At 36.7% G+C, this 72089-nt stretch overlaps 5 protein-coding genes across 5 annotated transcripts; 1 reads left to right on the top strand and 4 right to left on the bottom strand.

Annotated features, from left to right (window-relative positions):
* Nucleotides 1-33504: 33504 nt before the first annotated feature.
* arl4aa (ADP-ribosylation factor-like 4aa) lies at nt 33505-36071 on the bottom strand. Its single transcript, XM_056270788.1, has 2 exons — nt 35973-36071; nt 33505-34460 (listed from the first exon to the last, which is right to left on the bottom strand). Exon 2 carries the CDS (start codon nt 34376-34378, stop codon nt 33770-33772), a length of 609 nt encoding a protein of 202 aa, XP_056126763.1. The 5' UTR covers nt 34379-34460; nt 35973-36071; the 3' UTR covers nt 33505-33769.
* A 231-nt stretch (nt 36072-36302) lies between these two features.
* On the bottom strand, nt 36303-37640 carry si:dkey-30e9.6 (uncharacterized protein LOC564083 homolog). Its single transcript, XM_056270774.1, has 4 exons — nt 37209-37640; nt 37017-37101; nt 36660-36793; nt 36303-36577 (listed from the first exon to the last, which is right to left on the bottom strand). The coding sequence occupies exons 1-4, from the start codon at nt 37632-37634 to the stop codon at nt 36497-36499; spliced, it is 726 nt and encodes a 241-aa protein (XP_056126749.1). The 5' UTR covers nt 37635-37640; the 3' UTR covers nt 36303-36496.
* Nucleotides 37641-41833: 4193 nt separating this feature from the next.
* Nucleotides 41834-61603, top strand: vwde (von Willebrand factor D and EGF domains). Its single transcript, XM_056270770.1, has 32 exons — nt 41834-42119; nt 42610-42800; nt 42890-43121; nt 43278-43343; nt 43879-44111; nt 44185-44274; nt 44373-44507; nt 44992-45201; nt 45512-45585; nt 46260-46536; nt 46647-46843; nt 47695-48587; nt 49035-49171; nt 49265-49411; nt 49517-49621; nt 53892-54006; nt 54353-54603; nt 55558-55777; nt 55882-56019; nt 57172-57264; nt 57347-57490; nt 57622-57963; nt 58416-58511; nt 58628-58723; nt 58939-59034; nt 59115-59210; nt 59683-59778; nt 59886-59981; nt 60108-60203; nt 60708-60803; nt 61263-61360; nt 61481-61603. The coding sequence occupies exons 1-32, from the start codon at nt 42041-42043 to the stop codon at nt 61487-61489; spliced, it is 5244 nt and encodes a 1747-aa protein (XP_056126745.1). The 5' UTR covers nt 41834-42040; the 3' UTR covers nt 61490-61603.
* A 262-nt stretch (nt 61604-61865) lies between these two features.
* seraf (Schwann cell-specific EGF-like repeat autocrine factor) lies at nt 61866-65655 on the bottom strand. Its single transcript, XM_056270754.1, has 5 exons — nt 65245-65655; nt 65028-65123; nt 64793-64897; nt 62464-62559; nt 61866-62285 (listed from the first exon to the last, which is right to left on the bottom strand). Exons 1-5 carry the CDS (start codon nt 65471-65473, stop codon nt 62173-62175), a joined length of 639 nt encoding a protein of 212 aa, XP_056126729.1. The 5' UTR covers nt 65474-65655; the 3' UTR covers nt 61866-62172.
* Nucleotides 65656-68473: 2818 nt separating this feature from the next.
* Nucleotides 68474-71812, bottom strand: tmem106ba (transmembrane protein 106Ba). The gene is made up of 8 exons (XM_056270749.1): nt 71729-71812; nt 70970-71162; nt 70693-70756; nt 70172-70331; nt 69833-69973; nt 69294-69343; nt 69132-69185; nt 68474-68895 (listed from the first exon to the last, which is right to left on the bottom strand). The coding sequence occupies exons 2-8, from the start codon at nt 71148-71150 to the stop codon at nt 68775-68777; spliced, it is 771 nt and encodes a 256-aa protein (XP_056126724.1). The 5' UTR covers nt 71151-71162; nt 71729-71812; the 3' UTR covers nt 68474-68774.
* Nucleotides 71813-72089: the final 277 nt, after the last annotated feature.

Genomic DNA, 72089 nt, shown 5'->3' with positions numbered 1-72089 from the left:
ACTCCATACACATACTGGCATGTCATCATAGCCATAAGCACCCCTGTTTTGAACATGCCACTTCTTGTAATTAAATGCACTTGCTGTTTTGTTTTTTCTTCCTGTCACAGCAGGATTTATACTATTGCAACTTCACCAAATATAGCTAATTATAAAGAAGATGTTACAGCACTTTATGAGGCATAACAAGGTGATAACCCATCTTGGAAGCTGGAAGTGTACTTTATCACCAAGACTGTCTGTGCATGTGTCAGCTGTATGATTTGTAAACTGGGAAAGCTAGAGGTAACTGGTTTCAATACTAAATTTGGGGCGACAAAAACAAACTAAAGTTTTAAACTAATTACAGAATGTTCATTTTTTTAAAAAGTTGATGGGAGAATGAAAGGTTGAAGACATCTGGCCCTTTTCAGAATAGCAGTTAAAAATGGAGTTACAGATCTGGAAAACTTCATATAGGGTCAGTACGTTTTTTTTTGTTTTTGAAAAAAGTCTCACTCACGAAGGCTGCATCTATTTAAATAAAAATAAAGGAAAAACAATAATATCATGCAATATCATTACTCCAGTCTCCGTGTCACGTGATCCTTCAGAAACAATTCTAACATGCAGATTTGCTGCTCAAAAAACATTTCTTATTATTATCAATTTTGGAAGCAGTTGTGCTGCTTAATATTTTTGTGGAAACCGTAATACATTCTTTAATTCAGGGTTCTTTAATAGAAAGTTCAAGTAAATATTAGATGTTGTAAATTTGCAACATTATAAGTGTCTTTACAGTCACTTTTGATCAATTTAATGCATCCATTTCTTTTAAAAATAAAGATGAATTCTGTCATTATTTAATCATAAATTTATGTGTCTAAATTTATTTTTGTCATGGAAATCAAAAGGAGATTTTTTTTGTGTGAGTGAAAAAAGTTTGTCGCAACTTTGCTGTGAAGTTCCAAATTTTTTTTTTTTAAATAACAATTATAAAAGTTCCAAATAGAAATCATGCCGTGCATTTCCACTCTTTTGAAGCTATATATGCTTCAAAGCTTTGTTAGAAACAGGCTGAAATGTAGGTTGTTAAACACAGACACTCTTCCTTTCTCAAATCTCATGGTCACCAACGGTTGCTGAAATGATCTGCGGAAAGATTATTTAAAAATTCCATTATTGTGTGTCCATGAATAAAAGAGCATACAGGTATGGAAAGACATGAGTGTGAGTAAATAATGGCGATTTTCATTTTGGGGTGAACTATTCATTTCATATTCATCTGCCAGACATACCAAACTGTTACAGTGCATCTGTATGGCAAAGAAAGATACAAAGGCAAAACTTTCCCACTCCTGCAAACATAATTCCTATGAGCGTCTTCTCGGCAGTGCAGAGAGTCATTGTTTAAAATAGCATTGGTGACAGCACTGAGCGCCGTGTCCTGTTGATTGGAGCGCTGATGGCCCACCGTTTGTCAGCGCTCTCTAAAGCCTCATCGGCAAACAGCAGGGCTCCCTGATTATTTAATTGCTTGTAAGAAGCTCATTAAGGCCTCCTATCCATCATAAGTTGTGCAGTGAGGAAGATCTGTGAGAGAAGAGAGAGAGAGAGAGGAAGATTAACACAGCCCACTCGTCCCTCGTCTAGACTGAGCTTTCAGCCTGCACATCTTATAGCATCTTACAGCATAACATCTTCATAAGTGTGACCGGAAGATTTCACGTTTATACAAGTACATATTTCAAATGTAAAGAAAGCACTCATGTTACGGTGACAGAGAGAAATAATGCTGGATTTTGAACCGTGAGCTGGGAATGCTCAACGCATTTGGCCGATTTCCAGTTGTAAAAATGCAAGCGTGTCATTTGAATATTTTCTTTAACCCTCAAATTTTAATTTGCATTGACCACAGTTTTAACTTCCTAAAATGGCTGACTGGAAATATGTAAATATTTTTCGAAGCTCGCTCACAGGTGCTCGTGCTTGGATCTGTACTGGTCCCGATTAAAAAAGTTCCCAAGATGCCACTAGGCATGCAAGATGATATATATACATTAAAAAAAAATTATATTATGTTTTGTTGCACGTCTAGGCTATAGAAATCCCAACTTGGACAAGACGATAGAAATCTAAGGCATTTGAACCTAGTTCAGTATATGGTGTAATGCATTTCACAAAGTTGAAACTTGCATGTAAACAGGTGCAGAATAAGCTCTGGATGCTTGGCATATTAATTGCCGATCATTTGCAAAACGGGGTGGAAAAAAGTCTTTTGCCAAAAGCACGTCTTGCAAGCTTCCAGCTGGGATCGTCAGGGGCAGGCTTGTTGGCATCGTGGCAGCATATGTTTGGTGCCAAGAACACCAACGATTTGCATTTTCTTTATATCAATTTTACAAAGCCGAAATGCTCTCTCTTGTGTAAAAATGATCGGGATTTGAGTGTTGCAATTAATCACAAGTGAAATATATTTGCCGATGAAAAGCCCTAATTCTAGTCGAGATTTTTTTTTTTTTTTTTTTTTTTTTTTGCCTATGAGAAAAAGAGAGCAATCAGTTACTTGCATTACATCTGCACTGAGCTCGCAGGCGCACTGTGATGAATGTGCCTTTAAGGCTGTATAGTTTGGCTTCATTTAGACTGGCTTGAAAGATAGAAAGAAAAATAGCACTGTGGTGTATGTGGGGTACTGCAAACACAATCAGTCATTCGTGGGGTAAAGCAAAAAAAAAAAAAAAAACATTCCTTTGTCTCAAAGACTAAAATGCATGTTTTCTCCCAAAGCCAACGCTGAATAGGGGATGGCAAAAGGCCACATTTTGACTATGAATCTTGAGTGCTGCCTACAGAACTTTTGTGGGTTTTGAAGCTGAAAACTATTCTGGATGAATCTCATCTCTGAATGAATTTAAAGGCCACAGTCATTATTCAGACTGCAGATTTTTTTTTTTTTATGCAGCATTTAAGTAGCAATCATCTAATGATTTTGAACATATATGTAAATTAACTGATAGTCAATTGGAATGGTTTTCATGCTTTTTAAAAAGTGTTTATATCAAGCTAAAGTACGCAATACTGTGTCAAAATGCACTCAGCCTATGGAAAATGCCATTCAAATGGACTTTTCTTCAAGTTTTTATTGTAAAAAAAACATTTACCAGTAAACGTTCTCATTTTTTTCAATCTGATACAGATTCCTGTTAAATATTGAACAGTGAACACGTTAAAATTTAATTAAAAAACTAATGCATTTAACAGTTTGTACATTCTTTTTTTTTTTTTTTTGCCTTGCAACCGTAAATGTTTAGCTTTCTGTGATGTATTCTACATTGTTGGTGAAAATCAGCAAATTCTCTTGACTGGTCAAGATAATGGTATCTAGCCTGCATTGATAAGGTTTTAATGAAATATGAATTATAAAAATATGACTCATGACAGTCTTGAAACCATTATTACAAGAATTTTAGAACAAATTTTACATTTAATTAAAATAGGCCTATATAATTTTGGGTGCCTGCTCCACTGGTCACCCAAAATCGACTTAGGCTCTGAGGGGCCGACCCGAGCCCGCCAAAACCTAAGTCTCTCGCCCGGGGTTACCAGCGGTTTGGTTCTCTGGTCGTGTCTGGTTCTAGATAGGCAAAATGTGGAAAAAATAGACCATTTTTTATTTTATTTTTATAAAAAAAAAAAAAAAAAAAAAAAAAACAATCAGCAGAGCAAGACTGACCTACTGGCCCAACTATGCCAACAGAACATAGGCTGAATCCGAAATTGCCCCCAAACTCTCAATCACTACGTTAGTCCACTAATACACTTCACTTGAAGGAGTGAATGAAAACGAGTGAGTGGATTCAGACAGCTGTTGTACATTGCAATGCAATGAAGGATAGAATGAGTGCACTTGATAACGTCCACTATGGTTTCGGACACCACTACAAATGGATGTCCCTTCAAATAATGCCCTATTTGAGGGTATAGGGGGCGATTTCAGATTCACCCATAGTCTTTGTTGAGGCTTTTCGTTTTTTAAGGTTTTCTTAAGGTGTGATAGAGATGTATGTCAATCAAGTGTTTGTGGGACTTCACATTATCATCTTCCATTTTGACAGTACATTCTATGAAGTGCCCTAAAATGATCCACGTCGATGAGAGGAACCCTCAAACTTCGCCGAAGGTTCAGCGCTCAAGTTCAGAGTTTGTCTAATTAAGCACATTGTTTGCAATGGGCTGTATAATGTCTCAACTGAACTCCCAGGGTAACATGAAGATACACTCACAATAGACAATAATTTATGTCCCTAAAAAGAAAAACTTAATAATGACCCACAACTCAACGCTCAACTTTTTCCCCTTACACCTTGCGTTTTCAAATTTAATGGGCAAAATCGAGAACGTTTTTTTCTCTTCGTCGTCTTCTTAGGATAATGATTTACAAAATGCCTCTCATCAAAGAATTCATTAACAAAGAACATTAATTAAAAAATAAATGAGTAAACATCAATATCAAAACCTCAGCACTGTGGAAGTGAATACATTATGTGTGGTAATGATGTTTGAAAGGGATCCTAACACCTCAGTGGGACTCTTTTAAACCCCTTACCTCTCAGGCAGTTGCTTATTTTGCAATCCTTTGTTGTTAAACAACAAAGAGAATGGGCTCTCATAATGTTATATTAATCAGCGGATTAATATTTCAATTTGATTTTCTTTATAGTTGAGGTGCTGTTGGCATTTCCATTTTCCCTCCATATGTGCAGCGGTGTTAAGTAGTATCATTACCATTTCTACCTGGGGGTTCTGGAGATAACAGGCAGCCGTGATAGCTCTATTCGACGCAGCGAGAGCAGCGCTGGGTAGCACCTCATGCATTTTTAACGGCGCTGTTTGCTGCCGCTCTGCTGCCATTCTTTTATAACGCGCCGCACAAACAGCTGAGTCACAGACTTTATGCTTTGCGCAACATCTAATTGGAACCGAGAGCCTCGATAAAGACGCCGGGCCTCTCCACACTTAAACTATGACGACCAGCGCATATAACCATGGTCGATCGAGACCAGGGAAAATTACCACAACAATAAGAATATTTACCAATGACGTGACGTTGAAGGTATAGTTTGGCCAAAAATTTTAATTCATCATTTACTCACCCTCGTGTCTATAGCAGAAAGTCCAAGCTGCTCTTTTCCCTACTGAACAATGAATGGATTTAAGGATTTTCAGTGAATAATGACTTGAATTTCTCAAATACTTAACACAAAGCTTTCATTTCAAATGGCTGCGGAAAAACTTTTTTTGGAGCTTGACAGTCCTGGTGCTCTTCACTTTCATTGCATGGAAAAGTGCAGCTCAAACACTTTGCTAAACATCTTATTTGCTAAGTAATGTTTGTATGGAAGCTAATTTCTGCCACGTGATAAAAAAAATAAAAAAGATAACTGGGACTGTTTTTTTTCTTGGAATTGGGAGCTTATCTCAAAATACGTCAAAATTACGATAAACCTATTTCCTCGCAACTCCGAGTTTAGATATGAAGTCAGAATTGTGATTTTTAAACCCAGAAATGCGGGAAATAAAGTCAGAATTGTGAGATGTAAACTTGCAATTTTGAGGAAAAAATACAGAATTGCTAGATATAAACTCACAATTCCTATTTTATATATTTTTTTATTCTGTGGTGGAAACAAGCTTCCATAGGTTTGCAATTACATAAATGACGACAATTGTTGTTTTTGATTAAACTATTCATTCAAAGATTTTATAATTAATCTCACAAATAGATACTAGACTGCTGAGTCACAAAGGCATACCTGTTTTGGTAACACTTTGCTTTCCAGTGTACAGAACTAAATTATAATATCAAGGTATTATTAAAAGTGGTGTCCTATACAGTATAAATATGGTATTCATTTATCCTGTTATTTCAATTATCCTGGGAGTTCAGGAGTCAGTCGGTTCTCAATCACACTGGTGGCTAATTAGACAGAACTCCTCTCAGGTAACTCTCACGGCAATTACATAAGACTGCATTTCTCATAAACATCAGCCAGTTCAGAATAAAAATAGCATAATTGCAAGCTTGACTGACTGACAGCTTTTGATTGACAAGTCATTAGGTAATTGTTCACGACAGCTGATTAGTCTATGACAAGTATTATTCAAATATCACAGCATCTCCCAGGAAACCAAAGCAAAGCAAGTTCTTGTCGGCATGCAAAGTGATACCTTTGTGTGACAAATATACGATTAGATTCATTACATGAAGTATTGACACAAGTATGGAAATGATTTAACACTTTTTCCACAAATTACACAATGTGTAAATATTTTCCCTGTGGATTACAGGGGTTTAAGTACAGATTCTGCAAATATCAGTGAAAGATGACTGAATCGTGAACTTAAACTGTTAAGTCCTGAAATGAACTTTCCTTGTTAATGTGGAGTATGTACACAACCAGTCAAAAGTTTGGACACACTTGAGCAGTTTTTTGTTTCTCATGAACTTAAAACCGTTATGCCTATGCTTAAATAGGCTACTTAAAAATTTGTTTTGAAAACAAATATAAAATGTATCAAATTAAATAAGAGTCAAAGAAAAGCAGGCAACCAGAATCCAACATCAGATGACCTGCAACACTACTGTTTAAAGACATTAAGAAATATATATTTTAAAATAATTAATAATAACAAAAAGTTCCAGCATACATTTGAAATCCTTAAAATCCAATAAATAAACATGAAAACACAAGGTGAAATCTATAAACAAAGATGGCAGCATTTAAAAAACTTAAGTGTCACAAGTTAAGCGACACAAAAAATAAGTGTCACTACATAATTTCCATACTTCCACTTGTTTTGATGAGAATAATATTAGTAATAATAAAGAATAAGTAATAAAGAATCTCAGTAAAAATAAAGCATGAGTAAGTGTGTCCAAACTTTTGTTGCTGTTGGTGTCCTTTAAGGATTTTGCTTTCCACAATTGTCTTTACATTTTACAGTACAGTTAATATTTCGCAATTCTGAGTCTGACATCTTTTCTCAGACAATTGCAAGTTATAAAGTCCAATTCAGAGGGGGAAAAAACACCCGCAACTCAACAAAAACTCACAATTGCGACTCGCAATTGTGTTATACAGTCAGAATTGCAAGTTTATATCTCGCAATTCTGAGGGGGAAAAAGTCAGAATTGTGAGATAAAAAGTCCCAATTACCTGTTTAATTTTTTTATTCTGTGGCGGAAACAAGCTTACGTATCTATGGAGCCACTAAGGTGAATTACGAAAAAATAACAACGCACAGTTTCAGTTATCCAAACAGCAGTTAGCACCTAATAAATGTTGTCAAATCAAATTCAAATCACTTGCTGACCCAGGATCCACACAAATAATTAACCTCCAGTGGGACAGTTAGTGCTCGGTACTATCAGTGACCTGCAGCACACTCGCATGCGGTTCACCCTTTAACACACACACACACACACACACACACACACTGATAATGCACCCGTGATAAAGACCCATCAGGCTGAATTGCCCACAGCTGCAGGGCCCCTTGTTGCGCTGGCAGCATTGCCCCTGTCATCGAGAGCGTGCGCCTATCTGACCTGCTAATTTGGAGCATATGTAAGTGCTCTTAAAGTGCCGGGCCTTTTGACATGCCACAAACAGCAGCTGCCACAGCTGCCCTCCAGAAGCTTCATTTAATTCAATTACATCTCTGGGAGATATGTAAACGAGCCTAGGCTCGGAAAGAGGGTGCAGCCGTTTGGGGGCTAAAACCCTCCCGAGCCGATCAACCGGAGTCATTCACCCCGATGCTCGCCCGTATTTCGCAACCGCGCGCTCCCAACCCCCTCCGAAGTGTCAATGCCCAGGTGGCTTGATAGGCAAATGACTGGGTGAGGCGGTCACACCAACCCCCTCAGAACGTCACCGCCACCTTTGCAGGGAAGGCCTTGCACCGGGGCAAGGAGGGGGTGTTTGGATGCGGGTGGAGGGGTTTAATCAGGGTCATGGCGTCTCCTATCACTCTGATCAGTGCGACTCAGCCCCCGGGCAGCCCTGCAATTAATGCAACTTTCAAGAGAAGAAGGGGGAGATAAATATCCACCATCTGGCAATTAGGGCTCACAGGGCTGAACAACCGATTGTGAGACAATTCTTCATGACACTAGCAAGAAACGGTGCTTGATACTGGCCTGAAGCCCACAAACGGCTTTTGAAATCGGCGTCCTGTAAAAGCTGGGGCTATTGAGGCGCATCTCTCATTCTTTCAATAGAGGTTTGATCATGGTTCTTCTGTAGCATCTTTTTGGCTGCGTTCGGGGCACGGACCCCCTCCAGCTGTTGGCTGTGGTGGCGCGTGGCTGAAAGAAGCCCAGATCGCGGTGATCAAATTAGCTCCCCCTCCTCACGGGGGCACAAAGGTTGTCAATGCGCTCTGCGTCGCATTTCAGCGGCTCATTGATGTTATGATTACTCATTTAACCAAACAATGAGTGCCAAGCAGCCCTCGTTGAATGCCCTCTCGCGTGAATAGAGAGAGCTGCTTGTTGAAAGATAGTGATTTAATAGGAGAACTGATTCTTTTCAGCTGTTTTTTTTCCTCTTTCTCCTCCCCACGTATTGTGAAACACAAATGGAGGGAGAACAAATACAGTGATTAGCGAGACGATTAATCCCAATTATTTGAGTTGCAAATTCAAGACCTTTGGCAATGGCAACACCAAAATGTGGGAAACAAGAGGTCTGGACAAAGTCAAGAGTGGCACAAAAACAAAAAAACAAAAAAAAAAAAACAGGAAAGAAGAGGACCCTGAGCTTGAGGCGAAACCTAGAATTACTTTACCAACACATTCCATTACAAAAGAGATTTCAAATGATTTCTCACAGCCAAAAGTAGGTAACCGTACTGTCACGCCACGAAGACGCAACAATTTTAAACCTGACAAATTAATAAACAAAAGAAGAAAAAATGTGAAAACAGGAGGCCTGGGGCTGGGCTAATTCAGCTTAAGACCAAACAAACAAACAAACAAGAAAATAACCTTGAGCTCAAGGTCAGACAAAATAATTGGGTAACAGTACTCTCTCTCTCCATTAAGAGGTAACATCTCCACTAATTTTAAATCTCATACTCTTAGAAATTAATAAAATGTGTAATTCTTAAAAAAAAGTAATCTTTAACAGCAATTCGTTGGAAGATTTGAGCAGCAATAAATAAAATAAAGGCCAACCCAAATCCAGCATTCTTCCATACAATTTAAATAGCATCCCAAGGTGCACTTCATAGTTGGTTGAGAGAATGAACACATTTTGTGGCTAAAAAGAAGAAAAAACATTAACTGTACATTTTAGCGGACAAGATTCAACATGTGTTCTTAAATGGTCACCCCCTCACCCTTAACGTCCGGGTCTGATCGGTTGACCTCGATCGTGCACTAATTGCCAATGTGCCTTCAGCATCCCGCCGCTGTTGTGCTTCCCCATAAAGGGATAATTACACACTTTGAATTATTAAGCATCATTATCAAAACTCGCGCTTAACTTGTTTTGCTCTACTGTACGGTTCCTCTGATCTTCGGCGATCATTACTTATTAAAGGGACTGGATGCTTTTTCCCAGCTGAAATATGTAGAATCGTGGCTTAATAAAGCAGCTATACCGCAAGCCCTCGGATCTAAACTTCAGTTAAGCGACAAGAAAATATTAGGTTACTCGCCGCCACTGCCGCCCTGAATAACGAGCAAAAGTCTAGTTATTGGTTCAACTGGATTCATTATCATAGTGGCAGATTAATTAAACCAGTATTTTGAATTGGATGTGTATTTAACAGAGAAGCCCAGTGTTTATAAAGTCTGTTTCTCCAGGGCTCTGGCGACAACGGGGGCTGCTGACGCCCTCTCATGTGTATTCATTCATTTATCATGCCATCAGAAGGAAAACTCTCCAAGTTTCAGTCGACATTTGACAGGTCTTATTTTTAAAACATCATTTCTGAAAATTGTTGGACTACTTTTAAACTAACTACAACAAGCTCAAGTAATTTAGCTAAGTCAAGTTACCCTTGTGAGTAGTTAAGGCTAGAGGTTAACTAAAGTTAACTATTGAAGCTATTTATTCAGACTGGTACAAGAGGGTTTTGCAAGAATAAATTCATATTTGTGTGATGCTGTCAGCCTAATTTTCCAAATACGACAAATAAAACAGTCAAATCAGATGGACTTAAATTAATCAGACAATCAATTATTGAATTAAATTCACATGAAATGTTCACAAAAAATTTTTTCTCTAAAATGAATCAGACTTCCTAACATATGAGAGTAGCAATTCAGTTCTTAAAATGAATGAGTGTGAATTTGAATTGAATTAGCCACACCTCACAGGAAATTGAATTGGAATGACAGGAAGAGCAATTTACAGAAGTAGTAAAAAAAATAAACACAGGTAATTGATTCTGGGAAATACATTGTTCTTTTTTTTTGTCTGCAAAAATAATTTTTATTAAATATGATGAAATATACAAAATACTAATATCTATCTATCTATCCATTTATCATAGCTCAACTTCTTACTATCATATACACTAATTGGCTTCAATCATGCAGGAAAAAATATCAACTTTACAAGGCCAAAACACTTTTCACACACTTCTCTCCTAATTGAATTATCTCTCTCATGATAAAAACGGGTGATAGGTGGTCTTGTCCAAATGGAAACCGTATTAACAACATTTTGCGTCTGTTTTAATTTTTTTTAAACCCACAGGTGGTCATATGTCGATATATCTGGACCGTATGCTATAACAGACACCTGGGCCTAAATTTAGAAACACTGAAAATGCAATTAGTTCTGCAAACCAAGAAATCTGTCGGCATCAAAACCTGGAGAGAGAAAAGTCTATTTATGGCTCTTCTTGTGAGTTTTAGCAATGAGAATAACACATGGCTATACAAGGCTACACTCTTAAAAATGATGTGTTGAAAACAACACAACCTGTGTTGTTTCTTAACACACCTTTGTGTCTAGATAAGGACAACACATTTTGTGTTACTTTTAACTCAACCAATGTGTTATTCCTCTTAACACAGTGTGTTGTAATCTTTTACAGACTAATGTGTTATAGTTACACAATTTGTGTCATGTTATTTTTTATCCAATCGAGCAAAACTTGTAGGCACAAAAAAAAACACAAACTCACATGTAGTTAATATAGAATTAAAACGGCTACATTTACATAAAAAATAGTCAACATTCAAAAATAGTCAACATTCAAAAATAGTCAACATTCAAAAATAGTCAACATTCAAAAATAGTCAACATTCAAAAATAGTCAACATTCAAAAATAGTCAACATTCAAAAATAGTCAACATTCAAAAAAATGTCACATAAAATATAGTAACCATTGTGGCTTGAGTGAAAAGTTCCTGAAGAGTTAATGGTTAATCAAGTTTGTACTTTAAATTTAAAAAAGGGGTATTTGACAGCACCTTAAATACGTGCGTCCGAATGGTCCGAAAACTTAGGCAGGTGACTTGTTGCCTCACTGCCTTATAGGCAATGAGTTTGCAGGCAGCATTTGCCCACAAAGGAACCTCACGAAACTGATTACGGACAGACTTCTGAAGCAGAGTAACGGTTTAATGATCCACACAAAAATAGAGCGATAGTGAAATTTTAATTACTATAATAGTAATTTCTCACTTTAACTGACATCAGAAGTGGAAAATGTTGGTCGAAATCGAAAACATTTTCACTCAAACTGACCACCAACCACAACTTTCAGAGACCATCTTTCTTTTTTTTAGCTCAACTCTCACAGAATGGAAAGCACAGGATTGTGGGATATCAAAGGCAGTGAAGGATACATCTATGCTGTCTTTAAAAATCAATCAGATGAAGGTATCTCAGGAGGAGACAGGAAGTGAAGCTAACATTGGATTCGGACGTGCCTTGATGCCTTTCTTTCTACCTTGTAATGCATCCTCCGAAGACAGCATTTTTAAGCTTTCGTGGAGAAATTCGGACGCAGCCAAAATAACACTATAAAATTCATAAACTACACAGTTGAGTACACAGTGCATAAGTAGGCTACATCGTGTATTGTATTAGTGCGTTGCAAGCAACTAATAATTGTTACAGATTTGCTCGAGTTCAGCAAACAAGTGATGGTGTTGAGGGTCGGTGAGATAAGCCTCTCGCGTATTTTCCTTCCATTAGAAGCTGCAATAGGGCAAATAAAGACACATTTGTTATTTATACACAACGAATACAGCAAGCCAACGTTTCGCCAATAAAAACGTAAGCGTCAGAGATAATGTTAACTTCTAACGTAAGGGCATTTTACACAATACATGGCAACCGTGAGCTCTAACTTATAACGTGTCATTGATTAATTAGAAGCCTTTTCCACTAACAATAAATCGAACAAATGAAACCATGAAGCTCGTTAAACTAAGTTCCCACCACCGACCGAAATCGTATGACGTGGTTTGGCACAAGCGGACGAGCCCGGCACCGCCATTCGAGACTAAAGCCCCGTTCACACTACACGCGACCAAGCGACGCGATACCATTCATTTCAATGGGGAGCTGGCGATTTCCGGCGACACGCGCGACAGCGACCGTTGGCGACCGGATGGGGCGTGTCTGCCGACGCGACAAAGTTGAGATCTGTTTAACTTTATGCAAATGAGGAGCGACTTTCGGGAGCGACAACCAATAGGAGCGGAGCGCGTATGATCCTTCTCCACATCATTGGATGTCATTCATAAAGGCAACCAGTAGTGGGAACTCCCACTAGCGACCTCATCGCCAGCCACTGGCGACATGCAGCGACAAAGTCGCTTGTAGTGTGAACGGGGCTTAATGCTGCGTTCCAGGCAGGTTTTTGAGCACGTACATCACGACTTCAAACCACGACTCACGACTTTGTAGCGTTCCAGGCCAGTCATGCCAAACTACCTGAGCGCAAGGAATTGTGGTAGCTAGATGTAAACAAACCACTGTTGTTTTGTATGGTTTCGCGGGCTATGTGACGTCAGAGCTCGTAACTGGGAGTACATCGATCTAGTACGAGTTCACGGGTGGGAAGTCACGGGTTTGACTGCAGTTCCAGTGCACTTTCACGGGTATAAGGTTGGAAAAACACTGGTTACAGGTTGCCTGGAACGCGGCATAACCTGCTAACTTACCGAGTTTATATATAAAATGCCACTCGACTGTCTACAAATGATCACAAAAGGCATTTTGAAAGCCTCTATTGCCAAATACAGACATGTTTCTTACCTCCACGCATCAAAGATATCCAATGATGATGATAAAAAGTTGAAGCGCGAAGGAACTTGCAAGTTGTTCCTGAGAAGAATAACGGCTCAAGAGTGACGCAAGCAGCAAAGTGTTGGGAGTCGGTTGGACACTGTTGCGTTTTGTTCGTTTTTTAAACACATTTAATACAAGATGACAGAAAACATGTTAAAAAATACCGGTAGTCACTCGAAAAATGTGTTAAGATTTAACATATCGTTTTTACCTTAACCTACCTGTTGAAGAGGCTCCTTTATTAGAGATCAGCATTCAAACAAACTGTTTGTACACGGGTCAAAACGGGATTTCGTTTCACAGGTTACTGTGCCATCGTCCAATCAGCATTTTCCTGTGGTTTTAGAGCAGGAAAAAAGATCCTTCCTGCCTAAAAACTATTATTAGGCCTACTGCGATATCATTCCAACTAATCTTAACCAGATAGCATTGCGAAGCCAAAATGCTAATCTGTTAGCTTTCTTACTGTCACGATGTGGGTTTGTGTCTTGTCATGTTTAGTGGTACCCTGTCTTGTCCATTAGTTATCCCAGGTGTTTCTTGTTAACCACGCCCCCTTGTTATCCTGTCTGGCTCGTTTGTCCCGGATTATTTAAGCCCTGTGTTTTTGCCCTGTCCTTGTGAGTTGTTGAATGTTTGAAGTTAACGTTAGTTATTCCTGTTTCTGAGTCCTTGTATCCTGTTCCTGTCTGAGTTCGTCACCTGTTTAATAAAGCCACACTGCATTTGGATCCAGCCTCTTTTTAGCTTCATCGCACCCCGTTACACTTACCGAAGGCTAACTAAAAACACAGCAGGAAATGTTTAATTTGACCATTTTTGCTTTGGTAATTATGTGACATTAGCAAATAATGCCTGCATTTAAAAGACACTTAACATTTTTATGATTAAGACCACAAGGCAAAACATGGGAATGCTAATGGAAAGCTCTGTCCAGGGAGTTTTCAGTGATGCCATAGAAGAACCATTTTTCTTCCCCCAAAGAAACTGTCAGTGATGCGTTCTTAAAAGAACCTCTTTTTTTTTAGAGTAAAGAACATTTTAATAACATAAAGAACCATTTGAACTTTAAAGAACTTTCTGTGCAGGAAAGGTTCAAAGGATGTTAAAGGTTCTTCAAGGAACCATACATGCCAATAAAGAACTTATTTGCCCTTCAGGCCTAAAATTACAGTATGTAAAGAACAGAATTCAGTGAATTTGTTTGTAATCCAATGTGCCATGCTTGTGAACAATGTGCTTGTGTACTTTTGTCTATCTCTGAGCCACAGCAAGAGCAAAGGAGGCCCGTGCCATAAACGTGCTCTTGCCTACTCACACGACTCCTTCGGCACGCACTCGTAGCCAAACTAAACACCCTGTTATCCTCAGCCAACACGTGTCAGTCGCCTCACCTGTAGATCAGCACTTCCATCCGACAAGTAAAAAAAAAAAAAAAAAAAAACGCCACTTTGTCCCTCTCTGTCCCTTCCCCTTAAGGAGCGGTGCGTGAGTCAGATTAAATAATCATTGGGACCGGGGTGCGTTTCACCTTGGGGACATATTGTCCCCTGTCAGTGGAACCTTCGGGGACAGAAGGCGGCTCGGCGGGGGAGCGTGGTGGGGAGCACTCCGCTCTGATGAAATGGAGCTGGCTTAATGAAGGCATGGCCCGTGGCTTCCGCAGCTCTGCCATATGCTTCGCCAAATGCAAATGGCCCCCCAATTCAAACAACTTTTTCATCTTGATCTATGCAAATGTGTTTATAAATACGGGCTTATAAATATGGCATTTCACGTTTTAAAGAGTGAACTAAAAACTTGAATCCCCACCCCCGCCCCTTACCCAATGAAAAAGGCCGACGGACGTAGGGCAGATTAATGGCGTCCCAGGGGATAATATGGACACGTGAGCGCATGTTCAAAAGAAATGACAATTCATTAGAGTTTGCACAGAAACAATAGCTTGATATTTTTGTGCTACACTTTTTTACACATTTTTTTGCTTTAAGTTTAAGAAAATATTTATAAAAAATCATAGAATAAAGGTCTAAAATCCATTTCATATAGCCTACAATTTAATAACCTACCCCATACAGTGTGACAACATGCCCCACTATTGTTGACAGGTTATTGTTTTTAAAGGGATAGTTCACCCAAAAATTAAAATTCTGTCATCATTTTCTCACCCTCAAATTGTTCCAAACATGCATGAGTTTCTCTCTTCTCAAAAGAAGATATTTTAAAGAATGTTGGTAATCAAACAGTTGACGGCACCCATTGACTTCCATAGTAGGGAAAAAAGGTTACACTTTATTTTAAGGTGTCATTGTTACAGTGTAATTATATATTTAAGTACTGTGTAATATTCATTAACTACATGTACTTACTAAAGGGATTGAGTAGGATTAGGATTTGGTTGAGGGTTAGTTTAATGTAATTATGCATAATTTACTGTTATTACTATGGTAAGTAAATGTAACATGTGTAACAAGGACACTGTAAAATAAAGTGTTACCAACAAAAACAGCCTAGTGAGCCTACTATAGAAGTCGATGGGTGCCATCAACTGACTGGTTACCAACATTCTTCAAAATATCTTCTTCTGTGTTCAACAGAAGATAGAAACTCATACAGGTTTGGAACAAAAATGTTTGATGACATTTTTTATTTTTTGGTGAACCATCCCTTTAATTAATCTTTTTTTCCTGGCCAACAATGATGGAAATGTTCAATAGCCGTTTAGAGTTTACAGTAATTGACTTCAAATAGAAACCGGAGCAAAAGTGTGACAAGTAGCCTTGGTCTGACTCTGGCCTATTTAATTATCAAGTAGCCTACCAACTTTTGCGTACAACTAGCATGATGAGCTCCAGTGCCTGTGCTGGGTCTGATGGAGTTATTGTAACCTACAGGATCACAGTGAGCTCATTAGCCCGTGTGCTCCGGCGCTAATTTGGGGGGTTACGAACTGGATGTTAATTAATCACAAGGCTGGCAGAAAGCGATGGCCTAGCGTGCGGCTGTGAGCGTGCATATCAAGCAGGCTGCCGCGCCGCGCGCCCGAACAAGTGTTGTTGTTTGTGCGGAGCGTGAGAGTGCGCGCGCTGCAAGCTGCGAAGTGTTATTTGTGTAGAGCCAGACAGAGAGTGAGTGTGAGAGAGGAAAACAAATTGCAGGCTGAGATTATTTGCAAAGATATCTCATGACATGTGGTCCTGTAATTATTTAAAAAGTTTTTGGTCACTATTCAGATTTGGTATAGGCCAATAACGAATGAACAAATTATATCAATACGCATTTTCTTTCAATAAATGCATAAAATCAAGCATGCTCTTAGCTATATATATAGATACACACTCTACTTTTTGCTCGAGTATGGATTATAATATGATGGACTACACTTTTGCCTATCATTTCTTGTCAGTTGCTTCCTTTATATACGAGACGCAATGGCGCCATCTAGAGAATGAAATCGTGCAGACGTACTGGACCCCATGTTTATACAACCATAAATATTATTCCCTTCCTGGTACATGCATCTATACTTAAATATTATTATCATATTATTTTTGGCATTATTTCTCTGTTTGATATTAAAAAAAAGATATAAGAAAAAAAAGAACGAGTCCTATAATAAATAAGGTTCAGCGCACGGTTGCAACAAACCCCTTTATTGTTATGAATACCCTTATCTGATTTAAGGAAGTTTTGTGTTGAAAGATTGATACTTGCAGCTTTCAAATGTATTTTAGCTCTTTGTATGCAATAGATCTGCAGCGGGAATTAAAAAAAAACAAATTTAATTTCTACATTTTCTTAAATAACGCAATATCAAAAATGATGAGGACCAGGGTGGGAAATTAGCACCAGCCACCAGCCAATGGCTGGTACTTTTTCAAAGTGGCAGGTGACTTTGCCTTGTATACCAGCCACAGTGGCGGGTAGATTGTAAAACATTTTTATTGGTTACTAAAAACATTCCTTGTAACGGATTGGACAGCTTTTGTCAAAGAATGCTGTTGCTAAGTGGGTCAATGACATGACATGTATTTTTTTGAATAAGAATTTGAATAAATACATGTCATATATCAAATGGATCTACAATATCTCCTTCATAAGAAACCCTCTTCATTTTATTGAAATTCAATAGATTTTTTGAGTTTTGGTGTTTGAAAGACCAAAAATGTCAGGTGGTGCGACCGTCCGAACGTACAAGCAAAAGAAAAAAACTGCAATAAAAAGGTTAATTTTCTCAATAAAATTCTTAAACAAATAGTTTGGCATGATTTTATGTTAAATTCCTTATAAATGAGGGGAAATAGTGTATCGGTCCTATTTCAAAACTATTCTATTACTTAAACAACTTTTGTCCGAAAAATTTACTTCTACCAATGTCAGGGAGGGCGACCGACATAAAAATGCAATTTTATGCAATGTTCCTTTAATAAAACCATGTGACAGCATATGACATCACACAGAAGACCCCAAAGGACCCCTTTGATGCAGTAACAAGGTTAATCACCCTCCCATAAATATTAGATAATTTGACATTTTGGAGTAATAATGAGGTTGATTCAAATGATCATGTCAGGTGGTATGACCCCTGGAAAACTTTGAAAATGTGTTGTTATTATAAAAATGTGTATTGGATTTAGAAAATGTATGTATAACCTTGAGCACATGGTCAAACATTTGTATAGGTGTCCAAGTTAATGCCTGTTAGATTTGAATTGAGTTTGAAATGTCAGGTGGTGTGACCAATATGTCAGGTGTCGCGACCAGAGTTACAGTTAAACCAACTAAAAAAAGTCATGTTAATTCACATTTTTGAATATATTAAATACATTTTAATAAATATATAAAGCTTTTAATTTGTTTAAAGGTGGGATCTACATATGCATATATATATATTTTTATTTTATTATGGTATGGGTGACAATTAAAAGAGCACATTTATCCATCTTAAAGTCCTATTCTTCAAGAATATAGGACTGTATAACCAACATTGATACTAACACAATTGCATCTTTAAATTAATCTATTTTAATTTGTTTTTGTATACTGTGTATGTCATTATCAAGCAAGGATAAAACAGCACGACACAGAGCTTGTTTAAAAAGTGATCCAGTTGCAAGGGCAGAGTACATTGTAAAAATATCTAGATAAATTACAACTTAAGTTAATATGGTGTTCTGTTATTTTTTGTGTGGTAATTAATTACAGTTATTACTTGTTAATAATACATACTTTATAGCAGTGTCATACAGAATTACAGAAGAGACCGTTACATAATTAACAAACCACTACCCATTCTATTCAATATTTAAACTAAAATAATTTATTTTACAAATGATATAGTACAGGTGAAACTCCAAAAAAAAATTATATCGTGCAAAAGTTTATTTCGCATTTATTTCACTAATTCAACTTAAAAGGTGAAACTAATATAGACTCATTACATGCAAAGTGAGATATTTCAAGCCTTTGTTGGGGTTTTCATAAGCTGTACGCCATAATCATCAAAATTATAACAAATCTCACTTGATGAGATGATCAAATGTTTTCATAACATGCTGTATTGTTTTGCACTTTCTTGTTAATGAAATTTAATTATATGATGGAGATACACTATAAATTGGTCAGAGGATTAAAATAAAAAAGCCAAATGAAACCCAAATTAAATTAATTGACATATCTTTCTTTTTATTTTGTGAATATCAATCATTATTGATCACAACGTCAGGTGGTGCGACCGGTCGTGGTCAGGTGGTGCAACCAGCAAATTTACATTTAAATGTTTCAATTCCCACTGCAATTGCAAAATGAAGCAAGCAATATAACTCTAAACCTTTATATAATGTATACAAAAAATTGTTACAGTTAAAAATAAAACATAAAAATTTCTTATGGAAAAATGGGTGTTTGAACACAGAAAAGCAGCCGTTTATATGATTTGGAATAAAAGGGCAATAAATAAAGAAATGGAAAGGAAATTTACCATGTGACATGCATTTTAGACACTACAACGATTCATATTTACAAGTCTCAGTTGTGCTAAGTACATTAAATGTATATTATTTTAAATGAATATATGGTCGCACCACCTGACATTTTCTGGGTGGTAAAATCAGAAATCTTGTTTAATAATGAATTAACGCTGCCTAAAATGCTTTAAAATTCCAATATGAATCAACACCATACATTTTTTTGGACATAAAAATGCATTTTAATACTGTTTTGCTTAAAATATATATTTTTTCATCTTGAAAATCTTATTTGTCATTGACCCAAGTAACAATAATGCACTTTTGTCGAGTAACTAATTTGATTGGTTTTCAGCGCTGTACATCACGAACACGGCGCTGAACGGACCGTGACACATATAGCTGAGCTGAGGTACAGACGAAAGGAAAATAAAAAAAATTTGGCGACATATACCCGGTGTTAAGAGGCCCGCCGCAGAGTCAGCAGTAGCTATGAATGTACAAACTGAAAAGGTGGCTGGTAAAAAATATAAGTGGCAGGTAAAATTGGGCATCCACCAGCCACTGTGCCTGGTGGGCAAAAAAGTTAATTTCCCACCCTGATGAGGACTATAGTTTTCCCCCCTCTAGAGTCACAAAAAGATTATTTAAAAAGTTATAAGCTGGTCACAGTTTATGATGACAATGCACTATTAAATCAGCCTCCAGTGATGCAAACAAATCAAACCACATTTAAATTGGAGAAAAAAAGGGAAAAATGTTATGGTCTTATAAATAAAAGTGGCTTAATTGACAAATATTCATCCCGCTGTATTCTGGCAACCTAAATTGGGTGAGGAAATCAATTATCATGGGAAGTCACACTAAAGATGCTAACAAGGTACACTGGGTGTTCATTTCAAATCAGCAATGCTCAATGTATGACTGCACAGGTAATATCACAGTCTCATAACTAAAACAGCGGTTGTTAGAAAGAGAAAGTTGGAGAGGCTGTGGGGGAGAAGAAACAACATACAGGCTTCTTTGGAGAGCTACAAGAAAGCCGCTGAAGCCATGTGGCAAAAGTGAAACCATTTGGAAGAAAACTGTGGTTTCATGAAACTAAAGTTGAGCTCATTGGATTGAAAGCAATTGTATTGGCACAAACTAATTATAGCACAACACCAAGGTAACACCATCCATGTTGTTAAACATAGTGCTGCTGCATGTGGATTTTCAGGAGGATAATTAAAAAAAAACAAATAGTAGTATGTATTTTTCCTTCCACCTGCAGTTTTCATCTGCTTAATAATTAAGTTTACAGCAATTTGAAGAAAGCAATGACAACTTATCACCATTAGAGGGCAATGCAGCTTTCTACAGCAACATATATTTGTGTTGTGTATATTATTATATCTAATATCACATATATGTGATTATTAGATTCAATTCTCTTATTCATAACATGTTACAGGAGAATAACAATTAAATAAATTGGGAATAGTCCCACGAATGCAAGACCAATGGCAGATAAAAAATCTCATTCTCAATGGAGACAAGATGAACAGATTTATTTTAATAAAACAAAAAGTGTGGTTGGTATAAATAAAGGCATTCCCTGTTGAAACTCCTACTTAAAAAAGTACTCATTTGTGTACTATAGCTAACACGTGAAACTTGCCATTGTGCACTGCAAGTACTGTAAAATATACTGATTTGTTATCACAATTTTTCTTTTGTCCAATTATCAACTCAGATAATTTATTTGGTTCAGATAACATCATATTTTCAGTTTCTGTTGATTAAGCCAATCTCCATTGTATTAACTACATTTTTAACATTTTAATTAACTTAAAATTTCAAGGCAACCAGGTTATACTTTAAAGCTACAATATGTAATTTTTAACCTCTTACAATAACAAAGGCGTAGGTTGATGACGGAATGATGGGACTTGCTGTCATGCTGATGGATCTAATAATGTGAGTTAAGGATGAGTGTAAACATTCATGTTTTTAACATGACTGTGGTATGAACATAGACAGTAAAAGAAATGGACAGAGCCATCTCATTGGAACTCAGTTGAGCCAGTTGAAGCCCATTTTTAACGATTTTTGAGCACTTCCGTTCCTGACGCGCAGACTCAAACCGACTCAAACTAAGCTTGATGACATGAGCAACCTGTCTGACAGACGTTAATCTTCTAGTAGCGGTGCCAAGAGGAATCTGAATCATTCCCTTTCGAAACTTGCAGAGCCGGAGATCGTGAGTATTAGCTGTCCATGAGCTCGCAGCAGGAGCAGCTTTACAACTCTCTATGGGCTTCTCCCTTGACTTTATGCCTCGACGTCCCCCCGATTGCGCGCGAGTTTCTACTTCTGTCTATACGGTAATTTCTGTACAGCGCGACAGAGAGTCGAGTGGTTATGACGCAATCGTTAGCCTATTTTTACTAAATCTGTTTCTACGGGGCCATAACGTAACATAGAAGGTAATGGAGCCTTTTATACATTGTCGTGTTTCTTTATAAATAAATAATGGACAAATGGAGTCTTTAAACGCCTCAGATGTAAAGTTATTCGCTGTCAAAGTGACGCCAAAATGAATGGGAGTCAATGGAAATGCTAACGCAAGTGAAGTTCTGCTACAAGATGGCGGCACCCGGCCGACTTCAACTTCCGGTCGATGGATTACCCCCTTGGGTATGAAGCAGGTCGCGATAGCTAATAACATAGACAGTAAAAGAAATGGACAGAGCCATCTCATTGGAACTCAGTTGAGACAGTTGAAGCCCATTTTTAGCGATTTTTGAGCACTTCCGTTCCTGACGCGCAGACTCAAACCGACTCAAACTAAGCTTGATGACGTGAGCAACCTGTCTGACAGGCGTTAATCTTCTAGTAGCTGTGCCAAGAGGAATCTGAATCATTCCCTTTCGAAACTTGCAGAGCCGGAGATCGTGAGTATTAGCTGTCCATGAGCTCGCAGCAGGAGCAGCTTTACAACTCTCTATGGGCTTCTCCCTTGACTTTATGCCTCGACGTCCCCCCGATTGCGCGCGAGTTTCTACTTCTGTCTATACGGTAATTTCTGTACAGCGCGACAGAGAGTCGAGTGGTTATGACGCAATCATTAGCCTATTTTTACTAAATCTGTTTCTACGGGGCCATAACGTAACATAGAAGGTAATGGAGCCCTTTATACATTGTCGTGTTTCTTTAGAAATAAATAATGGACAAATGGAGTCTTTAAACGCCTCAGATGTAAAGTTATTCGCTGTCAAAGTGACGCCAAAATGAATGGGAGTCAATGGAAATGCTAACGCAAGTGAAGTTCTGCTACAAGATGGCGGCACCCGGCCGACTTCAACTTCCGGTCGATGGATTACCCCCTTGGCTAATAAGAGACAGATATCAACGCTACACGAGAGTCCTGCGGATATAAAGGAATAAGGACATTTATTCTACCGAACTACCCGCAAGTGCTGAATTACTAGCCTACTCACACAGGTCAGTTTATTTGACGAATGAAACTTGTGAGGTAACGCAGCGCTGTTTCATTTGGTCTAACCTTACACTAACATACTAAACAAACAGCATTTGAGTGTTGAAAGTTATGTTATTCTATGTGTTAGTTTGTTAAAGCTGCAGTCCGGCATTTTTCCTCTTTGTCGCCATCTCTGTTTGAAATCTGTAATTGCAGTTATTCGCGGAATTATTAACTTTGCGTGAGTTGCACATCGGCATGAAACAGCGCGGATGAACACAATGTTTTGAGACTGCGAGTCTGTCAGTCACCGCGCCGATGTGGAAACTGGCATTCAGAATCACACATTCTACTTTTGGAAGTAGGCCTACAGTATGAACATGACAACATACGAATTTTCATCGGAAAATGTCATCTGAACAACTAAGTAACATCAACATCAATTTACTCCACATGCTGATTAAATATAACGATCGCGTCAAACCTTTCAAATTATACTTTGTTCTCAAATTATCAACATCAGCATTGTGACTACATTTAATGTGTATTATGATTACCCTGTAGTTCAGTTTCTATTTCTGTGCAGTGCAGTCTAATTTCTAATTGTCATACCAATAAATTAATGTTTCTTTACTGGTTTTCTTTGAGAAAAAAGAAAAGAAAAAAAAACACGTATCTGTAATCCGATGCATATTTAAAACTATATATAATTTCGGAGGAGGCCGGTTTGGTTTGCTTGGAGTAGAGGTGAATTGCTCCCTCTCATAGCTAGCACAAAATATTTACCATAATAGCTAAACGAATAAAGACAGGAAACTCCGTAACTGTGTGAATTAAGCGAACAAGTGTGCTACTGTTACACGATTGAACTATTGAAATGTCTTACCTGTCCTAAAAGAAAAAAAGCCGTCTCTGCGTCCGTTTTGAACCGATGTTTATCCTTGTTTTCGCGTGGGCCAGTTGCAGTCTCTTTTTTCTCTAACGTTACCCACTCCGAAGTCCGAATTATTTGGGGTTTTACAAGTGGTGAATGTCCAGTTGTCACTGGTGATTGTCGTTTGAACCTTTCTGGATCCGCCATAAGTTTAATTATTTAATGCTGTGAGAAAAGGCTAAAAATGTCCACCTCCAACATCCTCACGCAATATAGCCGACTAGCCGGGACGCCTTCTTTATGTGTACAGATGTGACGTAATGACGCAAAGACATGCTCGAATTTCCCGCGGAAATCCACCAGTACCACTGGAATTAAAATCATTATTACAAGCTAACCGTTTTGAATCGGGCAAAAGCAAGCAGATATTTTTGAACACTGGCTGGTTATGTTTTTTTTTATTATTATTATTTTGGATAATTTTTAACCCAAAAAAATTACGGAAAGCAGCTTTAAGCTCAACATTAGAATAACATACTGATAATATATTCTAACATTTCATCATGTTGAGCTATATAACATTGATTAGTTTTATGTACATTAGCTCTAATAAAGTACATGCAAGAGCGGCGTCGCGTCTCTGTCAAGTGGAAATAAGTCGCGGACGCGGAGCTCTCGGCATCTCGAAAACGCCACGCTGATATCGATCCTCGTTTTAGTTCTCCTTTTGTCCCAAAGTCTGCTTGCCATGGTCCATAATGTTTGAACGAAACAACAACAGCGTGCCGCTAGACGTTACAGTTGTCCAGTCCACATCTGTCGCCATGGTTATTATGGCAGTACAAGCGGAAACCAGGGATAACGCGGATATTACGTCATTGACAGGCGACAAGTGAACAGGGACAGGCACTTTTTAAAATTGTGCATTTCTCTGAATTTACAAATTCTTGGAAACATTTAGGATAATAGAAGTACACAATTGAAAAAAATATTTAACACTGTAAGTGGTTTTTGGATATTTTGATACAAAATTCGTACATATTGTACCGTTAAGTCAAACAATAAAACAATTAAAAGCTGAAACATTATATAAGGTCTTACATAAAAAGCAAATTTTGTTAACACTTTTAAAACAAGACTAAACTACATTCATACATCGATATATACATCAATTGAATATTTTGAGATTACAAATTAGTGTCAAACTGGAATGATGTGGCCCTTGTGAAGATATATATATATATATATCATTTAGCAGCTGCATCCTAAAAATAAGCAAGGGTCACTTTTATCTTTTATCACAACGGGTGTGGATACCTATAGTCTTTGGTATTAGTTCTCTTAATCTTATTGACACGAGAATAACAATTAAATGTGCAATCTGGAATGGTCCTGAAAGCAAGACTAATGACCGACAAAAACACTATCTCAAGAGTAGTGTGTTTTATAGAATAGAGAGTCTTTTGAAAAACAAAAGTTAAAAGACAAAATCCTCTTCTCTGTGAGGAGGCTGTGGGTTTAGCTGTAATGCAGCAATGACGCTGACAGTCTAATCAGCCAAATTAAGAGGCAAAAGAAGCAGAGAGATGTAATTATTATTAGCATATAGCATAATTACTGTGCTATAGGGACTCTGCAGTAACTTGAATCCCTGGAGGACATCACCGCACTGTTGAGACTGGTGAACATGTTTGCCCACGCTCATGGTTTCAAAGCCCACAGCACTAATTACGTCCTGAAGAAAATCAACATTTATTACACCAAAACTGCTCACTGTAAACAGGAGACTCGGGTCTCCAGGGGGTCTTTATCAGAGCTGAGGAAATGTGGTTGGTTATGTCTGGCTCCTGCTGGTAAGGTGCTCGACAATCAGGCTTTACACTGTAGTCATTCTGCAGGAAAAAGAACGTATTTACAGACCTAATCGTTGTCACATGAAAATATATTTTTCTGTACTTTTTATACATATATATACACAGTGTATGAAACAATAATGCATCAACAAATGTTAACACATATATATATATATACACACACTGTGAATATATACACACTGAAAATATATTTTCATGTGACAACGATTAGGTCTGTTTCTCTCATATCAGTAGGCACATAACTCCTAAGCAGCGTATCATATGGCATAACTTTGTGACCGTAAGAATAAGTGGAATTCTCTTCTCCTTAAACTTTCCCACAGAATGCAGTGAATGTTTGTTATTCATGTCACTAGCTGCATAGTACTGACATGTAGCTATAGCTTTATTTTATAGATGATGTGGCATTCAAATCACTTCATTTGAATACATAAAAAAAAATAATTTAGCTTATCAACTAAATGTATCTTGATTTAAGAATGTTTAGATTTTTGTTTTGGAAAACAAGACAAAAATACTGAGGAAGAAAATGATTTTTGATCACACTTAGTAACCTACAATTTTCACTATTAACTAACTATTAACTATTACTTCTGCCTCAATAAACTCCTAATTACTGCTTAATAATAGTTAGTAAGGTAGTTGTTAAATTTAGGTATTGGGTAGGATTAAGGGATTTAGAATATGCAGAATGGCATTAATATGTGCTTTATAAGTACTAATAAACAGCCATGAACTAAAAGTGTATTATTGGTTAATGTTATTTTTTTTACATAATCTAATGCATTTTTAACACTTAAAGCTGTATAGATGAATATTAAATGCATTATAAACATGTACTAACACTGAGCAATGGTATATTCATAAATAAACATTAACCAATGCTATAAAATTTGTTTATTATTATTTCCCTTTTCTTTTTTACATTTGCAGCTGCATCCTCTCCAGTAAGGGGAAAGTAAACTGCAGGCACTGTGGGGCATCTGACAGAACATCATGTCAGAAGTCTCTTTCCCTTAATTGTATCAGAGTGTGCGAGTGTGTGCATGTGTGCGGCGCTAATCAAGTCATGTTCACCACGTGTAACATCCTCAAAGGAAATGAGTCACTGGTAATGAAGACCTGTTAACATGGCAGGATGTTGCAGAAACGGAGGATCGGAGCCATTACGCAAAACTTGACTGATAGGGATGTTTCCCCCCTTTTTGTTTGTCATTTAGAAAATAGCTTTAAAAATTGTGTTATGACTACAGATGTTTGTGGTCACTGTTATTTTGATGTCCACGTGTCTCACACTGCATACCGTGAGAGTGTTATAGACTAGAAAATATGCATTTGTACCTACATGGGGTGCAAACTATCAATATAGATTTTAAAAAGTTTATATTAAAACTTTATGTATATATACATTCATTCATTTAGCAAATGATTTTATCCAAAGCAACTTACTCTTAGGAAAAAAAAGCTTCAATGGGGTTCTAGAACCCGGGTTCTTGACACAATTTTAAAGAACCCTTTATGCCCAAAACTTTCACTTTCATTTTTAATAGGTTTTTAAAAATAAATAAAAATCTAGTAATTAAGTGTTTACAAGCTGTTTAATTCATAATATTAAATTTAAATTAAAAATGAATTAAAACTATATCCATAAAATGATTCAATGATGGGAACATATATAGAATCTTTTATTCTAAGAGTGTACAAACACACAAGACATGACAATTAAAATATTGTGTAGTGAGAAACTCTCCTAATTAAAGAAAACTAAAGAGAAAACCTGATTATATAAGCAATTTCTTTCATTACTCAAATTAATTTAATATTTAAATTTATAAGTAGTATTATTACTACTCTGTAAATATATATATATATATATATTAGGGGTTACACTGAACTATATATGTTTATGGGTATGTGTGTGTCAATTATTACATTTAGGAGCTCCACAACAAATTTAAAGACTTTTTTAAAAGACTCCACAACAAATTACTGCCTAAATCTAATATTCTTAGTCACATATATATAGGCCCTTGATAAGCAAAACAGTTCTCATGAGACACATGAAGCCAAAGAAATGTACTTCCTTTAGTGAAATCAAGAGACCAGATGAGAATGAGAACTGGAAGTCATGCAGTCATAATGATTATTTTACAAGAAGATAGATCATTTGCAAGAAGTGATGTGCATGGAGTCTTTATTTACACAGCCCATGTGACCAAATCGCAAAGAACAGGATTTCCTCCCTGTGACTAGTTTAGATAACCAAAGTGCTGATCCAATTTAATATTCTGATGTGATATTGAAGCTTTGAATCCAGGTAAGGTAAACTGACCTTAGAACGGCATTTAGGGGAACTGTGTATCCGACATAGCAAGATTCCTGTTTTCCATGTGATCGCTGTTTATTCTTCACTGAGAGAGTTGCTGATAACACAGTGTTGTTCGGGACACCTCTGATTTCCTCAGAAGGAAGCACCTGTACCCTGTGGAAAAAAAGTTTTGCAACAGCACACAGAAAATCACAACAGTGCCCACGTCATGCGTCCCCCAAAGGACTCTTGGATTTTGCTTGCACAGGCGAACGAGCTCAAGTAACTCACAGCTCCAGAGGCGAGAACAGCCGTCTGGAAAAGACCTGCAAACAGCTGCGGTTCAGAAAGTGACAGAGAAAACATTAGTGTTCTCCAACAGAGTGGTCTAGTTAGAAGGTAAACATGACACATTTAACAATAGTATAACAAACAAAGATACATTAGCCTACACGTTGATTATAGGAGTTCCTGTATAGCTAATGAAGACATGGGTAACTCTAAGCAAACTCTAAAATTGTATGATAAAGCTACATTATTTACTCAAAGAAAATTCATGTCTCTCTTCCGTTAAACACAAAAGATGAATTTCTGAATGAAAATCTTCATTTCCATAAAATGGAAGTGAAAGGGGACTATGAAGCTCCAAAAGTGACAGTAAAGAAATGTATGTTACAAAACATTTATATTTCTAGACCTCTATTCATTAAAGAATCCTGAAAAAAAATGTATCATGGTTTACACAACAATATTAAGCAGCAGGCTATTTTAAACATAGATAACAATAATAAATGTTTCTTGAGCAGCAAATCATCATATTAGAATGATTTCTGAAGAATCATGTGACATTGAAGACTGGAGTAATGCTGAAAATACAGCTTTGATCGCAGGAATAAATTACACTTTAACATATTAAAACTGAAAACAGTTCTTATTAATAATATTTAACAGTATTACTGTTTTTTTTTATTAACATAAGACTTCTTTCAAAAACATAAAAATATTTTACTTATCACAAACTTTTAAATGTATATATCATTATTCTAATTTTGAATTCACCTGGTGTCCCACAAAGAAAAGGAGTAAACATGGGATATAATCTCATTCATGACATTCCTTTGATTGTGATCTCAGATGGAAAAAAAATATACAGGCATCCAAAACCCTTTGATGCAATGCATACTGTACCTGTAGACCTTTTTAACACCCCGTTGTGTGAAAAATTATTTTGTCGTCTAAAAAGCTGATTGTGTATGTTTCAGCATGTTTCTACATGCATGCTGACTCACTCTTAAAGTGAATTTCTATTGCCATACTGTTAAATACTTGGTATTGCTGAGATCTGCAGAGACCTGTCTATTGAGCCGTTAACAGTCAACAGAAAAAACATCCACATCTTAGTTCAATTGTGTTTTTGAAATTGCCAAATCGTTGGGAAAAAATGCTATATGCACATCTGTTTTCCATGCCAAAAGTCCTGAAGTCATTTATCTGATAACTCGCTTTTTTTAAACTAAACTTCCTGACTTCCCCTGATCTAAAGGTTCAAAAATTCCATTTTAAGAGACTGTCACATATCGGCTAAACTAACTTTAGCAAAGCATACTACATAAACAGCAAGGAGGAATAGGGTGGGGGAACTCACACTACAGAAAAAGCACATTCCTCTGAAGAACAAAACTAGTCTGACTTGACTGAGCTGTTCTTTTACTCACATGAGGTTCTTTTTTTGCTTAGCTCTTTCCCTGACATGCACTATAGTGTAACACTTTCCTCATATTACAGCTTTAATTAATCAGTTCAATTCTTTTCAGCAATTACGCGGCATAACAGATTAAATAACTCACAAGAATCATCTATTATTATTATTTAGAAACAGTTTCTGCACAAAGACAAATGCAGCACTCAGAAAAAGCTTCCATTGGAATGGAAATACTGTAAATCACAGGAAATATTATCAATACACTTACTGAGCAAGATGGACATGAAGAGATTGGTCCTTGAAATGTTTATCTTTTTCATAAGTTGTTATAAGTTCTGTTCTCTTCTGAAGCCATATGATAGATAAAGGTATTATTTACTGAATAACACTGAATTAATTTATGAACTCTGGATAAGCAAAAAGTTTGGGGTCAGTAGGATTAATAAAAAAATAATAATGTTATTCAGCAAGGATCAAATGATTGAAAGTGACTTTTACACTGTTACAAAAAAAAACTTATTTCAAATAAATGCTTCAACATTTATAATAAGAAAATGTCTCTTGAGCAGCAAATCAGAATTTCTGAAGGATCATGTGGCACTGAAGACTGGAGTAATGATGCTTTACCATTACAGGAATAAATTACATTTTAAAATATGTTAAATAAGAAAGGGTTATTTTAAATTGTAATATTTTACTGTATTTTGATCAAATGAATGCAGTCTGGGTGAGCATAAGCTTCTTTTAAAAACATTTTTTTTTTTATATTACAACCCCCAAACTTTTGAATTGTTAAAAAAGCAATAATATACAGTAGCTTTAAAAACCTATATTTACAGTTAAAATTAACAAGATGTTTATTCAGATTTGACCAATTTTCACAGGTCTGAAAAATCGCTATTTTAAATAAAAATATCCAGGTTTCCATGACCGTGGGAACGCAGATACCAATGTTTCTTTAAGACAAGCACCAGCTAGTTCTCAACTCAGTAATTTATTGCTGAGACTGGATCAAACATGGCTGGACTAACAAGCATCAGGATGAATACAAACCTTATGACAACTAAAGCCATAAGGATTAAATGCAATCAGTATTTACCACGCTAAACAAGATTACGATCTTTGTGGTGATCACATTATCTGTGACAGCACACTGATATAAACCAGACACTTGCGACTACAGAACATGATGTTTACTTAGTTCTAAAAGACCAAAACATAACTTATTTAGCCCATAAAGTCTTTTAATCTCATGATGTTTGTCAGAATGAACACTTGTTCTAATATGAGCGCAGCACCCTTTTGAACCCACTGAGAATTATTTTTCAGACAAAAGGAAAGGGAAAACAGCTATAGACCCCCCATCTACCCCGAGCTCATCCTTCAAGCTGGAATGAGATGAGAGCAGAGCTGAACAAAAGCAGCCTGCCAACACACTGTCATCAGATACAGACGCAGGGGGAGTGGAGGGGGGCCTGCGTGGAGAGCCAGGTCGCTACACCTCTCTCTTTCCCACAAAATCTCATAGACTGCACTGCAGGGTTTCTGAGATAACTGAACACAAGCTCACAGTTTTCCTTGAAACAATGTCTAAAACTGCTTTGACAAGTGAAAGTCCCCTACAATTGTTTAAAAGCAACAACAAGCATTTTGTATTTATAGAAAAGCACCATTATAACAAAAAAGACTCCCTCTTTCTCTGTTACACCCTATTCGTTTACAAGCAGTCACATGGTAATCTATTCTTCTTCTTTTTTTTTACCCCCGTCTACAGAAATATATCTGCACAATGTACTAAGGGCTAGATAAAAATGTATCAATGTCATTGCATTAGATACAAAATAAATCCATTGGCATTTCTGAGCTAACAAACACAAGCAAAATATTAAAGTTTGTTAGGTTTTAAATTTTAAATTATACTGTTCAACATGTGTTTAAGTGTTTGGACACTTTGTGGTTGTCAAACGTTAGTACAATACCTTACCGAACTATACAAAAAAAATATAGTTGGTTCCGAGAGCCTGTAAACATCTATGTGCAGATGTCATTTAGTTTGCTATTTTATCTCACGCAATAAGATTCATAAGTTTGTTTGAAGTGTACAAAAGTGTTTTGGGGCCATTAACAGTGCACTGTAAAAAAAATCCCGTTGTTTTTACGGAAAAAACTGGCAGCTGTGGTTACCAGAACTATACCGTCAAAAATACGGTATCTACGTTTTTGATTTTACAGACTTAACTTCAAATTTACAGTAATAAACCATAATTCATTATCTGATATAATGATAATTTACCAACTTATTGAAGTTTTAATATCTGCTTTGTACCATTGCAATACACTGACAACCAACAACCATCACAACAGTGATGAGTCACATGATAAATCAAAGCTCATCACAAGCAATCTTCCACAAGAAAGTTAATACTATTATATTGAAGCTGTACAGTGTTATTCACACAAACATTAAACACCATCATGGTAACACACATGAAATTTTAAAAATGCAATAAACATTAATTTAACAACATTAAATGTAACATAAAACCCTAATGTACATAACTTATTAGAAAATAACTAAGAAAACTAAGAAGAAACAGTTATTTCAACAAAAATAAATCAAATGTGAAGTGTCATGCAGGGAATTGTGGGAATGTCAATTTACGGTTTTTCACTGTAAATTATACGAGTTGTTCTTTTCACTTTCAAAAACTGTAAATTTAATGGTATTTTACAGTAAAATTACATTAAATGTACCGTTAGATCTATCACAGTTATTTACCGTATATAGTAAGGAAACTTTCTGTTAACCAATTAACAGTTTTGCACTGTAGCATTTTTACAGTCTTTTACCGTTAAAATTACGATCATTTTTTACAGTGTGTGATACCGACCTGCAGTTCAGTATCAGTCTAGCGAAAGTATGGGAAAGAAAACTGCACTGCAGATTTTTTTCCAGTCTGTCACCATCCCAGCTCAGCATTACTGACATCAATGGAATGGGGGGAAGAGTCCCAGTCGCTCTGGATTTATGAGGCAGGACTGGAATTTAGGGACGCATGTGACACACAGCAGGCAGATCCTATAAATCCCCATCCAGTTGGGCTATTTCTGTGTTTCTGATGCCTGCAAATGGGGGATGCATCACAGATAAAGGGTCATTTCTAATCTGATAACAGATAGAGGGGCCCAAAGTCTTGTAATCTACGATGCATTCCACTCTCACCTTAGTGTTACTGAACCAAAGAAGAATGTGGTGGTGCAAGGCTCCAAGTACTCATGCTTTTTAAAGGGATGAGTTAAAGGGATAATTCACTTTAAAATACCAATTCTGTCATTTACTCACCATCATGTCGTTCCAAACCTGTATGACTTTCTTTCTGCCATGAAACACAAAAGGAGAAATTCTGAGAGACCATGCAATTATAAACAGGGACAGAAGTTTTCGTGCTTTAAAAGTGACACAAAAGCACCATGAAAGTATCAAAAAAGCTCTCCATATAACTGCTGTTCATTACAAAGAAAAGTCATACAATAAGTAATGCACCAATATTAAAATTCTGGGGCCAAAACCAATATTGAAATTCTTTACCATTATATAAATAAAGAATCAAATCAATTTAGACATCACATTATAACGGAGCCGTATGAAATTTAGATTATATTTAACGGTGTTATTAAATTATTAGTGTTTATAAAGATTAACTTTAAGTGTGCATAATATAATGGTAATATAATTTAAAAGGAATAAAGGAAAATAGCATGCACAAATAACTGTCTCGGCGGTTAACTTATATGGTACAGATACTGTATATTGTGCATTCCCACATACAATAGCTTTGTGTGAGGAACAGACTGAAAAGTCATTATTCAGTAAAAAACAACATGATCATGAGTAAATGACAGATTTTTCATTGTTAGGCAAGCTATTCCTCTACCATTATAGTATAAGGAAAGATTACCTGAACCTAAAATGAATTAAAAATGTGCAATTATTACAACATGTGACCAGTTAGAATAAACATAGAAAGCCCTTTTATTGCAAATACACATTCTAAATATAAAACCAACAACATGAATCATCCTTCAGTGTGATAATTAAAAAAAACGTTATATTAAGTTTATATATTTCTAAGTGATAGTAAACAACCAGAAGTAAACAACAAGAAAGTAAACAACTAAAGTGCATGTTGTTGTTGTTTTTTACCAACTCTGGGCACATAAAAATGACAGTGTTCACAACTATTGTTCTTTTCCCACCCATTTATATAATACATTCATGGTCTATTTTTCTGTTTTTGCTGTTTGAGCATCTTTCTTCGTTTTAGGATCATGTCATGAAGTTTATCGAGTCCTTCTTTGAGACCATCACCAATGATGGCGCAGGTGGGCTGCAGGTGCCATGGCGTAGAGGGTCCCAGTTCTTTGAGCGCCAGCATGGTCTCTATCTGGGACAGTGACAGAGCCTGTCTCAAGTCCTGCTTGTTTGCAATAATCAGCACAGGCACTCCTTGATTTTCAGAGGAGCGGGCGATTTTGTAAAGCTCCGTCTTAGCCTCTTCCATCCTCTCCGAGTCCAGAGAGTCCACAACAAACATGATGCCATCCGCGCATCGTGTGTAGGACTTCCAGAGAGGGCGCAGTTTCTCATGGCCGCCGACGTCCCAAAAGTGAAACGTCACTGTCCGGGAGTCCCCGACAGCTAATCGGAGTTTCTCTGCATTGAAACCTTTGGTGGGGACGGTGTTGACAAACTCATTGAACTGCAGACGGTACAGCACTGTTGTTTTGCCAGCTGAGTCCAGACCCAGAATAGAGATATGAAGAGAATTACAGAACGGAAGACTGGAAAGAAAGTTGGGTTGCTCTGATATTACGTTCCCCATTTCCCTCAGGAGTGTGAGAACAACAGGAGTTTAGGATGATGTTCCATAGGTCCAAAATCCCAGTTGCACATCCAATGCGTGCCTAAAAGGTCATAGGCACATGGTGGTTTTTAAATGGTGATTGAATGATCGAATACAATTTGGATAATGACAATTAATTATTTTTGTGTGGATCTGTTTTAAATACTGTCCCACTTTATCTTTACATGTCAAACAAAATGAGACTTTCAGGTAAAGTGGGTTACTTTAAAAAAAAAAAATCTGACGAATGATCCTAAATCATTATACTGTTGCCTTGATAGACCATATCAAACAATGGTTTCAACGTAGTTGGTCCAAACAGATCTAAATTAAGACTGGACTACCAGCTGGTAAGGGTTAAACTAACATGGTAGACCTTGCTCAAGCTGGTTAGTGCTGCAAAACAGCTTTACGCAACTAAATAACCAGTTTTGTTCCAAACACCAACGTGACCACCTTAAAGGGATAGTTCACCCAAAAATGTTTTTTTTTTTTTATTACTTACCCTCAAATAGTTCCAAACCTATATGAATTTCTTTCTTCAAAAAAGGAGATATTTTGAAGAATGTTGGTAACCAGACAGTTGATGGTAGCCATTGACTTCCATAGTAGGAAAAAAAAATACTATGAAGTCAATGGCTGCCGTCAACTGTCTGGTTACCAACATTCTTCAAAATATCTTCTTTTTTGTTCAACAGAAGAAAGAAACTCATACAGGTTTGGAACAACTTGAGGGTAAGTATTAAGTGAATTTTAATTTTTGGGTGAACTATTCCTTTAGGCTAATATGACATGGCTTTTCGTAGAAATGCAATTCGAATGTTTACCACTTTTCATTGACTTCTGTCCCACTTTATCTGACAGAAAAGGTTAAAAGCAGTGCCTAAATATTTTCATTAAAATTACATTAAATGATATATTTATATATTTACAGTACATTTAGGAGAGTATAGTATCATAAACTCAAAGTCTATATAAAAGTACATATCAATACGCACATTTCAAACATAATAGCCTACTTCGTCATACAGTAGTTTACGTAACTAACGTTACAAATTTCGAGAAGGAGCATTTCATTAATGTAAACATTATATTAATATGAACATGGGTGTGTTGTAAACCCACAAGATCTCAGTACGCAATGTAATTAACTCATGACGCAATATTGTTTCCTAGAAACTGATAAATAGGGTGGTCCAACAATGAAAGCAAGCGCGATAAGAGAGTTCTGCTGAGCACGTAACTTAGTTTCTTTGGAAGTCAATCCACCTGTCGAATCGAAACTTTTCTCAATGCAACTTAAGTCCACGCAGACGTCGTATATATCCATCCTAAACAGTGACTACATCCGTATATTCTACAAATATTACCTTAATCGAAGTGACAGCAGCTCTGGAGAAAATGTGTGGATGTTTAAAGCGCATGAACCGCAGCTCGCGCCTGGGGCCAGTATAATGAATTAATCATGACGCGCTGACAAAATGAGCTTTTATAGAAAATAAAGATGAGTCTGTACCCATTATCTTTAGCTAACCGTTTTAAAACTAAACTCACAGTCGCCCATTCAACTTACCGTTCAGACTTCATACTTCATTCACTAACGCCCTAGTAGCTACTAGTAGTAGCTCTGCTCTGCGTGCTGCTGACTGACTGACGCAACGCGCGCCTGCACTCACGAGCACACGCAGCAGCTCATTTGTTTACCTTTAAAATGATTGGTCAACGCAAACGGCGGTAATGCGCCCATAATGAATACAAAGAGAGAAAACTATTAAGTGTTTATTGTTTAAATTTCTAATACTATTAAAACTTATATTAAGACAATTAATAATATTACAATATTTAATAACATTTATAATATTATAAACAAAATTTAATTACAGTAACATCTCGTTTGTAACATTTTATCTTTATTTATATTAATGCAGTGCTTACATTTATTTAGTTTGTGCAATATAAAAAACATCTTTGGCTGTTTGCTTGTTTGTACAGTTTATCAAAAAAAGAAAAGAAACAGAGAGTGTGTAATAAACATCAATAACATGAGTGAATAAACAGACAAAACAGCAACCTCCTTTCTTTTATCTTGAAACAGATTCATTTCCTCCAGGAGTTGGTCAACTTTTCCTCAATTCGGTCCATTAAGGCACTATACACACCTCTTCTGCGTCGATATCTCTGTAACACAGAGAGTAAAATGTTTTCAAAACAGTTCATAAATCTGTTAATTAGAAGATATGGGTGTTTTCTACATGCTCACTGTATAAGATGCAGATTTTGGAGGCCATGGCATCTTTGGTAGTATGAGCCTTGGGTCCCATTTAAGCTCTGCCGGTTTGAAAGTGTCCATTTTGTCTCTGTGAGAAGGGTTCAGGTCAGGATGGCTGTCAGTGACTGTTGAGACATTGAAATAAAATGCAACACTTATCAGTAACATGCTGGGTCACTGGGTGGTTTCAAAGACCTTTGTGCTATACAATGTTTTTTATTAGATAAGTACAAGATTGCTTGTACAAACACAAGGGCAATAATATGTAACACAATTTATACCAACCCAAAGTTCAGTGTTGGAAAAAAAAAACGTTTTCAATCATGATGTCTTATGAAAATAATACACCTGCTTTTAGGCATTGAGACTTTAAGAACGAGCAGTCTGGATCCTTTTCTATAGAAGTCACCATGTCTGGCATTCCCTCAGCACACTGCAATCGGATAAGGAGTGTTTAAATGTATTATAGACTGTCATCTAGTGTTGATACAGTGCAGTGCAGATAATGTTGGCAATAATCTTTTTACTGTAAAAACTTACAGGTCTGAAGTTGTGAGGTTTTGGATCTTTGTAAGGCCCGACAGGATTCGTCCCTGCTCTCACAAACAGCAGTTTTGTCTCTAGTGAGTCTGGTGGTTTGTAGAATGTGATAAATGATTGTTGTTTGTGTTGAGATAATATCGAAGTACCATCCTTAATCTTTTCCAAAACAAAAGATTTTTGTTCCACACTATCATTTGATTTAACCAGGTTAATGTTTTTGCACTTGATCCGTGGCAAGCCCACAGATCTGTAGAGTTTCGGGGTGAAGTCAGGAGCTTTCATGTTCCATGGATCAAGGGGAACTTGGTGTGGCGGGACGAGTCCACAACTCCGGCTTGAGATCAAGTTTTGACTCACAGAAAAGAGAAGCTTTCTTCTGAGGTCAACAGACGTTGTAGTCTCCAAAGACTCAGGAAGATTCATTGTGAATCGGCCACATTCAGAGCAATGATCTGAGACCAAACATGTACTTTATAAACGGTTACTCTTTTCAGTGCACCAACAATTTCATGAATTTCATTGAATCTTATCTGATAAATGCCAGTATATGCAAAACCAGGAGCAAGATGATGACTTGGGTGATAGAAATGTAATTATATGTATAAAAAAAGCTACAATCTTTGTTACTGTATAATAATAATAATGGTTATAATAAGACATTACTGTAAATAATGTAAAAACAAAAATAAGCTTAACTAAATAAATGCAGAAATAAATGCAAAAGTAAATAAATACATTTGTGGATAGATAGATACACTGTAAAAAATATTTTAGCAATTTAGTTATTTCAACTTATTTTTTTATGTAGAGATAACTAGATTGTCCAGACAACAAGAAATTTTAAGTTTTCTTGTCCTCAACTTAACGAAATAAGTTAGTTACTGTAAACTAAAAAAAAAACATGCAAAAAGATAACACAAAATAATGAGTTAAGTTTTTTTACAGTGAGATAGATAGATAGATAGATAGATAGATAGATAGATAGATAGATAGATAGATAGATAGATAGATAGATAGATAGATAGATAGATAGATAGATAGATAGATAGATAGATAGAAAAGATAGATAGATAGATAGACAGACAGACAGACAGACAGACAGACAGACAGACAGACAGACAGATAGATAGATAGATAGATAGATAGATAGATAGATAGATAGATAGACAGACAGACAGACAGACAGACAGACAGACAGACAGACAGACAGACAGACAGATAGACAGACAGACAGACAGACAGACAGACAGACAGACAGACAGACAGACAGACAGACAGATAGATAGATAGATAGATAGATAGATAGATAGATAGATAGATAGATAGATAGATAGATAGATAGATAGATAGATAGATAGACAGACAGACAGACAGACAGACAGACAGACAGACAGACAGACAGACAGACAGACAGATAAATACATATACATACATAGGACATATCTAGGAGCAAGAATTATTTCTATCAGCCTGACATTTTATAGGAAAGATTTCTTAAAATCAAGGTCAACTTACAGCAGAGTGGCTGTCATTCAGCCATGACTAAGTAGACAGTGTAGAGTTCGAATTGCTGTGCTTGATCAAAAAATTAAGCCAGCTCAGCATGGAGCATTGGATACAACAAAAAGAGGTTGCCAGGCAGCAAGAGTTTCAAGTTCTCATTCAGAGACTGCATGTGGACAGAGCACAGAGGGGACATTGTTGAGGAAACAAAGAGACGCCTTAGCAACCATCAAACTATTAATTAAAGCCACTTTGAGTATGAAAGACTTTGTGAAACATATTTTTGCAAGGAATACCTATGAGTTATATCTTCAGTTATGAATTAATTAATAAATAAATAAATAAATAATCCTAACAATAATAATGTGTATATGGTTTATATTTATTCTTTTTCAAGTTTTTAGCAATTGCAATAAATAGCTAATGTTCATATTTTATCTCTTTCATTTTCATTTGGGCTTTTTGACCTAAATTAAATTACGTAATAGACCTTTAAATTACTATTGCGATTTCATTGGTGTTAAATGTTTTGGACGTTGCTTTTGTGTTTTGCAGTAAATTGTACTTTCAAATCAAAACCAGCAGAGGGTAGCAATCGACCCATTTAAAGATAGAGGTCGGGATGGGGAATAGATGAAGAAAACAGAGGACGCTAAGATATTGTAAATACAATAAGAGCATATAAAATTTTATTAACAGACAAACCACAACAAAAAGGATTCTAAAAGATTAAGTGCTTACAAGCCTTCAGTAAAGCGTGCCATTAGAGTGGAAGGGTATTGACTTGACCTTGACTATAATTTCTACTCCATGAACTTTACACGTTTCAGGCCAGAACAAAAAAGGTAACAGAGCCAAACTCAAGAGTTGAATCAGTGGGTCAAAGGGCACAGCTGGGTTTTACAGGGGTTATGTTTTTTTTAAGAGCAGAAGCTCCTAACACAAACTGTCTATTGCACATAGAACAAGTCAGATGTCCAGCTGGTAGGACAGCTAGGTTGGTCAACCCTTTATAAACAGCTGCCTCGTCTTGAGATGTAGCAAGAACCTGTTGAACAATGGAAATGAGCATCTTAAGAGCATGTGGGGCATGACCTCAGAACGTTTGTAAAAGTTCAGACAAATCTATCATTCACACTCCTTTTAGTTCTGTCACATACAAAGAAGTACAAATCATCATTTGACAGGTGATCAGATGGACTATTCATTTTTTTCTTCAAGGAATAGTTCACTCAAAAAGGAAAACTTACAAAAGAATCTTTACATTTTACAATTTTGGAGTATGATCATTACATTTAAAGGATTGTGTAAAGGTTCTTCAAAGATTCTCCTTTTATTTTCCAGAATAAAAAATAGCAGCATGGTTCAGAATAACTTGAAAGTGAGTAAAATAATGTCATAATTCTAATTTTTGGTGTGAACTATCCCTTTAAAGCATCTACTTTCATGTTACCAACACTTTAGTTCAGTTTGATACATTTGCAGCTTTTAGACTTTGTGTTATTTTGATTGCTAATCACACCTTTGGGTCATGGAAAAGTCTTTTGATTGTTTAACAATCTGCTTTTCTCATTAGGTGTGACAGCTGTTACGCTGCATTAACCCCTTTTATCTGAATCAAAGTAAAAACACTGGGAATATGTTGTGGTTTTGTTCTGCCTAATGAGTATCATCATTCATTAAAAATATACAGTGTGGAGGAAGAATTTTATTATTTCATACAGAGTGTCAACACCCCTGGTAGAGAAACAGATGGTGTTATACCAGTGCTCAATCTTCATCCCGCGAATGTTATTCACATCCTCTTTGAGGAGGAGTGGCACGCCCTTGATAAAAACAGTTTACCAGATGGCCTCTGGTTATGCGATCCCTTCACACAGTCTCGCAGGCATCCCACAACAGACTGTGTTTAACTTTCTCAGAGCAGAACTTTGGCTGATTATCGTCATGTTGATACAGGACAGTCAGAGAAGAATAATTTTTGTTAATGCTCAGTAAGGTCAGTGTTAAATTAGAAAGATGTTGCTCATTAGCAAAGCCATTTATTGTGGAGTCTAATTAATCCAACAACAGATATTTCATGACTTAAATTTTGAGGGCAAACATTACTTAATATCGCTACTGTAGGTGCATGATGGACATTCTCGTTTACACCACATGTTGATAAGAGATGAATTGCACAAAGAAGAGCAAAAACAACCATATTTCTTGAAAAGATGTTGGCTACAGATTATTATACTGCATATCACGGGACAATAAAATGAATTAGCCTATTATTGGATTCTTCATCTGTGGGCACTTCTGAACCTGTGGACATTTTGAAAACACAATTTTCACACTAACTAGTTTTCTAACAACAAACAAACGTCACAGACATTTGCACTATGTCTAGCATTATGTTTAGCATTTTGTGGTGAGAATGATCCCAGATAGCACATGTACGTCTGTAAGATGTCTGCTAAAGATGTTAATCTGGAAAGCATGCTGTGTAAAAACATCTGATAAACGTCTTAGAAAAAGCAGTTTTACATACATTCTAAATCTTAAACTAATGTCTATATGACATCTAACAGGAAACGTCCTGGAGACGTATTGCAGATGACGAGCAAACACTCCAAAAAAAGACATCTTGCAGATGTAAATGCATAGACGTCTCCGAGATGTACTGCTAGACTATTTGAAACATTTTTATAAACGGCTCAAACTCATTTGTCATGCTACTCATGAGTCTACTTTTAATTTATATGTTCCGATTTTTATAAAATGACTGCTTGATTGAAAATGAAGAAAGTATGTGAATAAATATCAAGTAGGCTAGTAATACTTTCATTGATTTTTCTTTATTTTCCTCACATATCTAATTTCATTTCAAGCATACTCCTCTACTGACAAGTACACTTCCTTGGTAAAAGAACACTAACTTTTGACCGGGAAAAAAATCGTCGTTGGTGGAAATGACGCCACCACTGTTACGTTGTTACAAATGTGAATAAAGACATTCATCATGGTAATTTCAATGCACAATCGTTAACATGTCCTTTGTATTAGTAGATTTAACTGAAAAGATGGGGTTAAAATATGTAGAGGATGTGTGTAAACGAGCTGCACTGGAGAATGGGACAGTCAGCTCGAGATGCTCCAGCGGCAGGAGGTGTGTGTGGTCTGGACAGCAGCCCATGAAACACTCGCTGTTCTCCTCAAAGACACAACAGATATTTCTTTGCCAGCTTTCATTTCGGGACTTATCGGTCGGGATATTATCCTGGATTGTGTTATTGGTTTGGAGACGCTCTTAAATGTAATGCTAAAGAGCATTAGAGACTGAAATGCATTTAAACGTCTGTGTGGAGTATTGCCTTGCTATTCTATTTATTATTTTAAACAACACTGTCAGTTGTCAAAAAGGTAAGTAAATCGATAAACATTCTTGGACTAAATGCTATATTTAATTCTTACGTAAGAGCACGTTTGGGCAACAGTTTTGGTTGCTTTATTTATTTATTTATTTATTTATTTTCGCAGTTATTAAATTCATTATTAATAGTTGTATAAAATTAATATCAATTTATGAATTACCTCGTATTATGTATGATCATCACACTTAAAGGATGCCCTCGGCCTTTTTTTCTTGCTAATTAAAGTTTTACTCTTAATGAAGTTAACAGCAATTTTGAGAAACAGCGATAAAAAGATGTAAATTCCCACTAGATGAAGACAATAGAAAAAGCTGTTAGCTGATATGAAGCAGGTCGCATTGACATGTTGACATGACCTGACGTGACTTGCACTGCAGTTTCTACCACTACTATCAACGAAATAGTCATTTAATTTCAAACTTGTGTATACTGTATGTTTTTGAGTAAAACTAAGTGTGTGTTTGTGTGTATTATTACAGTGGAGCCCCCTGAATGCAGTCGTGGGGGTTACACGGTTCTTCAGAGCCCGTACCGAAGCACCAGGTTCAGCTCACAGCAGCTGCTCCAGTCTGCCCTGCAGGAGCTCGTTTGTGATCATTCACTCTCTCCCGGATGGTATCAGTTCCAGATCTTCGATAAGCCGGCCCGTATGCCCACCAAATGTGTGGAGGTACAGTACAGTGCATCTCTGTAATCAGTCCAGCCTACTGAACAATGGCTCCTTTATGTTATGTTTCTATATGACGGTAACCCCTACAGGTGAATCAGTGTGGAACACAAGCCCCAGTGTGGCTCTCCCTGGCAGATGGAGAGACTCTCCCATGGCCTCTAGAGGTGAAGCAGATGACGGCCTGCGCTACCTGGCAGTTCCTCGGAAGCGACAGTAAAGACTGCTGTCTTTTTCGCCTGCCTGTCACCGTACGCAATTGTGGGGACTTTTATGTTTACTTGCTCCAACCAACGCAAGGATGCATGGGATATTGCGCTGAAGGCAAGTCAATGAACCTCACAGACTAGTAGGCCTATTTGAAATTTTAGTATGATTATCCATCATGCATCCCAAAGGCTGTGAAAAATAAGAGACATATTGTCAAATAAGAATAAGACTGTCCTTTTCAGTCCTCATCACTACATTTTAAATTCGCAGAGATGTCAGAATCCAATCAAACCAGCTGTGACGGGACACAAAGGAATAGTGATGGAACCTGCAGTGGTGAGTAGTCCATACATAGTCCACCAATATTATAAAACTGCATCTTCAAAACGAAATTATCTAAACAAAATAAATTAAACCCATTCATTTTTTAAGTACTCTTTTTTTTTCACCAAATGTTTTTCCAGAGCTTGTGTAATACAGTAAAATGAACTGCTGCAAATTATCTGAAAGGTTCCCCAGATGAATGCAGCAGAAGTTCATGTATTTGTGTTGTTTTTGTGTTTCGACTGTGGCATGGAGCGTTGCCTTGGCAGCTGATCAGAAGTGATCCTTCTCTTGGTCTTAAACATCCCAACAGAGGATCTTACTTACTTTTATTTCTAGTGGAATCCTTCAACACACTTACTTTAGAAGTGTCCGTCATCTGTGTCAGAGATATTACAAATTATCTGTTACCCTCTAGCTTTAATGACTTTAATGTTCTTCAAATATTTATGAAAAACAAATATATATTTAAATATTCTAAGTATATGGTTTGAAGCATATATTATTTGTATATGTATAAATGCAGTATTTGTCATTTATCCCTCAGAACTCCAGCCTCCCTCTTCTGCAGTACCACTGATAGTAGCTGAGCTCTCCGACAGCAGCGTGTACCTAAAGTGTACGTTTGATGACAGTAGTGGGAACAGCTCTCTGGGATATGTAGTGACATGGTGGCGACTATTGCCCGAGGGCAACAGAGAAGAGCTCAGGAAAGACACTACAATAGAGACTTTTGCTCTCATCGAGCTGGATGGGATCAACCTGCGACTGGGAGACAGGGTAGCCACTTTATATTCAGTATTCACATGAATTCAAATTCATATCAATCTTAACCTATATATCTATGTTTCAGATCCATTGCAGTTGCACTCGTTTTTTTCTGGAGTCTCCCAATATACAAAGCCTTCCTGTGGAGAGTGAAGAGTTTTATGCAGGGATCCAAGTATGTCTCAATTCTCGTCCAGTGACATACAGTTTGTTGGGCAGGTATTAGTAAAGTTCTGCGAGACTTATTATATTTTTATGCATATTATTTTCCAGATGAAACCACAAGCTGTGTCTATTTCAGAAGATGGGAGAGAGTATAAACTAACAGTGGAGAGCACTGTACCTTTACCATGTTCCTCAGAGAGATGCACTTTGCCTTTGCATCTTACAACTAGTAGCCAAGATGGAGTCAAAATTTGCAGTCTTAAGTTATAAGTCATATGTTGTATTAAGTATTTTTTGCATTGTGTCACCCAGAATCCTATTCTCATTACTGTATATGCAAATAAATATTATTTATATACTACAATAGTATTTGTTTACTGCTTTAAATATATATTCATTTGAATAAAAAATAATTTCATTATTCTTTTTGTTTGCTTTAATACAATAATGTGAATATACGTTTTTGGGGGAGACATTTTATGTGATTCACCCTTTAACTCAAACCTGTAATATTTTACCCTAAATATTATTGTGTCCGAATTTTCCCTCATGCGTCCTTGAGCTCTGGAAAAGGTGCTATATAAATAAAAGTTATTATTATTATTATGCTCTGAAATTCTTCAAATTATGTTTTTATACCAGAAAATATGTCTCTCTTAACTGTAAGAAACAGCTGCACCATGTCACCTATAACTGAAAATTGTACTTGTCTCCAGTGGCAGGTGAGAAGGACCTGGGTGTTGATTTAGTCCTGTCCTCCTGTGAGGTCGAGCTGATTCAAACCCCTTGTCATAATGGATACTGTAGCCAAGCATCTGTGCACTACAGCGCAGTGACTGATATATGGAAGGATGGAGACAGAAGCACAGAAATACACATCAAACCCATAATCAGCACCAACTTCCTGTGGAATGGGTATGCTCCCCAAAGTGTGCAGGTGGGCCTTATTTGATTATATATGCAGTATATTATATATTATAAATAGTTTAGGAATATATATACATGTAATTGTCCTGACACTATGTAAGCATATCCATATTTAGTATGCATATAATCAAATGCCTTGTTGTTTATGCCAAAAACCATCTGCCAAGAAAATGTGTAAATGCATCTTTAGAAAACTAAACATATTTATGAATAAATAATACTATGTAATATTATATATAGATATATATATATATATATATGTATGAATACAATTTGTGTATGTATTTATATGTATACATGTATATGTATGTTCCTCTCAGATTCTTGTGAAGGACATTCCATCTGCTCACTGTTACACTTTTACGGACCCTCATATCATCACATTTGATGGCAGGTAAAAAAAACTCTACACTGAAACTATAGTCCAATAATAAAAGTTGATGTAATCTAGAGGATCTATTATATGTTTGTACATTTTTAACTTTCTGTAGTGCAAAGGTACAAAGCACAAAGTCCACTACAAAGGGAGTTGTTCTCTATATATCAGTGCGCAGTCTGCCTGAAATGCCTCGATTGTAATCTTGAGTATTCTTCCGGAAACGTTTGTCACAAAACATTTAAATAACCTCAAAACAACCTCATTTAAATAATTCCCGCCCAAGGCATACACAACATAAAAGGGGCGAAGCCTGGTTGAATTGTGTTCGTAGTGTGTTGAAACTCGAAGTTATGGTAAGGGATGTGACATTTACAAAACACGCTCGAAGCGGTTGACCAATCACAACACACTGGTCCAGTCAGAGCGGCCAATCAGAGCACATTGAGCATTTCAGATGGAGGGGCTTTTATAAACAGTGTTACTGACAGACTGTGAAGAGAGGTGCTGCAACCCTGTAAAATATGTGAAAAATAATATTTTTTTAAACTTTCAAGCATGAAAGTAAAAAACAAAATCAAGACTTTGTAAAAGGGCACAATAGATCCTCTTTTAAAAACACTTTTTGATGTGGAATCACCGAATGAATTTATAAATGCAAATTTAATTTAACATTGCTTGTTTGTTTACAGGAGGTATGATAACTACCAGATAGGCACCTTTGTACTGTACAGAAGCACTGCTCGGCTGTTTGAGGTACATGTGCGACAGTGGGAATGTCCCGGCACGACCGCCCATCCCACCTCGTGTGTCTGTGGCTTTGCAGCCAGGGATGGTAGTAACGTGGTCACTTATGACATGTGTAACGGGCTGGCGGGAGAGACAAAGCCACGTCTCTCTGTGAAGAACGGAGATCTGGTAAAGAGTGGCATTCGTGTTACTGAGTCCTACCAGGGCCGTAAAGTCACTGTGAGTGATATTGGGTGTATATTAGTATGCATCTTTGTTTATTTCTTTTAAATGATTATACCTACAGTTTAGTCCATATAAAGTGATAAATAAGCTTTTTTTTTATCCAGATGATGTTCTTGTCTGGGGCATTTGTGCGTGCGGATGTGGCTGACTGGGGAATGAGTCTGACTGTAAGGGCCCCGGGCTCTGATCAAGGCCACACTGAAGGCCTGTGTGGGACCTTTGATGGACAGCCAATGAATGACTACCACAGAGAGGGTGGAGAGACTGTGGAGGACAGCAGCTCTTTTATCAATGCGTGGAGGTGAGACTCGCCCTGTTGAATTAGATCAATATTCAAAGTGTAATACTTAGGGTTTGGGGTTTATTCAAATACATAACTGTAAGCATGAGCAGTAGTTTTATTGATGCTTGCCTTAGGTTTTTTTTATGGATGCACCAATATGAAAATTATGGGCGATAACAGTAAATGTGATGTTATGGCTGACATTCAATAAATAGCTGATAAGCTGAAAAGTCTGTTATTTTGTGCAGTTAAAAATAAAATCAATAGTTTTAAATGCTACAAGTGAATTTAGGCCTCACAATATTATTTCTTTATTAAATTGTAAGTAAAAAAAAAAGATGACCACTAAGAGAGTTGAATATCAGAAAAGATCATGTAAATGTAAAAATTTAGGAAATTTGGGTAGACAATTAAATATACAATATCTATCAAAATAATGATAGATATGATACAAATGATACAAATATTTTTGAATGTTTTGGAAAGAAGGCTTTCATGCTCACCCAGGCTGCATTTATTTGGAAATATTATTACAATTCCAAATAACTGTTTTCTTTGTTAATATATTGTAAAATGTAATGTATTCCTGTGATGGTGAAGCTGAATTTTTAGAGGCCATTTCTTCAGTCTTTAGTGTCACATTTCCTTTAAAAATGACATTTATTTAAAATCGAAATCTTTTGAGTCTTCGCTCACTTTTGATCAATTTAATGCGTCCTTGCTAAATAAAAGTTTATGGTGACTGACCCCATACCTTTGAACAGTAGTGTATATCCAGTATCTATCGATAAATAAAAAAATAACTGATATGGTGCTGATTTGTTGTGCATCCCTCCTTAATAGGGATTATTATGCTCCCTTAAAACCAGGTTGGCACCCAGAAACAGCTTTTTTGACAAGATCCCCATCTATGACAGCAACTCCAGTCTCCATGAGTACTGCCATTGTCAACAAGAGAAACACCAGTCAACCAGCGGAGCATCGCCCCAGTCTACCATTTCCTCCAGGTGCTCTTCCTCTACCCGCGTCCAATCTCCCTCCATCATCCCTACTTTGGATGTAACAGTTGAGTACATCAGGTCTTTCCCACTTCATAGAGAGACGTCCACCCCTCCCGGCAGGCCCACACAACACCGTCCAGCTCAGGGGAGCAGAACAAATGCTCAGAGATCCCAAATTCAGAGACGCGTTATGAATCCCCAAAGATCCCAGAGTCAAAGACGTGTCCTAAACCCACAGAGATCCCAAACTCAGAGACGTGTCACAAGCCGAAGCAGACGTCAAGGTGGATATTACAACTCCAGATCGTCTCCACACCAGTCAGACCTGGAGGAGTCAGCGTATAATTTCCCAGAGGACCATTCTTCATCGAACTCCCCTGAACCGCTGGTACCGTCCTGGCCTACTGAGTCAGGCCTGACGGAATCCGAGGTCCGGCGGCTCTGCGAGGGAACCCTGAGGAACTCCACGGTGGGGTTGGGTTGTGGGCGTCTCCTGGGCGAGATGCTGGAGCATGCATTGGAAATGTGTGTGATAGACCAACTACTAAAGGACGATCAGGCCTGGAAAGGAGCAACCGTGCCCCTTCTAGAGAATGAGTGTGAGAGGATGGTGGTAGAGGACGTTGGCAGGAGGAAGGAGAACCAGGATGTTCTGGCTTCCCTCAGGTGCCCGAGCCTGTGTAGCGGGAATGGACAGTGCACAGAGTGGGGCTGCTCGTGCTTCCCTGGATTTGGCTCTTATGATTGCAGCCAGGTGTCTGGTGGGTGTGTCTGTAGATGGGTACTTTATATAATTGAAATATAAGTTCACATGTTCTGCATTGGGACATGCTATACTCTATCGAAAATTAGTTTACACAGCTTTTTGTTTCAATAAGTATTATGAATGCAGGGTTTATGAACTCATTAATTAAGAGGCTGCATGAAACATTTGTACTTTTTGTTTTAGTATTATTTATAGACTGTTGTTCTTGTTATGCATCAATTACTCATTCTAAAGAGTAAAAGTGGTCTCAAGTGGAGATAATAAACAAAAGCATTCTAAATTATTATCTCTACGTGGCCTAGAATGGGATTTTACAAATAGTTCTTTTATAAAATCATTGCTAAGTATTTGTATATGAGTAAATGAAAATGTAGGTTGATCTAGAAGACTTTGATGCGCATTTAATTTGTTTTTAGCCAGTTAATCTGTTTTCCTGATGCAGATGAGGCTCCAGAGATCACAGAACTGGAGAACGGAGGACTGTGTGATGTCCATTATGGCGTCTGTTCCTCTGTTAGGGTTCTTGGTCAAGGCTTTAAAAAGTCCTACAAGCTCAAGTGTGAAGTTGTGAAGGAAAAGGTGACAGCACATTTGCCAGTCAAGCATTCAATTGGGCATGAAGGTAAATGAATATTAACCTGAATACATATTGTTCTGTGACTGTCTACATAGATAGTAAATGGTGACTGGTCTTTGGATGATGCTCAATTGGTGCCCGCCTCCTTCCAGAGTTCATCCTCATTAGAGTGCCAGCTCCCGTTGGACGACCCACAATCCTCCACCACTGCACACCAGCCAGTCTTGCGCTGGCAAATCAAAGTCAGTTTGTCACTCATTGCTGTGTATTGAGCTATAAACTATTATGTAAAGTGTATTTAAACGTATTGAAAATTAAATGTATGTATTTGTTTGTCTGTCTTCTAGGTGTCTAATGATGGACATAGCTTCAGCAATGCAAAGATACTGACTCTTTTTGACGGCACATGTCAGATTTGTACAGTCAGCACCTCGGTTATCTGCGTCCTAAAGGTCTGTGCTATCCATTCTCATACCAAATTCTCAAATAAAGCTGCAGTTGAAATTATGAAAGTTCAGCTTTGCCATCACAGGAATATATTACATTTTAACGTATATTAAAACTGAAAACAGTTATTTTAAACTTCAATAATATTTCATAATATTACAGGTTTTTTTTATTTACTTTTCTTAATCAAATAAATGTACCCTGGGTGAGCATGAGACTTCTTTCAAAAACATTAAAATATCTTTCCAACCTCAAATATTTAATGGCACTGTACATCACTGTAAACCATTTCACAAGAGGAAGAAAAACATGCTCCATGATCTGTTTGTAATTTGTTTAAATGGTGTTTCTTTAAACGTTTTTCTGATCAGTTGACCCAGATTCAGTGGACGTTTTATCTTGAAATGTTTACATACACTGTTCATCATTTATCATTACGTGTACTTAGACTTTTTAAATACAGGAAACAATTTCGCATTCAGCCTTGTAATTATGTACAGCAAATAATTTCAGGTCAAAATCAGTCGAAACAAAGCTAGCACTGTTCAGCTCTGTAAAACTGGGTCTCTCTCACCAGGGCTCCAGACTAACTTTTCCACTGGTTGCACTGGTGCTACCAACTTTCTCAGTTGGTCGCACCAGCATATGATTTGGTCGCACCTTTTTTTTTCTTTTTTTTTTGCTACATGCCATGGGATTAATCAATGCATGCTGATGAATAGTGGTTTTAATGGACCAAGGCTAGCAAAGGCTTTCTGGGTTGCAGCAGAAATACCTGTAATATATTAATTATCATTGCCAAATTTCAGGATTTTCATGGATTTTGGACAGTAATTTTAATCTGTAATTTTAAGCATTTTACATTTGAATTAAATACAATCTATCTATTTACATTTGAATCATATTCTATCTATCTATCTGTCTATTATCATCTTTCTATCTTTTAAAAATCATTAAACATTCAAATGTATGCATTACATTTTAAAAGATTAGAGTATTATAATAAACTGATACAGATTTTTCGTTATCAAAGTTTATAGTTGTAACAAAAAGCAGAAATCTCACACTCCTTACCTTCTGCATTTTATAATAATTTCCTCTTCCTCTGTCGAGCGATCATGAGAGTAATCGCTCGACAGAGGAAAATATAACCGCTGAAAAGACGTAGGAAGGGGCTCGGTGTTTCGTGAGACCATTTTTATCATTTTTATATGCCCTAATTCGTGAATTCGTAATTGGCGCGTTTCACCATCAGTGTGCAATGCGCGTGACGTCTACGTTCGTCAATAAATAAACTGCACGTGTCTTGCGGAAGAACATTGTAGACGGAACTTCTCTCCGTTAATGTCTATGGCGAGTCACGCAGGCACTGGCCTACTCCGCAGCCGAGACGACTATGGAAGTAAAATAATCCCAAATGTTTTTGAAACAAAAAGCCTGTTGAATTGTACTACTTGAAAAAAATATGCATTGCATTAACCCTGCTTGTATTTTAATGCATTGTATTTTTAGGGCTTGTATTTTTATAGGCTGAAATTTAGCATGGTTGAATATTTAAGCTGTGAATATTTCAAATCAAAACATTTCAAACACATTTTCATTAGTAAAATTTCAATAATCCATATTCACCTTTCATATTTCATTTCCCAAATATTCAAACTGATTAAAAATACAACCTATAATATTCAACAGGCGGTTTTCGGTCCATTTTATTTCGCTTTGCAAATTCGCTTCCACAAATTCAGTGGTTCAAATTCGACAGTAAATTCAACGTTGACATCCAGGAGCTGCAGGAAAAGCAGTAGATTACCGAGCATAATCTCCATCTGCTGTTAGTCGACCTCACCAGCAGGGGGTGCAAGCGCGTGTTGTTGACGAAGACCAGAGCAACAGTTAGTGCAAGCCATTCATTCATAAAAACTCAGCATGCATTATGTTTTTTGTGACGATTATCTGGGTCAGTATATATGCGGAAAAGATGATAAAGGCACAAAAGCTGTTTTTATGTTTCATTCATTGTTACTTTCCCTGTGTAGCCTTATGTTATCAGCCTTTTCTACAGTGAACGGGATTATAATCTGTTTCCCTCAATACATCATCATACTCAGGGATTCCCCTTCCGTCAGGACAAAGCGCTTAACGTAGCTTAATGGACTACAGTACAGTGATATAAAAGACCAAACTCGCACCTTATTTGGAAAGTATGTATTGTACATGTACTGCATTAGATTAAACTGGGAAGTAGCACTTTCATATTGTTGTTCTATATTGTTAGTTTAACTAGTCGCTTTGGATAAAAGTGCCAGCTAAAAGACTAAATGTAAAATTGGGTTGACATTCGCACATTTAGGGACCGTCTCTAAAGTAACAAGTCCTATAGGCCTAAACGTTTCTAACTTCAATAGCAAACTTCAATCTATTTGAATAAATTGCGCATTATGCCTGAGCCTGACACCTACACGAACACTTTACAGTTGGTTTTATGACTGTAAGTCGTTCTTTTCAAATGGTATTTAAGTTAGAAACGTGTATACCAATTTCGTATGTAACTTTAGAGACGGTCCCTAAATGTGCGAATGTCCAATGTCAAACCAAATTTATGCCAGTATATCACTGGGAAACGCTCAGCATTAAACTTTGCGCGTTAAATTCATATTCTGAGTCCATCTGCTAGCCTGCGAGTTTGGTCTTTTATGTCCATTAAGCTACGTTAAGCGTTTTATATGTCCAGCAGGGGAATCCTGACATATTGAGGGAAACCAAACCCTAGTACTGCATGCAGCACATCGCTGCAATATAAGGTTAAGGCAACTAAACAACGAAGAGAAATATGTCAAATGTAACACTGGATCTGTACATCCGCATCGGGGGAATAACATTATCGTTCATGGTAGAGAAAGATGCTTGTAGGGTACACAGGAAAAGTAATCGTGAACACACTGAATTTCACATAAAACAGACGTCATAATAATCACAAATACACTTACATTTTTGTAAATAAGTTTTTATGAATGAATGGCTTGCGCTAACTGTTGCTCTGGTCTTCGTCAACAACACGCGCTTGCACCCCCTGCTGGTGTGGTCGACTAACAGCAGATGGAGATTATGCTCGGTAATCTACTACTTTTCCTGCAGCACCTGGATGTCAATGTTGAATTTACTGTCGAATTTGAACCACTGAATTTGTGGAAGCGAATTTGCAAAGCGAAATAAAATGGACCGAAAACCGCCTGTTGAATATTATAGGTTGTATTTTTAATCAGTTTGAATATTTGGGAAATGAAATATGAAAGGTGAATATGGATTATTGAAATTTTACTAATGAAAATGTGTTTGAAATGATTTGATTTGAAATATTCACAGCAAATATATTTAACCATGCTAAATTTCAGCCTATAAAAATGCAAGCCCTAAAAATACAATGCATTAAAATACAAGCAGGGTTAATGCAATGCATATTTTTTTCAAGTAGTACAATTCAACAGGCTTTTTGTTTCAAAAACATTTGGGATTATTTTACTTCCATAGACGACCCCGGGATAAAACAGTCCGAATATAAACACTTATTATAGGCGTACCGTAGTGATTCAGAATAAGTCAAAAACACTGTTTGGAAAATGGATTCATGATGTAGCCTACTCGTTCATTTTGAACATAAGTTACGGACTGCAGCAGCTGATACAACGGCGTTCTGTTGCTCAAGCGTCCACTCGCACAAATGCGACCACATAACATTTTAACTCGCACATTCTCAAAAAATGGTCGCAGTCTGGAACCCTGCTCACAGTCTACGGATAAAAAAAAAATGTTTGTGATAAGCATGTGTAACAATGTTTAAGTCTCAGGGAAGGAGGTGGCGGGAACAGACGAACGTTCAACATAACTTTAATAATAATATAAACATAAACGGAGTAATTCCAATAGGGTCCTCACACCATCGGTGCTCGGGCCCTAATAAACAACAAAAGTAAAGTGGCTGCCCCTCACGGACGACTGTCGCATAAACTAAAGCAAAACAACAAAGTCCAGGCCTGGTCTTCTCTTGTCTTTCACTGTCGTCACTCCTCCTGTTATCCTTCCGGAGCTCCTCCGTGGGACTCGAGACCGGCTCATTAACACTCGCATCACCAGCTTTGCTCTCAGACCCACCCTGCTTGCTACAGCATGCAAGAGGTTTATTTAAACAACCACAAAAACCTAATGATATAATTACAGATTGCGTTGTTTTGTTTGTGTAATGTAAAGTTTTAAAAGTTTTCCCCGAATATCCCCTAGGACAGGACATGTAACATTGATGGACTGTGTTATGAGGAGGGCGATCACAGCCTGAGCAGCCCGTGTCTGACATGCAGACCGGATCTCTCCAAATACGGCTGGTCCATTGCTGAGAGTATGTTCATTTCAGTCTTTATTTCCTATATTTCCTAAAGCTGGAGAACTTACTAGTTCTGCTATTGTAATGACTTCGAGACTTGTTCGGTCATATTTTTCCATAAAGATGCAATGCATGTTTGCTTAGAACTTAGAACCTGTTTTGTTTTATAGTTTAATATGTTATTTTTTCACTCTCCTGCAACAGTTATATATCACAGTATGCATAGAACTTCACAATAAATTATGAAAAACAGTTTTGTCATATGTTATATATTGTTTTATATGTATTTTCCAATGTACATAATGTTGACTGATGTTCTCGTGTCACAGTCCTCGTTCTGAAGTTCTGTGTGTGTTCATAGAAAATGAGCCACCGGTGTTTCACGCGGGTCAGCTCAGTCTGAAGACATTCTACGGAGAGAATTTGGTCTATCAGTTCTCAGCCACTGATCCAGAGGGCTCTGCAGTTCTCCTCACGCTCAGGTCAGGGCCCAGAGACGCTGTTCTCTCTCCAGCTGGCCTGCTCATCTGGAAAGCTCTGTCCACCACACCAGTGACCTTTGAACTGGCTGTAACTGATGACTGTAATGCAGAGACACGTGGCGCAGCGAAGGTGAGCTCTAGAAAGCATCTGGTAAAATGTTGCGTCAACAAAAATGTGGACCTGAAGTCTTACAGATCTTTCTGAATGTTGTAGACTGCTGAAGTACAACCGTGTGTCTCCATTGTTGTCCACAGGGGGGTGCCATATGGCTTCCAAAAACATTTCTGGATCATTAGATCAGTGTAACAGTTTTATAATATATATTGCCATTAAATAATTAAATAATAATTATTATACACATGACAATTTATGAAATTAATACTATTATTCAGCAAGCATACATTAATCAAAACGGACAGTAAAGACATTTATGTCACAAAGGTTTTCTATTTCAAATAAATGCTGTTCTTTTGAACTTTTAAACTTGAAAAATGTATCACAGTTTCCACAAAAATATTAAGCAGCACAACTGCTTTCAACATTGATAATAATAAGAAATGTCTCTTGAGAAGCAAATCATCATATTAGAAGGATTTCTGAAGGATCATGTGACACTGAAGACTGGAGTAATGATGTTGAAAATTTAGATTTGATCACAGGAATAAATTACATTTGGAAAGATATTCCAATCGAAAGCAGTTATTTTAAATTGTAATAATATTTCACAGCATTTCTGTTTTTACTGTATTTTTGATCAAATAAATGCAGCCATAAGGTCCTTGCACAGAGTCAGAAATTTTCGCATGCGTTTTTTCATATTCGTCATTCGGTGGCTCTGAATTGTCAAAACATTTTTATGATGGAACTAAATTTTCGGAGGCAGTGTGTAAGCGTCATGGACATAACGCCAGGTGGTTTTTTTTTATTTTTTAGCGCAAATTTCAGACTCAGTATGCAAGGACCTTTAATGAGTATAAGAGACTTCTTTCAAAAACATTAAAACATTTTGCCGACCCCAAACTTTAGAACGGTAGTGTGTGTGTTACATATACTTAATATATGGTTTCATTTTATATTTCCCAGGTGTCAGTTCACCCATGTGAATGCCAGAATGGAGCTTCCTGTGTGACTAACATTAACTTCCCCCCGGGATCTGGTGAATACCTGTGTGTTTGTCCTGCTGGTCTGGAGGGGGACAGGTGTGAAGTCGATGTCGATGACTGCAGGTCAAACCCATGCCTGTCGGGTACATGTGTGGATGGACTAAACTCCTTTACCTGCCACTGTCCAGTGGGCTTCACAGGTCAGTTCACTTATTGAAGAAACAACCTATCCATGTAGAAGTGGATCTGTTATAATATTGGTGTAGTTGTTATTTGTCGAGCCTTCTGCTGCTGTGTTCTACAGGTGTAATCTGCGATGAGGACATTGATGAATGTTTATCAGCTCCATGTTACCCAGGCGTTTCCTGCAGAAACATGATGGGCTCGTTTGTGTGTGGACCCTGTCCTGAATACCTCACTGGAGATGGGACGACCTGCAACCGTACTCCCATGTCTCATACTTACTTTTAGGTTTATGATCAAATAGTCAGGCAGAGAATTTTTACATTATGAGGAAATATTACAAAAGTAGTTGTTTTTTTTCTTTGGAATAGCATGAATAGTAACGTGAATTCAAACCATGAATGTGTTTAAGTAAATAGGGTCAATATAAGTAAATTGTGTCAATTTTGACTTTACTTGAATTTAACCCTTTCTCAAACACCATCCATTTTGTAACTGCTGAAAGTAATGTTAACCTGATATTGCACCAAGACTAGTTGTTTATGCCTGTTTTAACATTTCTTGTGTACAATAACAGTGTTCACATTGAAATGTTATTCTTTGCATGTTAATCTAGAGGCTGTCTAGTAATTTTAACCATGTAAATTAGATTTTAAACATTACTGTGTGAGTTTAATAATTGAGTTTGATGAGTTTATATCCATGAGGTTTCTGATTTAAAAGGATTGGTACTATGGAAGCCCATTTCTGCCGCATAAGAAAGAAAAGTCGTGGTTTGGTAAATTATGACAGAGAAAGTCATAATTATGAAACAAAACATTATTAGATACTAAGTCATAATTATGAGAGAAGTTGAGATTGACAAAAAAAAACTGTTATGACAAAAAGTAGAAATTGTGAGGTGAAAATATATAATTATGACAAAAGTCGAAATTATGATAAAACAATTCTTACATAAAAAGTCGAAATTTGGATAAAGTCGACAAAGATTTGATATAATGACAATTACAAGTCAATTGACAAAAAGTAGAAATTGAGATGTCATAATTATGACAATTGTGTCGTAATTGACGCAAGTCAGTTGACAAAAAGTAGAAATTATGAGATAGTCATAATCAAAATTATCATTTTTTTTTTACAAAAAGTAAAAATGTATATAAAAAAGCGTAATTATGTCACAAAAGTTGAAATTATATAAAAAAAGGAGAAATTATATGAGTGATATGAGATAGAAAGTGATAATTATGACAAAAAAGTCAAACTTATGATAAAAAATATAATTAAGATATAAGTCAAAATAATGACAAATATAGTCGCAAGTAAGGAAAAAAAAATCAATTTTGACAAAAAACTTTATCTCATAATTTCAATGTTTTTGTTTTGGTGTTTTGTTTTTTAAATTTGTTTATAGAAAAGACAGTGGATAAAACTGATGAAGGCAGTCATAAAATGACCTCAAAAAGTGAGATTAACCTCGGCTCCTTCAAACCCAAGCTTGTTCCAGGTAGGAATAATAAATAACTACACCGTTTTTTTACACTCTAATATGTATCCGTTGACTGTAAATATGTACGTACCCTCTGAAGGGCAGAGCCCGTGTGCCAGTCGGCCCTGTTACCCTGGAGTCCAGTGCTTTGAGAGCACATACACGTCTGCTGGTTACATATGTGGTCCGTGTCCCTCTGGGCTCAACGGCAATGGACAGACATGCACGTCAAGGACAGCAAACAGTCAGTTGCTTTTCTTTATACAAACATTATCATTACAAGAAGCATTATTACAAAGAAGCCAGAATAAATAGCTTTTGTGTTTTTTTAGATTCTTCTTTGGGCTCGACCTTCTAACCCTTACTATTTTGCAGGACAGATACTATTGAGGGAGGGTGAGAAACTCTCTGATGTCACTTCTTCCACTAGGAAGTCAGCTGAACCTTCAATTGGAGCTGAAAGATCCAAGTGGACCTCCTCTGTTGATAGGAAGACCACCACACGCACCCTAGACGGGACCAACACGAAAGCAAAAGGCAGTTCAACCAGAGAGCAGCTGAATGAAGAAGAATTTAACCCTGAACGCGCTGAGGACAACCGAACTTGTGCGGACTCCCCCTGTTTTTCTGGAGTACCGTGTGAAGCCACATCCTCTGGCTCCTTCAGATGTGGAAGCTGTCCACACGGCTATAGAGGAAACGGAATTACCTGCAAACGTGAGCAGTTTATCCTGATAAATGAAGCATAGCAAAATAAAACATTGCTCATTATAGTGCTTGATGCTTGTGAAAAAAGCAAGACATTTCTGGGTCATATTTCACACCAAAATAATAACAATAATAAAGTGTAAAAGAAAAAAAAAGGTAAATTAAATCCAGTACAACAGAGGATGCATGCTTACAAGTCAGTCAGTCAAACAAATCTATCTATCTATCTATCTATCTATCTATCTATCTATCTATCTATCTATCTATCTATCTATCTATCTATCTATCTATCTATCTATCTATCTATCTATCTATCTATCTATCTATCTATCTATCTATCGTCTGTATGTCTGTCTAGCCGAGACATTTATTTGTGAGGTTTACATTCAAATATTTTTAGAATGATTATCGAACTGATTGTTTTAACATGATTTAAGCATTGCCTGTGTGTGTGTGTACAGCTTTGTGTCGTCACCCCTGTGGTCAGAATATGGAGTGCTCACAGCCCAACACTTGTACCTGTAAAGAGGGTTACACTGGATACAACTGCCACATTGGTCAGTCACAGCCTACAATATTCTTTTAGCTTGAAAGACATTTTTTTATTATTAAAATTACTCATTTTAATTCTGATACGTCTATGATTATCACTTGATATATCTTGTCCTGTCAGCTATTTGCCGACCAGACTGCAAGAACAAAGGGAAGTGCGTGAAGCCCAATGTGTGTGAATGTCCTGCAGGGTACAGCGGCCCCACCTGTGGGGAAGGTAAACTCTGTCTTTAGTGTCTTACTCCATTCTTTACAAATTCATTCTAAAAGTCCCTTTTTGCTATATGACTGCAAATAATATGAGGGTTTCATGCATTATGTAATTTTTAAAAATATATTTACATATATTGTGTGCACTTTATGCAAGGTTTTTTCATTTTTATGTAACTTTATGCAAAAATATAATGTACATGTTTTTATCTTGCCTCTCAGCCAGCTGTGATCCGCCTTGTCAACATGGTGGCCGATGTTTGTCCAGAAATTACTGCACTTGTCCATATGGCTACGTGGGACCAAGATGTGAAACTAGTGAGCAGACATTTCCGAATGATTTCTAAATATGAAGAAATTTGTTTATAATGATTGTGAGTCATTGCCTTTTTTTTCAGTGGTGTGTAACAGACATTGTGAAAATGGTGGAGAGTGTGTGTCGCCTGATGTCTGTAAGTGTAAACCTGGCTGGTACGGACCAACGTGTAATTCAGGTGCGCTGTTTCATCCTTAAAGTCAGCATGAAACAGAAGTTGTTATAGTCTTTTCTTCCCTATTGTGACACACATCCAAGTGAATGGCTTCTTGAACAAGAAACAATGTAGGGCGGGACTTGATTGTCCATTGGTTATTAATTGGATTTGTGGTTTGCTATTGGTCGATCTCATGTGAGTGACAGGTTCTCCTACCCTCGCGACAGTAAACATCATCAGAGAAGAGAAGAGTTGTCATTGCAAGAGGGAGGGAAAGTTATTTTGTTTGAAGATTACGAGGACACGTGAATTTAAAATATATATATATAATGATGTCCACAGATAAATAATTTATAATAATATTGCAATACTCCATAAAAAAATAAGAATTGTCCATTTTGATTTCATGGTGACTTTAAATATTGATCATAAATTTATTTAATAAATAATAAAATATAATTATAATAAATTTCCTAACTGTTTTCATTCTCAGCCGACTGTAAACCTGTGTGTTTAAATGGAGGGACTTGTATTAAACCAAACATCTGTGCTTGTCCCAGTGGCTTCTATGGTTCACAGTGCCAGATAGGTACAACCGTTTCATAGCGAATGCTTATTTCATGTAATCAATTCTGCACAATTAATAAATGGCCTGAGTTATTGATAATTAATTAAGCTGTGTGTCGTTCTTTGTAGCTCTGTGCAATCCTCCATGTAAAAACAGAGGCCAGTGCATGAGAAACAACGTGTGCTCCTGTCCTGAAGGATACTCTGGGAAGAGATGCCAGAAAAGTGAGTGTTCGTTGGTGTCATTTTCTCCAGAATCTAGATCGTTTCATTTCTGTTGTTGTGATTTGTTTCTATATCCAGTATGCGTTCTAGCATATTATATGTTTGGACTATATGCTCTGTGTTTAGGTGTGTGTGACCCCATGTGCATGAACAACGGAAAGTGTGTCGGTCCAAACACCTGTTCCTGTCCATCTGGATGGAGAGGAGGGATTTGCAACATCCGTAAGAGATTTGCAACATCCTTGGTCACCAAGGCTGCATTTATTTGATCAAAATACAGTAAAAACAACAGTAATGTTGTGAAATATTTTAATATATTCAAATGAAAAGTATTCATCGATGGCAAAGGTAAATTTTCAGCATTATTACTCCAGTCTTCAGTCACGTGATCCTTCATAAATCATTGTAATATGATGATTTGATGCATTGATTACATTTATTATTATCAGTGTTCAAAACTGCTTAATAGTTTGTGGAACTTTTTCAAGATTATTTGATGGATGAAAGATCAAAAGAACAGCATTTATTTGAAATAGAAATCTTTTGTAACATTATAAATGTCTTTGCTGTCACTTTTAATCAGTTTAATGCATCCTTGCTGAATGAAAGTATCAATTTCTTTTAAAAAAAAATCTTACTGTCCCCAAACTTTTGAACAAACTTTATATATTGTATTGAAATATCAAATACATGCAACATAACATATAGTCTTGTCTGTATGTGTAGCGGCATGTTTACAGAAATGTAAAAATGGTGGTGAGTGTGTGGGGCTGAACACCTGCCACTGTCCAGCTGGATGGGAGGGTCTGCAGTGCCAAACACGTAAGTCCTGATTAATCCTAAATGCTCCTAAAGGGCTCCTATTATGCTTTTTTACATTTTTAGTGTGTAATGTTGCTGTGTGAGCATGAAAATGGTCTGCAAAGTCCAGGCATACGCTAAATAAAAGGGGTGAAGCCTGGTTGAATTGTGTTAATAGTGTGTTGAAACGCGAAGTTATGCGACATTTCCAAAACACGCTTGAAGCGGTTGACCAATCACAACTCACTGGTCCATTCAGAGCAGCCAATCAGAGCACATTGAGCTTTTCAGAAATAGGGGCTTTTCTTAACAGAGCTTTACTGACAGACTGTGAAGAGAGGTGCTGCAACCTAGTAAAATATGTGAAAAATAATGTTCAGGCGTAAACATTCAGGCATGAAAACATGTATATATAGTAATTAAAATATATATATATTTCTTTTTATTTTAATTTTGTTTATTTAATTTCTTCCCTAACAGCGATCTGTAAACAAACGTGCCTCAATGGGGGGAGATGCGTTTTCCCACATTTCTGCCACTGTCGACAAGGTTACATTGGACCTTCCTGTGCTACTAAAGTAAGCATTTCACAAACATATTACCATCATTGATTTCCTCTTTAAAATGATCTTTGTAAAAACATGTTTGACGTCATTTATGGCCAAAAGATTAACTGATTGCAAACTTTGTATTCACAGACTAGGTGATGAAGATGTGACATTGACGACAACTTTCAATCGCTCTGTAAAAAATAATTGGTGTGTGTGAGTGTGTTGGTGTTTGTAAGCATCAGTGCCTTAAAAGTGAGGTAAACTTATATATATATATAAAAAAAAAATTATTAGACTTTTATTGTCTGATTACTATAGTATTTCAGGAGTGTTATATGTTTGTGTGGATGTTGTTTTACATCTCTTACACAGCTCTGACAATGACTATTTTAATTAGATTTTTGCAATGTGTGTACATTTTATAGTGTTGATTGATTAACTATTTTCCTGTTATGTTTTTTTAACTAAATTCCTTTTAAAGAAAAAAACTGTACATTTGAAATCATACAAATACATCTTAGTGTCACTTCTCAATAAAAACAAGTCGTCAACAACAAAACCGGGAATGAATCATACTTCTGATCTTTAAAACCTTAAAACAAGTTGCACACACACAATTTAGATTTTAACTTTATTTAATAAGTTGCACTGTACGCTAAAGGAAATTCAACAGTTATCGTAAACACACTACTTAATACAAAAGTCTCAATGTCATTAATGTACAATGTTAACGTAATGAAAACATCACACTTCACATATGTTCAGTTTGGCTTCAACAAACAAACAAGTAACTTTAGCACCAATTTGAGGGAGCGATGGGGTCGGACGTCAGACTGACTTCAGTAGAGCTTCTTCCTCTCTTCACACTGCGGGCCTGAGAACGGAGCTCGACAGCGACAGGTGTTCGGAGACACACACTTCCCCCCGTTCATACACCGCTTTTTACACACAGCTGCAGACAGACGGAGGAGATATCACTGGCTTAATTTTGTCAATTTTGAGTAAACTTATGGATTTACACACATACAACAGCATATAGCAACTGCACGACAAAAGCCTAATTCTAGAGCAGTTGAAGAGAGTCTTGCATATACATATAAGAGTTTGTAGCTCTTTGTGTCGTCACCCACCTGTGTGGCAGGCTCCGCCTATCCATCCGTCTGGACAGCTGCAGATTCCAGGAGCCACACAGCTGCCCCCATTCCTGCATCCCTGCGGACAGATCGCTACGGAAACAGATCAATTATCAACATGTGTCCCAGATACTGCACTCACATCTAGGCACAACAACCCAAGAGAATGCACATGTAAATGATGATTAATTCACGAAAAATAACTTTAAACAAAACACACATATGGGTTTACGAGTGTATTTAATGTGGCTTAGCCTTAGACAGATCATTTAAATAACATTAAAATTAACTGGTTGCTGGTTGCTATTAACTGGAAAATATATATCAGTTAGAATAAAACAGTGATATTTTATTATTATTTATATACTTTTATAATATTTTTTAATAGTTTTGAATTACCTTTTATTTTTTAGTCTTAGTAATGTTGTTGTATGCTTTTGTCTTTTTGATTTTTTAAATATTTCTATTCAGCTAGGCTATCATTTATTTTTATTTCAGTTTTAGTTGTAGCTATTTTTAGTTCCCAAGACAACATTTAAAAATTTTGTTACATTAAGAATTTGTTACGTTTAAGTTTTCCATTTGAAATAAATTAAAATATAAAGATTTTGATTGACAAAAACAGTTTTTAATAGTTTGACATTTACTTAACAATAGATCAGGGTGGCGCCATATTTATTTTTGACTGGACTGTGAAAACGTGTGAGGGATAGAATTGCAATCCGTTTAATGGTTAGTATGGTTGTTTAACGACATAGGCCCTACCGATTGTTCAGCTGACGAAACATCTTTCCAGAAAAAAAAAACTTTCAGTAGACTCCATAAAACAGTTTAAAAGTTGCGTCATCCAGAACCTTGATACAGTGCTGCAGTCGTGGCATCAGAACCCCGAAGATTAACTCGCCAGTGATTCCCTCGAGATTTTCCTTTGGGTTTTTATAATAGGGTTTTGTGTAAAATAAGGTCTGTGTTATGTATTGTTATGTAAGTTATGTATTGTAAACATAACTTTACAATACAGCGTAAATCACACTCACCCATAGGCCTACTAAAAACGCAAATTTTGAAGCTGTTATGTTTAGATAAGAACGTTTGGGGTAATTTACATTGTAGAGCAAAACATTCAAGTATCGTTAAGTTATGTTTACCGCAGACTTTATTTTACTTATAAACTGAAAAAACCCATTTATAAAGGAAAATCCATAGGAAAATCTGGAGGGAACCACTGGCAAAGTAGTCTTTCGGGTTGCAGCACTCCGTAAAGACTTCAAGGCTTCATCCGAAATCGCTTACTATAAAGAAGGCAAAAAACCAGTATGTAACATAAGTATCTCCGAATTCACAGTACTCATAAAAGAGCAGGCAAAAAGTACCCTGATGACCTAGGCTAGCTACTACTTCCGGCGAGATTCTGCAGTGTGCATAATGAGCGCTTTACTGTCCAATGAGGCCATGAGAGAGGATTTATGAATGGAAGTGAAGTGATGTAACTGACACTGGTAAGTCACATGATAATAACAACATGGCGAATGTAGTATGTCCAGATTACATTCAAACTACACACATTCATAGAACATACCTTTTATAGCAATCGCAAAGTAATTCCTTATTCGAAATAATTACCTACTCTAGAGTGTGATTTCGGACACAGCCTAAGTCTATCCCTCACAGCCTCGTTGTCATCTGTGTAAAACTCAGTATGGCATCTAATCTTACTATAACTACAAGCAGACCAAGCAGAATTGCCAGCGCTAATTGCTTTGGCAATTGGTGGAACTAACGCAAAATCTTTAATTTCATTGATTATAGCGCTCAAATGTCCCCACCTTCGTTTTGATTCACCAAATGATTTCAGCCGAATGCAGGCAATGAGATTAATATTTATGAGCCCATCAGCCTACCAGGTCCCTATACAGCAACATAGTGTCGGCCCAGATCCGGCCCACATCTTGAATGCGTGGAATCTACATATACCAGATGTGGGCCGGATCTGGGCCGACAGTATGTTGCTGTCTGGGGTATTAGCACGAGGGAAAAGCATTGTAGTTGACAATATGTAATCTAGCGGAGACAAGACGCGAGTGACTAAAATAATTAGTGTTTGACAATTGTAAGTTAATGCTGTTAAACAGATGAAAACATTTGACATTTTGTTAACATTTAGCGAGTTTTTAATCTTGGTGTGTTTCACATTTTTCAATGTAAGAACCAACTGATATTTATGATAATTCTTCTGTTTATGAAAATTTGCCACATCATATATATTAAAGTTATATACATATATAATGTTATTAATATGTTAATATAATATATGGGATCAACAAACCGTCTTGGCATCTGGAGCCGGTCCAGCTGGAGGGACAGATGCATTTTGCTTCTCCATTCACAGCAATACATTCACCACCGTTCCAGCAGCCACTTTCACACACCACTGACAAATACACACACACACACACCGACTGTGAATTTTCTGTGCTGTTGGACTGAAAAGTTCTTTTTCATTTTTGACTTTGTTCATTTTTTAGCATTCAACTTGCAAACAACAGCTAAATCACAGTTACCTTTGTGACAGTATTTTCCTCCAAATCCTGAAGGGCATCTGCATTTTCCAGGTCGAAGGCACACTCCACCATTTTTACACTTTGGATAACAGTTTGCTGAAATCGACATGCAAATCATGTGAGTAGAGGCCCCTTAAATATATAAAGCACAAGTTTGACACTCACACAAACACATTCCACTAAAATCCACTTCATAGCAAGTAACTTGAAACATCACCATATTGGCAGGTTTCTCCCTCGTATCCTCTTGAGCAGAAGCAGGTGTTGTTTCGGATGCAAATCCCGGCATGTTTGCAAGTAGGGTCGCACGTTGCTTTGGGGTCAAAGACAAAAGGAAGAGCCACCCCACGGGGCCCGTCGGACCCTCCCAGACAGATGCCAGCCAGAGAGGCAAGTGCCACCAGCAAGAGCTGCGTGGACATACAGCAAAGCACTGCCATTTTCATATCCACACTCTTACAAGGAACCAGAAAGACTGAGAGTGCTGGTGAACGTCTGTTCGAACAGAATACTACACTGTAAATCACCTACAGGACAGACATGGTACAGCAGGGAGCCACAGCTGGAAAAGTACTAACTGAGGAATGTGTGAGTCAGGATTGAGAGACAGACTAGCTCAGAGTGTGTGTTTGGAGGAGTGTATGTGGTTGTCTGTGGTTTATAGCAGTCCTTTGTAATGTTTGTACCTGAAAGTCCATCAACAAGTGGTCCCGAAAGGTAATTTGAGACCAAGCGGCACATATTTCAAAGAAAGATAGTGTAATAATCACACTCTTCAAGTGACATATTTCACAAAAACATATTGTTTTAATTTTAAAATGGTAGATATATTGAACAGTTATTGGTAAATGTTCATAGTTAATGTGATGGAACTTCGTACATCCATTAAAATAACACTGACATCAATTGGTTAGGAATTATTTTAAATTAAACAGTAAAGTCTAGCAGCATGTGTTTGCATATATGCCACTGATCAATAGTTATATAGCCTAATTACATTATACCAAAAGGGTCAGTCAGATTTTTTTTATGTTTTCCAAAGAAGTCTATTATGATCACCACAAATTAATTGATTTGTTATTACAGTAAAAACAGTAGCATTATGAAATATTATTACAATTCAAAATAACTGTTTTCTATTTTAATATGTAATTTATTTCTGTGACGGTAAAGCTGTATTTTCAGCATCAATCAGTCTTCAGTGTCACATGATCCTTCAGAAATCATTCTAATATGATGATTTGATGCTCAAAAAAGACATTTTATTATTATCAATGTTAAAACAGTTGTGCTGCTTAAATTAAAAGGAACAAAATATAAATGTATACTTTTTAAAATATAAATCAATTGATGTGTCCTTGCTGAATAAAATTAATTTCTTTCAAAAACAAAAACCCAAACTTTTGAATGGGAACGTATGTATAAAATAGACTACACTATTTAAGTGTGCCCAGATATGTTTTGGGGCCAGTACAATAAAAAATCTCTCTGAAAGACTTAAGAAGAAAACGACAACACATTACAATTGAATCTGTTGCAGTAGAGCAGAATTTCTAAGAGCTCTTGTGAGTATCTGCAGTCTTTTATGAAGTCCAAACTGTGTCTTGTTTATGCCTATGTTATTGTCGTTTAAAGGATTTTTGTCTCATATATTCACTTCTTTGATCCCAGGAAATGTGAGGAAATGGATTCTGCAGATGTCTTGAGAATGTCCCTCCTCCTCAATGAAATTTCAACTGAGATTTCAGACCACGGCTAACGTGTTTCCCTATCTGAATGACATGCACGTATGAACTAAAATGGGTAGATAGGTAATAGGTAGATTTTTGCTCAGTGGTTTTTTGTAGTTTTTATGTGACATTGTGAAATGCTTTGTTGGCAAGCCTGACTCCAGCATGTGATAGATGTCAAACTTATAGTTATTGTTCTGTAAGCGAAGGAGTTATATTGTAAGTCTATTTCAATCTGTCTGAAATCGGTGGTTCATTCATGGTAAAGGCATGCAGAAACATTACATGGTCTTTGTTTCAGAGGCCCATTAAAGTGGGACCAGAGGGATCTGCTGTTCTGAGACATGAGAGGAAGTGAGCAGGAACTTTAATGACATCAACAGATGTGCAGAATCCTTCTTTCTTCAGAAGAAAGTGTAAACACGGGCGGCATATATTACTACGCACAGCACATTGAAAACACGAATGCATACGGCCATTTGCGCCAGAACATATCAGCTTTATGGCAAGACACCGTCCCAAATATTAGGCTAGTGGTGGTCATTAATATTACTTCTTCCATGCCAGTTATTTATCACGCCCAAATGTAGTGGTTACCAAACTAAAAGCTATTTTATCTAAACATGATAAACCATTATTTTACCCCCCAAAACATCTGATGGTGTTTTACCTCACTCGCGTCTACAGCATCTTGTAAGCGCCATCTTGTGGAGTATTGTGACAGTCACAGGTCACACCACTTTTCTCCACAAAATTAATTTTATTAATGGGTTTTGACTAAAAGCATAAGAGACCCAGTTTAATAAAAAAACAGTTATTTATTAAGGTGTTATTTCAGGCTACCCCAGTCCGTACTTATTTAATTCACCATAACATGAACACTATAGAAAAAAACATTATATTATAACATTTTACTTGGGAGAGTGCTGAAATGCCCACAAAATATTTTAAGACAAAATATAAATGGACACGAATTTCATCAAAGAAATTCTATTTACTGATAAATCCATCCAATAAATATCATTCAAATATATTGATGTAAAAGTGCCATTCCAACAAAACACAATTAGCAAAAAGGTTAAAGTGAATGTGAAACATCTACATTATCAATCATCTAAACACCAACACCAAGAAAAAAAATGATGGTTGAATTTAGTCAAATGTGACAACAAAAATGCATCAATTAACAGAAGTCCATTTCTTAATACAGAATCAATTACCTTCCTTCCTTTTTTCTATTCCCTTTTTTCTTAACTAATATATTCCACAGCTTCCTGCTGAGTTAAATTTATATTATATTTTATTGACGCCTGATTCATGGTCAGTGTTGTAATAGCCTCAGAATAGCCCACTTCATTTTTTTTTCAATTTTCTTAATTTCAAAAGTAGTTTAGACATTCGTTCTAAACATTCCCTTTGAACATAAATTCTGGAAATAAAATAAAAAAGTAGTAAGAGGTTGAAAAATCCACAGTATGGAGTTATATAAAATACCCATAAACTGAAGTCGGAGTGTGGTTTTAGGGAAGTAACATCCCATCAAAAAGGAAAGCATCTGTTAATGGTTTTGTTGATATATGTTAATAACACCCTGAAAAAAAAAAAAATTACAGAATACCTGCTTAACAAAGAGCTAAATAACAGAATGATACGAGCATGACTCAATGTTTAAAATGTTTAAAAAGACTAAATAAACACACCAAAAGAATAATGGAGTAAAGTCGAAGTGGTTTACGTGTTTGCAGATCTATGTAGAATATTCTGCTGGTCATTCCTTTTCCCAAAATATACTAAAGTGCTTCTGTCTATCCAAGCAAAACCTCCAGAGCAATGCTAAAGAATCAGTAATGATGTGGTAGAAAGGATATCAGCTCTCTGACTAGAACTCGCTGATCAATCCTGATGTTGCCACCCTACAGTATACAGGCTTCATTTTCAGACATTCGTAACACTCAGGACAAGCCATTTTTTTTCACCACATGAGAACATTAAGAATTGTGGGTCATACGTAGGGGCGTCACTGTATCACACTCATGCGTCCGCGTGAAGAGGTGGTGTTTGAGCCGCAGTCCACGTACAGGAACTTTTCCTGAGACACCTGCTCAGCATGCCCAAAGTACACAGTGGTTACAGTCGTTCTGGAGAGACATTTTCTTTGTTAGTTGAAGTGAAGAACATAGGCATTAAGGAATTATATTTTGCTCTTACTGTTTAAAATTATTATATTATCTAATAAAGATCTACCATTCTTTACTAAACTTGGAAATTAAAATAAACACAAAAATACTAAATACAACTACAAAAAACTCAATACAGTAACATTTTACTAAATATGTATCTATTAAGCACACCGATTCACTAAAATAATACTTACTGCATCATGACAACAATGTTATGCACTTTAATTGACTGCATGGTACAGTAGTCACTGTAAAAACAGATACGCAATCACCACAATACGCATTTTAGAACACAGTAAGATAAAATGTCTTTATGAAAGTTTTATTGATGTAAGGCGAGACTGGCAAATACTTACAATATGTAGTTCATCTCATTGGCTATGATAGTGGGAACAGTGTAATCAACCTAAAAATGAGACAATGACATTGATAGCAGGTGTTATAAGTAATTACAGTACACACATGGAGAGAAACTAAGATTGCAAAGTCATGTGACTAAATGAATCCGCTTTATTGGCAGGATACAGGTAATTTTCTTTCTATTATCTTAATGTTTGGCTTTACTCCCATGTAATTTTCCTCACTATGAATACATATTTAGGCTGTATAATCAAATTTAATCAAATAAATGCAGCCTGTGTGAGCATTAAAAAATCGTATCGATCCCAAACATTTGAACAGCAGTTTATGTGTGTTAATATATGAAAAATATTTATTATTTAAATATGAATTATTAGTCAAGTAATGTTTGCTGAAGTATAACAATTTTATATTAATAAATGGTTAAATAATTAATATATTTTCATATATCAACATACACACAAACACACATACACAATATAACAAACCTAAAAAGGTTGTTTTATACCACTGATCTAAATAAATTAGCACGCACCTGTCGCATATCCAGGGGGATGATGGTGGTGACATTACTGACGACAGACTTTCCAATGACAGTCTTGTAGAATTGCACCTGGGCTGTGATGTTGGCGACGTGTATTGGGAAGTAATTATTGTTCGTGATGTTAAGGGTATTCTGAGAAAAACAAAATACTGTTATTTAAAATTACACATGACAACAAAAATTCGAAAATACCCTGGCAAAAGTCCAGATCAATCTCATTATCAAGTCCAATCCCTCCATTACAGAAAGAATAGAATCATAAATTAAACAGGTAATATTTGGTTAACAATCCTGAAATACAAATTAAAAAGGGCGTGCTATAGATATTACCGTGATATTTAGGTATATTATCCGCTGGTCTCGGTCATAAGTGACATAGGCTGACTTCACCCCAACATAAGAGACGTCAATAGTCCGAGGGAACAGGAAGAACACAGCCAGACCAGAAAGCAGCAGACACAGAAAGACGGATACAAACACGTACAATGTCCTGGAACAGTGCAAGAACACACAGTCGGTCATTATTTATATTATACACATACACAATGTTGGGTTTAGGGTCCAATTCTCACTATTAACTAGGTGCTTATTAACATGCAAATTACTAGGATATTGGCTGTTTATTTGTGCTTATAAAACACATATTAATGCCTTATTCTTCATGACCATATTCTAAATCCCTTAATCCTACCCAATACCTAAACCGAACAACTACCTAACTAACTATTAATAAGCAGTAATTAGGAATTTATTGAGGCAAAAGTCGTAGGTAATAGTTAGTCAATAGTGAGAATTGGACCCTAAACTGTGACCCCAATGTTTATGTGAAATAGATATTTAAACAAACTTACGTTCGTCTTGGCTTCAGCCTCTGGTCGCTGTATGGTATCAAAGCAACTAGCTGGTTTTCTTGGTCTGTGAGAATATCCAGGATAGGAAGAACAAATGATTACAATAATGATTTATACAATTTATTGATCCCTCTTCGTTAGAGAACAGTTTAATAATGTTAAACATTTAGATTTGGATATTACATTTTTGGGATACAAAGTACTGTGTAGAAGGATGGATGGATGGATGGATGGATGGATGGATGAAAAGGTGGATGACAGACGGATCTGTTCTTACCTCTTGGTATTCTCCCTGTCCCTTGACAAGTAGGACAGGTAACACTGTCTCTGCCTGTGAATTCAACATATGGAAACTGTGACACATCGTCTTTATCGTCCTCGGTGTGCGACTTTGAGTCTTCAGTCAGGTTCTCCTGGTCCTCTTTTTGCTTTGGCAAGGAAAATAGAGACTTCCCCATGGTTGGGCTTGCCTTAAAAAAAGAGAAAAGAAATCATCTGTGATATTTACTGCATTACAATGCAAGTCATGAACGATCATGCAAGTATAGATCTTCATGTTTTGGTGAATTTATGCACCTATTTTCCACTTGACTTAAAGTATGCAGCTCCAGGCTGTTTTATAACGAAATTCGATAGGCCTATAAGATATACATTATGTTAATATCTCATCATGCAATCAAAATATTCTGGCTTTCCTCAACTAAACAATATATTTTCAGTTCCTGACAAACATCTGATACACATGCTTAATGTGTGATGATATGCAAATGATAACACACAGCTGATATGAGAACACAATGTACTCTACGGCCGACGTTGTCGTGTTCTTGATACTGATGCTGTGTAACAATAACATGCATTAACTGAAACAAAATAATGCAATAAGTGCGATGCACGCACGCGACGAACATGGATGGTTTACTTTAGATTATGTAATAGCAAATGGGCCTAAAACTGATCAAGCACCATACGAAATAACTCCTATTTCAAGGTACGATATGAAACTATAGTGGATAGGATATGAATTAAGGTTTACCTTTTTTGAAGGGTCCTGCCTTCTGTTTCTATAAAATTACAGTTGCTACAATGCCTCTCTGTCCCGACTGTGTTGTTCTTTTCCCCTGTTTCAACAAGCCACGCCTCTTGGTTTAATCAGTGACATGACGCTGCATTGTAGAAGTCGCGTGATTGGACGATAGTTACGTACGACACTGTTACAAGCCAATCATATTATATAAGGCGGGATTTGTCGGACTGACACTCTCTAAGCCACGCCTCTCTGTTGATAGTTGCACTGCAGATTTCAAGGCCGAGTGTAGGCTACTGTGTGTACATGTGCAATGTTTTGCTTTGGGTCTCTCATTTCCTTTATTTAATCTAAAAAACACAGTTTAATC

Source organism: Rhinichthys klamathensis, unplaced genomic scaffold (genome assembly GCF_029890125.1).
Source record: "Rhinichthys klamathensis goyatoka isolate OS25496 unplaced genomic scaffold, OSU_Roscu_1.1 h1tg000308l_1, whole genome shotgun sequence".
Lineage (NCBI taxonomy): Eukaryota > Metazoa > Chordata > Actinopteri > Cypriniformes > Leuciscidae > Rhinichthys > Rhinichthys klamathensis.
The sequence above is the reverse complement of the archived record's forward strand: the minus strand, read 5'-3'. Positions and strand labels throughout refer to the sequence as shown.

Coding starts and splice junctions, on each gene's coding strand:
- arl4aa (XM_056270788.1), bottom strand. CDS start 34,378: ATGGGGAACGTAATATCAGAGCAACCCAACTTTCTTTCCAGTCTTCCG.
- si:dkey-30e9.6 (XM_056270774.1), bottom strand. CDS start 37,634: ATGAATCTTCCTGAGTCTTTGGAGACTACAACGTCTGTTGACCTCAGA. Junction 37,102..37,208: donor AACCTCACAACTTCAGACCT/GTAAGTTTTTAC, acceptor ATCCGATTGCAG/TGTGCTGAGGGAATGCCAGA. Junction 36,794..37,016: donor GTCTCAATGCCTAAAAGCAG/GTGTATTATTTT, acceptor ATGTCTCAACAG/TCACTGACAGCCATCCTGAC.
- vwde (XM_056270770.1), top strand. CDS start 42,041: ATGCATTTAAACGTCTGTGTGGAGTATTGCCTTGCTATTCTATTTATT. Junction 49,172..49,264: donor GTGAAGTTGTGAAGGAAAAG/GTGACAGCACAT, acceptor CTGTCTACATAG/ATAGTAAATGGTGACTGGTC. Junction 56,020..57,171: donor AGATGGGACGACCTGCAACC/GTACTCCCATGT, acceptor ATTTGTTTATAG/AAAAGACAGTGGATAAAACT.
- seraf (XM_056270754.1), bottom strand. CDS start 65,473: ATGAAAATGGCAGTGCTTTGCTGTATGTCCACGCAGCTCTTGCTGGTG. Junction 65,124..65,244: donor GGGAGAAACCTGCCAATATG/GTGATGTTTCAA, acceptor TGTCGATTTCAG/CAAACTGTTATCCAAAGTGT. Junction 64,898..65,027: donor AGGAAAATACTGTCACAAAG/GTAACTGTGATT, acceptor TGTATTTGTCAG/TGGTGTGTGAAAGTGGCTGC.
- tmem106ba (XM_056270749.1), bottom strand. CDS start 71,150: ATGGGGAAGTCTCTATTTTCCTTGCCAAAGCAAAAAGAGGACCAGGAG. Junction 70,757..70,969: donor GACAGGGAGAATACCAAGAG/GTAAGAACAGAT, acceptor ATATTCTCACAG/ACCAAGAAAACCAGCTAGTT. Junction 69,974..70,171: donor TAATATACCTAAATATCACG/GTAATATCTATA, acceptor TGTTTTTCTCAG/AATACCCTTAACATCACGAA.